The sequence below is a fragment of the Orcinus orca genome, chromosome 4 (assembly GCF_937001465.1).
Source record: "Orcinus orca chromosome 4, mOrcOrc1.1, whole genome shotgun sequence".
Taxonomy (NCBI): Eukaryota; Metazoa; Chordata; class Mammalia; order Artiodactyla; family Delphinidae; genus Orcinus; species Orcinus orca.
This window is the reverse complement of record NC_064562.1, coordinates 25,798,115-25,870,203: the sequence shown is the minus strand read 5'-3', so window position 1 is coordinate 25,870,203 and position 72,089 is coordinate 25,798,115.

Sequence of the window (72,089 nt, the reverse complement as noted above, 5' to 3'; positions counted from 1 at the left end):
CAAGAAATAAGCTTCTAATCTGCAACACTTCTTTATATGGCCTGTCAGCTCAGAGCTCCTACCAAAGAAGTATTTCACAACAGGCCTGGCCACCTTATCACATTCCAAGCAGAGTTCAGCCTTCGTGGGCTGCCGTCTTCGGAAACCCTCACAGTGACAAGTTATTTGCTCTTTGTTTTCATGCCACCAGTGCTTAGTCCGTGGCCCCTTTTTTCTCTCTGCTTCAAAGAAGTCATATTCTCTTCTGTCATATACCAGAGGTCATTTTGCTTTGGGTTGCACTACAAAATAAATTACAATAGACAGCAGCTTATAGATCTAGTGGGCACAGACAACACGGATAGCAAACTTCGTCATTTTCCGTGGCATGCCATTGGGCCAACTATGAAAACAATTTTTCATTTGCTTTCTGTCCAAAGACTGTTTTGTGAAATTTAGGTGAATTTTGCCTCTCAGCTTGAATGAAAGGCCAACGGTTTTGTTCTTCCTTCTGTCTTGTGGAGGAGCACTGTTTCTCCTATAAGCCATCCAGGGTGTGCCTGAAAAAGATTAAGATGGTCTGCAGGGGTGGGAGACATTTCATCAGAATTTATTACTGTTCAAAGCCTCTATAAAGGCTCTCATTCAACCCTGGCCTTTGTATTTCCACCCATGAAAATTGTTCATACCATGACCAATCTGATACATTGTCAGTGTTCTTCATGGAATATTGCAAATGAGACCACAGTGAACCAACTCCACCCTGGGAGGAAAAGGGGAAGATACTGGGACAGTCAAAGAAAACTAAAGTTTTCTTTAATACTTTGCAGCATTTTCCATCCAGGTCATAGCTCCCTTAGGCAAGAACTGATGGAAACTATGTTTGGACAGTTGTAAGAAGACTTTGGATAGATGCTCCCCTACCATGTGGATTTTAAATTAGACCCCAGGAAAGAGTGTCTAAAATATACAGTCTTTGTCTCCATTGAAAACCCAACACCTGCCAATTGTAAGAGCCAATCTAATTTGTTATATTTGCATTTTCTTTTATTGAGCGAGCAAAAAATCTTTTCTTAGCATTCACCAGAGCAGTGTTCTAAGGAAAGACAATTGTATACACTAGCACTCCCTTTATAATTCTTTGACTTAAACCATCTCAGTGTGCGTTAAACCTACACACATATCTCACAATTACAGCCAATAGTATTCATATCAGCTCCAAAGACAGAAGGGAAGAGGCAGGAGGAAAAAACTGTTCTTAAAAATGGATAATAAATCTAAAGAACTAGTCGTACCTTAGTCTTAAAACACAACCTCTTCAGCGTTAAGTGGACAAAAACTTAAAGGTGAGAATCTGCAGTTGAGTCCTGTGTAGACCAGCACTTGTGATATGGAGTCACTTTCTGTAAATACACTGAGGCCACAATTCTCTGGACTTAAACACTGACAAATAAAACCTGGAAAAAAGTTTCAATTTAAAAGCACGCGCTGTACACAGGGAGATCAGCTCGGTGCTTTGTGTCCACCTAATGGGATGGGATAGGGAGGGTGGGAGGGAGACGCAAGAGGGAGGGGATATGGGGATATATGTATACGTATAGCTGATTCACTTTGTTATACAGCAGAAACTAACACACCATTGTAAAGCAATTATACTCCAATAAAGATGTTAAAAAATGCAAAAAAATAAAGAAGGTAAAATAAGAGCCCGCGCTGTAAATCATGACCAGGACCGCGCATGCGGGGGCAGGGAGAAGACAGGCAGGATTTGCTTCAAGTTTTGCAAATATCCCCCTGACCCGGAGGGTCCGAAGAATGCGCCCTTCCACCTTGCGGCTTGTGCCCTGACCCCATGCTTATAAGATCCTTAGGGGATCACTTTGGATCGTGCCTCCCAGCACCCTAAGAGAAATGTGTTTCTATTATCTCAGTTGCACTGGGAGTTGGTTAGTAATTTACGTTCCTTCCGATAAAGGGCTTTGGTAGCTTTTAGTGATTAACTTTGTAAAAACCTTCCCTGCCCCTCACCACCTCCGATCGGCTTGCTAACTCTTACCCACTGAAAAAGAATACCCAAAACAGTCTGAGTTACCCTAACCGCTCCCTTTCCCGTCATAACAGCACTTGTGTTCTTGCATCCAGGGGAGTCTATGGGCTTCACTGGGCCTGGGCTGGGCCCTTTTTGACGTGTTTTACTCAGTGCCTAGTACAGTGTCTGACACAGAATAGCTTGAAAGGAATGCAAAATTCTCCAACTTTTGCTATGAGTTACCGAACTGCTTTCTGACAAGGTAATCAAGAGTGGCAACAAAACTTCATATTATCTTCAGAAGAAACCCCCAAACTTGCTCATATAAAGGGGTAGGAGAAAAATGCCATCTTATTATTTCTATATACTAGGGTTGCATTTTTTTTAACATATTTATTGGCAATCTCCTCTTCTTTTTTTGTGAATTTTCTATCCTTGCCCTTAGTTCCTTTTTCTAGTGGGTTGTCTGTCCTTTTGATTGATAAGAACTCTTCATGCACTAAGAATATTAAACATTATAGCATGAAATATTGCAAATATATCTTCCACTTTGTTTTTTGTTTGTTTTTGTTCTGTTTTGTTTTGTTTTTGCACTTGACTATCAGATAGTTGTTCACACTAAATGATTAGATGATAACTTGTAACCACGTCTCTTGCTTCTTGGAAAATGGTCCATATGGCTGCCCCTCAGCCTCAGTGAATTAGATGGATCTAATCCTACCGGTGTGGTAAGCAGCAATTATAGTATCATATAACTCAAAATTTCAAAGTGAAAGCTTGCATTCTTTCCCTATCCTTAGTATGTTTTGCAATATATCTTCCATTCATAAAAATACTTTACTTAAATGTGTCTTAATGGAGAAAACACTCAAAAAATTATGGCTTATAACTAATATAAAATTAAATATATAATATATGTAACATGTATTATATTATAATAATTATTATTTTCCTGACATTAATATCACCAGCTTACATAAAACAAATCTACCTTGATTTTAGGAAGCAAATTTCTCCATGTTCAACATTTTAAAGGCCTTTTAAATTGAGTTAACATCAGAAGCCATGCGTTATACATAATGAAAACGTATTTTGCCTGATCCCGCATCCTGACTCAGCTGCCACATCGAGTGTCTCAGGTGTCTAGAACTATCTGACAACCTCCTGAATGTTATTTGCTTTGACCAACTTAGTGGTAGAAGTCATGAATGTCAAACACTGAAAATGATTCTGTCAAAACTTCATTCATAGAATTCTAGGCAGAGAATGATGCTTTCCTCTAGGTTATTTCTCAAATGGAAAGGAAAATGTCTATATCTAATATTTATTTCCATAATCTATAATTTTTAGTATCAGTGTATAGGTTAACTCTATGGGCCCTTTCATTGTTAATACTGATAATGAATCCAGTATTATTCCTGTATAAGGAGGCTTTTTATCTTCAACTTTGATATAATAAGTTTAGACCTTCAATATTGTTGCTCATGAATCTTAACATATATTCAACTAGTACATCGGAATTATAATTACAAGAGGGTGTGATGCTGGCTTCTTTTCAATTGAGATAGTTACTCTTAGGACATACAAAATATTTGTAGTGTTCTCCTCAAGTTCTCTTTTAGATATCATTATCTTTATAACATTTGTAGAAGAAAACACATTTATTTTTATTTTTAAATTTTTTAATTGAAGTATAGTTGGTTTACAATATCATGTTAGTTTTAGGTGTATAGCAAAGTGATTCAGTTTTTTATATATATATATATATATATATATTTTTTTTTTATTCTTTTCCAGATTCTTTTCCATTATAACTTATTAAAAGATATTGAGTACAGTTCCCTGTGCTATACAGTAGGTCCTTGTTGTTTATCTATTTTATATATACTTTATATATATATTTTATATATATTATATATCTTATATGTATATTATATATATTATATATATATTATTTTATATATAGTAGTGTGTATCTACTGTTAATCCCAAACTCCTAATTTATCCCTCCCCCAATTTTCCCCTTTGGTAACCTTAAGTTCGTTTTCAGTGTCTGAGTCTATTTCTGTTTTGTAAATAAGAACACATTTCTTTATTGTTTTTAACCAAATTGAATCTGGAATGGTATCCTTCTACTAGGGTCAGAAGAAAATCAACTCTCACACATTTTAGTTAGTCCGCCTGAAGTATCTTGGTAGAGGAACTAAGATAGATGTTATACTGTCTGGATACGTGGGAAAGGCTCTTGATTTCAGTGGACTGGAACTGAAAGCCCTTTGCACATGGCTGGCTGACGTGATCCATCAAAGTCATGTGGCCTCTTGACTTGAAGTTGAGCTCAGGCCCTGAGATTCATAACCTGAACGTTTAGGGATGTGATATTCCTTCTTTAAAAGCAGCACAAGATGCAAGTGGTGAAGTTTAGGAGCCGAGGGAAGTGATTGTATATGGGGTGAGCCTTTTTGAGGAGATGCTCTTCTTATCTTGGTCATCTTTTTGCTGCCCTCAGCATGTAGCACAGTGTCTCTTACATAACAGGCACCCAATAAATGTGTGAAATGAAGGAATGGAGTAGCAGCAAGTTAATCATACTGGACAGACAGTGTTGAGCTATGCAGTACACCAGAACACATGAACGAGTTGATTTAAATTTTCTTTTCCATGAAGATGTAGGTGTCAGGCATTCAGTTATGGCCGCAGCATATTCAGGAATAAGTAAGGAGAGAGTAAGTTAGCTAGTTTTAAGTGTTGATGAGGCTTGGTTCCATCCAGTTAAAATGACTTCCATTACTTATTCATTTTCTCAATTGTTTAAAAGTTTTTAATAAAATCTTCTCTGGGGCTTCCCTGGTGGCGCAGTGGTTGAGAGTCCGCCTGCCGATGCAGGGGACATGGGTTCGTGCCCCGGTCCAGGAAGATCCCACATGCCGCGGTGCGCCTGGGCCCATGAGCCATGGCCGCTGAGCCTGCGCGTCCGGAGCCTGTGCTCCGCAACGGGAGAGGCCACAACAGTGAGAGGTCCGCATACCACATCTCTGTTTCAGCCCCCAAAGATTGTTAGAACTAAGAAATTTAATTTATTTCTGGACCTTGCAAGAGGATGCCTTTTATGATTTTGTAATGGGGAATGGCCAGAAGTTATGCTCCAATACCTTAAAAATTACAAGAGAAAACAATTAAAATGCATGAAAATATACATTTAGAATCATTTTTATCCACTCTAGTTTTTTTCTTGATTAAATAAAATTATTTAAATACTTCTTAGGGTTAGGATGACTCTAAGAAATGTGTTTCACGTAATCTCCTTACCTATTTTTTAGTAAATCACTAAGACTTGTAAATTATCTAAGTTTCTTAAAGGGCAGAGATAATTTCAGAAGTCATCTAATAATAATTCTAAACTGAAAGCAATTAACATAATTAACAGCATATCCTATAAATGAGCCAATTAAATGCAAAAATAATTTAATAAATTTGCAGACAACTGAAATTCAGTTTTGAAAACTTAGATTGATGATATGTGATGTTAATTAGAGCACTGTGACCCTCAGCATGTGCTAAGGCATAGAGATGTTAACCACGTATATTTGTACAGCCAACAGCATGTTGAGGTGTTATTACCAGAGAAAATTACCTATAGTCAGGCTGTGTTCTAAGAAGCTATACAGAGTAGCATTAATGACATTAGAAAGTTGTATCAAATTCTAGCATCTAGCTCTTAGACTGGCAGGCTTTGACAGTTGATTTTATGTACAGTTGGAGAGCTGACCCCCCTCTTTAGAGAAGATTCATTTTAAAACCAGGAGGCTATTTAATTAATTGGCAGTGACAGTGATAGTCCTAGGAATCACAGTACTCTTAGTCCATTTTCTTTCTGTGGTCACATTTTATTAGAAACCAAATTATAACCCCAAACCACTTTTACTTTGAGAAATTACTCTTACATGGATCAGAAATACTATAAATCAGACCAGAATTTCTGGTAATGTGGCAGATTGCGCTGGCATGAACACTCCCTCTCATTCCATTTATTTGATAAAATAAAACCAAGCAACAACAACAAAGGTAAAACCCAGCACAAGAGAAATCCTCAGAGGCCAGAAATAAATAAGGAATTCAATGCCAGAACAGAAAACATGGGAGTGGACACTGTGAAGATCCAAGGCGTTCTGCTGAAATATTTCTGTAAAAACTGGTCTGGGACAAATGGGGTCCAGCAGATAACAAAGACAAAACTACTCCACAAGAACACTTCCACACCCCTTGGTGCACAGGACTCCCACCTGAAAACAGGAACAACCTCTACTGAAGATAAATTCACAATAAAAGGTCACAAAGTACTTGAGGAAACAAACCTCTATGAAAAAGAGTTAATGAGAAAATATAAAGAAACCACAAAATTATTGAATTTAAAATAATTAAAGAGATAACATAAAGAATGGAAGACAGATAAGAGCTATTGCATAGATACTGATTGGCAAAAAGTAAATGGTTGGAAAATGCCAAGCATTTGTGAGGACAGCAAATACTAGGAACTTTCATACTCTGCTGTTGAGAGTTTAAAACTGTATAGCTACTTTGGAAACGATTCAGTACCACCTAATCAAGTTTACAGATACATACCTGCATCTCAGGAATCAATGTCCAGGGAGGTGTTCTACAATAACTCTTACGTTTGTTTACTAGAAGGCAAATATAAGAATGCATATAGGAGTATTGTTCATCAGAACACTCCAAATACCTATTAAGAATAGAGTGATCATGGGCTTCCCTGGTGGCGCAGTGGTTGAGAGTCCGCCTGCCGATGCAGGGGACGCGGGTTCGTGCCCCGGTCCGGGAGGATCCCACATGCCGCGGAGCGGCTGGGCCCGTGAGCCATGGCCGCTGAGCCTGCGCGTCCAGAGCCTGTGCTCCGCAACGGGAGAGGCCACAACAGTGAGAGGCCCGCGTACCGCAACAAACAAACAAACAAACAACAACAACAAAAAAAGAATAGAGTGATCAAATAAACTGTGAAAATACAATGGAAAACTCAACAGCAATAAAAATGAAGGAGCAACGTATATGAACTTTAGAAACATAACTGAGGGGGAAATAAGCAAGTCAAAGAAGAATACGTAAAGATTCTGCATGTATGTTTTAAAATGGACAAAACAACAACATATTTGCACCTCATGTGCAAATTCTTGCTAAAATGCTTGGCTGAGCTTAGCAATGGTCCCCAAGTACAGACAACAGAACACAGTAGTTATTCCAGGGCTCAAGAAGTTCAAGATCAAGGGCAACCAGAGTAGAATGACTAAAGCCACAGTTGTAGATATCACCATTTGTTCAAGATATTAGGGGAATTCTAGAACTGATGTTGGAAGTAAATGTCCACTGACCAACACACATAGCATCAGCAGATATTAGTGAAACTTTGGCTTTTCTGCTACTCATTCTTTCAAACAAAAGCAAAATCCAACCTCCAGTCTGAGCAATTTCACACTGTTTGGTTAATGTGAAATGTGCAGTTAAAACAGTAACATTAAGCTGTTGGATGAAAATTCTGATCAATGTAAAAAACAAAGTCTATTTATTGTTCTTGTTTTATAAGCTGACTTAATGATAGTATTTTCAGATTTTGCATTTTTTTTTGTCTTAACAATAAGGTAAACTTTTACTAATCATTTGGTATGTTTGTGTCTGTTTTGATTTAGAAATTTAGCTTATGGAATGAATGGAATTCCAAGAGTCTGTCAATCTATCACTAATATTGATTTCTTTCTTTTCGCCTAACATGAAGCAAGACTCACACTTTTGAAACAATAAGAGGCAATCATCACATTTCCTCATTTCTAAGACACTATTGAAGTGTAAAGTGTGACACTGACTTAATGATAGCTTTCTAAAAATAACAGCATTTTCACGTTAAAGTTTTCATCTATTTTCAGAAGTATCCCCATTTCAGAAACATTCAATGTGAAAAAAGTGTGCATTTTAATGATTTTCCAGACCCATTTTGCCCACCCCCTCACCCCCTACCTCTGGCAACCAAAAATATGCATCTTAGAATTGAGCTCTATCAGTTTTTGACCATGCATTTTGATGTTCTCTTGTTTAGTATGTACTGATTTAGGATCCTCTCTTCCTGGTGGATTGATTCTTTTATCATTATGTGATGTCTCTCTTTGTCTATAGTAATTTTCTTTGCTCTGCAGTCTATTGATTTTAATAGAGCCACTTCTATTTAAAATTTTCTAAATTACTGTTTTCATAGCACTTTTTTTCCATTTTTTTACTTCCAACCTCTCTATGTTGTTGAATTTGAAGCGAGTTTCTTGTAAGCAGTATATATTTTCATCATTTTATTTAATCCTCTTGACAATCTCTGTCCTTCGATTGATATATTTAGACTATTTACATTTAAGGTAATTATTGATATGGTAACACTTAAGTAGGGCATTTTACTATTTGTTCCTCTTTGTTTTTTATGGTTTTTATTCCTTCTCTTTCTCTTTTCTTGCTCTCCCATGAGTTATTTGAACAATTTTTAAAATCCATTTTTATTTACTTGTGTTTTTGTGTGTTATCTCTTTGTATAGTTTTCATAGTGGCTACTCTAGGTGTTAAAATATACACATGTGACTTATAGTCTACTGGTATCAACATATAACCAGTTCAAGGGAAGTGTGGAAACCTCACTTTCATTTAACCTCACATCACTTTATCTTCCTCACTTTTAAATATCATTGTCTTAAGTATGAGATGGTGCTATAATTTTTTATTGAAATATCAGCTGTGTTTTATAAAATTTATGAGGAAAAGCATAGTCTGTTGTAAACTGATTTCTGCTCTTTCCATTGTTCCTTCTTTCCTGATGTTCGAAGAGCCTTTCTTTTATCATTTCCTTTTTGTCTGAAGAAAATCCTTTAACCAATCTTTAATGGTAGGTTGGCTGGCAGTAAATTCCTTTAGTTTTCCTTGGTATGAGAATGTACTTATTTCTCTATTCTGAAGGGTAGTTTCACTGGATACAGTTTTTAGGTGGACAGTTTTTCCTTTCAGCTCTTAAAAAATATTCTGCCACTTCTTTTTGGCTTCCATAGTTTCAGATGAGAAATCTGCTGTCATTTAAGTTATTGTTCCCCTGTAGGTAATCTGTTGTTTCTCTGGATGTTTTAAAGATTTTTTATTTGTCTTCAGTTTTCAAAAGTTTAACTATGAAATGTTGGCATGGATTTCTTTAGGTTTATCCTGTTTGGGGTTTACTCAGTTTCTTGGATCTGTAAGTCTGTGTCTTTTGGTAAATTGGGGGAGTTTTCAGTATTATCTCTTTAAATACTCTTTTGCACCACTCTTTTGTTATTGTCTCACAGGTCCCTAAGTCTCTGTATATATATTTTTTCAGTCTGTTTTCTCTGTGTTGGTCAGATTTGGTGAATTCTACAGTTTTGTCTTCAAATTTACTGATCTTCTGTTATCTCCATTCTACTATTTAGTCCATCCAGTGAGATTTTTACTTCTATTATTGTATGTTTTCCGTTCTATAATTTCTACTTGGTTTTCTTAATATAACTTTCTTTGCTGAGATTTTTCTATTTTTTCCTTTGTTTCAAGAGAATTTGTAATTGATTGCTGAAGCATTTTTATGATTACTACTTTTAAATCTTTGTCAAGTAATTCCAACATGTGACTCTTCGCAATGTTGGTGTCAGTAGATTGTCATTTCCCATTGAGGTTGTGATTTTCTTGGTTCTTGGTATGACATATAATTTTCTACTTTGTCCTCAATATTTTTATCTATTATGTTAGGAGATTCTGGGGTCCATTTAAATCTTTTATTTTGGCTGGCAGTCATGCTGTTTAAAGTTAGCATGTGGGTCTTGCCCTACATTTGTGGGCTTTTATTTCACTGGAAGTTTAATTTTCAGATCCTTTACAATGTTATTTTGGTCTTATTGGTTTATCTGGGGCCACTGAGGATCCCACTATTTTCTGCTGATGCTATCTGAGGTGGAAGGGGGATTTCTCCAGGCGCTGCCTCCAGATGTCTCTCAGTGGGTGAGGGTGTGTTGGGGTCCCGCTATCACTGCCTCCAGGCTACTCTGGTGTCTCTAGGTTGGGGAGGAGGGACTTGGGCCCACAGGGACAAGAAGCTTCCTGGACCGGGCTGTTTTCTGTAGCTGGGTTCCTCTTACTGATTTTTCTCTCCTGTCTTTGTGTCTCTAGGTGGAAAAAGGGAGTCTCAGGTCTTATGTGAGAGGAGAAGGCTTTTCCTCACTGCTTATTGTTTGTGAACCTCTCAGACAATTCCCTTATGGGTTTTGTTGGGCTCAGCTGATGTTGTCAGAGGGAGTCTCATTCAGTCCAGAGGAGTAATGAGACTAACTGGGTTACCTTCTGTTGCTAGGTCAGGTATTGGGAAATGATGGTCTGAGTAGCCTTCTTTTGTTGGTTGAGGAGGCATAAGATGTCCTTTTGCTGTGTTATTTTTCCAGTCCTGTGGCTCTAACGAAGTGCTCTTTCTTCCTACCAACTTTCAGAGTCCTTCTTTGGTGTTTCTCATGCCATTGCTGGGTTTAAAGTTGTGCCTAGCCAAGGAGGAATAGGGAAAAATGGATCTCCACTATCTTGTCCAGATCAGAGGTCAACTGTACTCTTTGAAACAAGATACATTTTTTCATTATTAACATTCTCTTTCTAGAACCTGCTTACATTACAAAGACTCGAATGTACTTTTTCTTTTCTTAATTTAACGCTATTTTTCATTACATACACAGCTAATTATCTTGGTTTTTCTTATATATAATACTGAATGAGTTTAACGATTGGTCTTGTGAAAGAACAAAATAGATCTGTCCCTGTTTTCAGAAAATAAAAGCATATTCTATCAAAAATCATGGCCTTATGCTAGCCTCAAAATGTGCTTACCTTCAACCATCAAAGTTGATATCAAATCCCTTTGATATTCTGCCTGTGTTTCCTAAACATCTCTGACTCTCTTATGTAAAGTTATCCTTTAGCTCATGATTCAGTGATTCTTTAATAACCTGATACCACAGGTACTTTCAAAGCCACTCACCATAAAAGGAGGAAACAAAAACATCCCTCTTTAGAATTATTTAGTCATTTTACTCCTTTTAACAGTTCCCACATGCAATATCTTATTTAAGCTAAAAGAGAAAACATTGGAATAGAAACACATTTTAGTAAATATTTTCACTTTTTTTTAGCTCAATTTAAAAGATAAAATCACAGGTATAATTGCCATCTGTGTCAGATACTCTCACTGCCTATCAATATTCTCTCCTTTGTTAATTTTAAGAAGTCCAGTTTTCAGCTAGGCCCATTGCTGCCCAAGTACACAAATGCATAAGAAATATTTAAAGCATTTGGAGGGTTAAGTAACTGGCTTTGGAGCCTGTCTGAAACCTTCATAGAAATTTCCTTATTCTTTTACTTGCTTTCTTTGTTACCTTTTCTTATTTTTCTTTGGTATATTTAATATCAACATATTTCATTTTTATCCATCTTTCTACTGTACTGCTCGTGCCTTAAAATGTGTGCAGTCTCTTTTGATGATGTAGTTTCTGGTTAAATGCTAGTCTACACTCATCTCCCCTGTTCTTGGAGCATGAGGCTCTGTGGCCACTACAAGTGAGAGGGTCAGAGTGGGCAGTAGAGATGGGAGGAATGAAGTTCGCTTGATGAACTCTGATTTATTCCAGTAAACCCAACAATATTTTTCTCATCAGGACATCAGGGCATGTTAGTTCACTGCAAAGATAGCTCTGTATATTGCTTTATCATGAACATTAGACAATTTCACTAGAAAAATAGGAAATCATGATATAGAGAGGAAATAATTTGGGAAATCATCTAGAGAATGAGGAATATGGATAGAAAACTCAATATGGATATAAATGGATTAAGAGAATAGAGTGTGTATCCTGGCAAACTGAAAGTATGTGTGACACCCTGCTATCCTCTGCCAATATTTTACATACCATGAAATTATATTCTTAACTCTTCTGCCATTTTTGCCTTTGGTTTTCAGTTTTTTAAAATAAGCTCCTCTCACCAACCCTGGAAAGATATCACACCAATTTTTATATGTTCTACACATTTTTTTTTGTCCTGAGTAGTAAAACTGTATTTATAACTAACTGTTCTTTTGTGATCTGACCTGTTTAGTTTTGTTGCTAAACGTTGCTCTCCAGGGTAGATATTTCTATAGAAAATGCTCAAAATAAGAGACAGTGTATTAAGATTGAATTATAACCTTGCATATATTAAAAACATTGAGTGTCAACATGTATGGGTTATGGTACCAAATTGTTTTAAAATCCATTTATATCATTAAATGTTTCCTTCAAGGGAAGAATTGGTAGTTGATTTGCAGTTACATTAAATAGAGTGGAGTAAAGAGAACCTTTTGTAAGCCAAGTGCATGAATTCAATTCAACAAATGCCACCATCTTCAAATAACACTTTTGAAGTACACAAGTGTTTGAGGTCTGGACTCTGTTTATTAATAGAAAAAAAAAGACATATGTTCGAAAGAAGATGTGAGGTGTTCCTGGGCTTTTGTCATTCGAGTGATATGTGTGTGAGGTGTAAATGAAACTTTATTGATAAAACACTTCTTCATTCATTTACTTCATAGGAGATTTTAGACTCATCTGATCCTTTTCCTACACAAGTCAGAATACAGTGAGGATCCCAGGCGTGCATGAAAACTCTGTGGCTGGGCCTCCGCCGTGTTCCAGGCGCACTGAACAGCCTGTTTACAATCAGCGGCCATTTGGAAGGCAGAGCAGAGCCTCTCACTATATCTCACAGAATGGCCCCAGTTGCCCCAAGCCAGGCCTGTGTTGCTCACACAGTACCCTCTTTATGAGCCCAGGGACGGAATTTCAATGAAGAGCACTGAGGTATGTTTTTCCAAAAGTGGCATCTGGCTCAAGGATTGGTTACGTGAATGGCCCAGCAGCTGGTTATACCTGTGGTTTCTGCTAATTAGGCTGAGGTTGTGCTGGCTGCCTCCTTGGGCTTTCAGAATACATCCAACTTTTCGTCATCGTCACAACTCTAAAGATGGCCTAAATGTGTGTGTGGTAAAGTCCAGGGGCCTTTGAACTTGGTATGGATACCTGTCTTACTGTGGACACAGTGGATATTTATTCCCTGGCCTACACTTATCCACTAATGATGGGTCAAGTCATTTGGATTTCAAATACAGTAATAATTAATCCTGAGGAAGTTTAGCCTAAGTACAGGTTTCCTTTCCCTTAGAACCGACTGTTTCTCCCCAAAGCAGGCAAATGTTTTCTTAAAAAATTAAAAATACTTCTATATCCATCTGTCTCTGTCATGTTTCTTCTTTGTGTATTTATCTCTGTGAATACAGAACTGCTCTGGACATTTGAGGGATGTATATGTTTGCGTATGGGTGCGCATATATTTATAAACAGGGCTTTACTCTAAGGGGAAGGAAGGATTCCTGGTAGAACTGTGGCCGGAAGGGCCCACTTCCTGCAGTGAAGGCCTCTGGGCCACACAGAGAACAGCCCCATCCAGTCCTCCTCTCCACTTGCTCCACCGTTCGGAAGAGAACCAATGCAGAAATTGTCTCTCGAGCAACGTGCAAAATCTCACCAAAGTATAACCTTACCTCCTTTCCCTGTTTCTAGTGGCCTCGGTGCACCCAAGAGCTTGCTGCAGAGCCAGATAAATATTGTCTGGAAGAAAGAGCACAGATCCAGAAGTCCGAAGGCAGGCTTCTATTTCCAGGTCTATCCTCTGACAAAGGCGATGCTTGAGGACAAATCCCTTCAATTTCTCTGCCCCTCATTTTTCCGGTTTATGTAAAACGGCGATAAGTTAGTCAGATGTGTGGATACCTTGTCTCACAGAGTCTCTCTGACTTTACTATGAAACTGTCTCAGGTAAAAATCTGGGAAAAGAATGGAGGAACTGTACGTAATTTATAAAGTTCTACCCAGAAGAGATTCTTAAATACTTAACATGAAGGGGCCAGTTGTGGTTAGAAGGCTATATCAGATTGGATCAAAATTGGATCAACTTTTGCAAACTTATGGTTACCAAAGGGGAAGGGGGGTTGGGGGAGGGATAAATGAGGAGTATGGGATTAACAGATACACACTACTATATATAAAATACATAACCAACAAGGATCTACTGTATAGCACTGCATATATAGCATATATGTATATATATATGTATGTATAACTGAATCACTTTGCTGTAGACCTGAAACTAAATTGTAATTGTAAATCAACTATACTTCAATTTTTAAAAATCAAATATACTTCAATTTAAAAAAAATTATTTAAAAATTGGATCAATTTTTGCATCACAGGAACATAGAAAATTTGGCTAATGATGTCATAACACTGTTGGTTTAGCCATATAGTCCCCAAAGCCAATGAAAACTCCTGCATTTTTTTTTTTTTTTTTGCGGTACGTGGGCCTCTCACTGTTGTGGCCTCTCCCGCTGCGGAGCGCAGGCTCCGGATGCGCAGGCTCAGCTCAGCGGCCGTGGCTCACGGGCCCAGCCGCTCCGCAGCATGTGGGATCTTCCTGGACCGGGGCACGAACCCGTGTCCCCTGCATCGGCAGGCAGACGCTCAACCTCTGCGCCACCAGGGAAGCCCAAAACTCCTGCATTTTACACTATCCTTTCCTCTGCCATTTCTCAATCATCCTGTATGGCCAGCCATGTAAAATGAAACTCCCTAGCAGGAGAGAAACAACCAAACAAAAAAAACCCTTTTTACTTCTTCTTTCTTGGAAACCTTCCACCTAATCTCTCTTCTACTTTTTGTCCTCTTCAATTACTGTTAACATGCACGTTGGCTACTGAGGCACAGTCAGCCTCAGTTTTAGTCCTGCACCAATCTTGAAGCAGGACTCTGCACATTATTTCAATTCATACACTCCCCCAACCAAAATTCATCCCAAAGCATTAGTGAGCAATGCAGCGTTTACAAAGACTTCATAGATGAAAAGGATGAGGGTGTTTACATATACACACTAAATAACCTAAAAAAACACAGTTAGACAATTTTTTCCCAATAAAATCTGTTGAAGCTCTGACTCAGACAGTTATCCCTTCCCACCCAAATTTCTGTCCTTGCTCCCCTACCTTAATTCATCTCCTTCAGTAAGTCTGGATACCAGCCTGAGGCTTCCTTCAACTGTGCAGTAGCTTATCATGTCTCTTTTCCAGGAATTCAGTTCAGGTGGGTTCTGGAATCTACTAGGAGAGCCTGTGCGCATCTCTTCCCAACTCTGTGTTCAGGGATGTTGTTAGCTTAAAATTGGCTGTGATGGGAAATCAGGGAAATTGGAGATGCTACACATCAAGGCTTCCCCTCCCTGTCCCCATTTCCCCCCAGAAGGCCAGTTGTTAAACATCCACCAACGCACAGCTGGGTGACTTACAAAGTGTGTAATGCCAGGTGCACATGGTGCTCAACAATCAAAATGGACACAATCATTTTTGCCTCGTAAGTGCATCAGCTGAATAGCAGCCCAGTTATTTTCAACAAAGCAGGTGTCTCCTTGCAAAAGAATGTTCCTCCCAACTTCTAAGTAGTTCATTGTTTCTCCAGGTCTTCCAGAATCTCTTTTATAAGAATGCCAGGGAAAAAAATTTGTAATATACGTTCTTCAAAATTTAGAGGGATTATTTAAAGTCTAAATAATGAAAGAAATTTAACAACATCTTACTAAGTTTTTTTTAAAGTGTTTTAAAATTTTTTCAGTGAGGGACAGATTCACCCTTGGAGAAAATAGTTTTGTATTAAGTGTGCTTTATATTTTACAAGTTTTATATTGAATATAAGCTGCTGTCTTTATTAAAAAGGACTGCTGCATTGCAATTAAGATAATGAATAAAAGGTAACAAGGAAACTTTGGCAAATTCGATTAAAACTCCAATTTTAAAAATATTAAAAAGTGAAAAGTAATGTGTTTCTTAGAATTCAGGAAATACAGCATAACTGAGTAGAAGCAGGGAAATAGAGAGAGGCAGAAAAATTGAGACAGACCTCGAGATGTGAAAAAGCAGCTAAATTCATATTGCTGACATGGAGACAGTCCAGCTAATCTCCTTGTAGATTTCTTCGTTACTTTCAGGAAAGAGCGGGGGAAAAAAATAATCTTTTACCTAATTAGTAGAGAAAGCATATATAGGAAACGTTTGATAAGAGTTAGCATTTATAATTAGAGTGGAAGAAAAGAGGATTTGATATAAAGAAAAAGCTCAGATGTTCCTGAATCAGGCAACTCAGGAAGCCAATTTAACTCAAAATTAGGAGAATAGGGGGACACAAAGTAGCACTTTCAAATAAGATCAACAAAGGAATTGAAAGTTGTACCAAACAGGGGCGGGTGGGACAGAATGGTTTCAAATTGAATTGAACTGCTTTTTAAATCTTTACTAGCCACATCTCATCTTTAAAATATAGACGTTTTAATGTTATTACATTCAGTTATTTTCAGTAAAATCTTTTTTTTTTGAATTGAAGCATGATAAAAATACAGTGTTTCTCTGAGTGTGCAAATATGGTTGTGTGTCTGTCAGTCTATTCAGGCTGCAATAACAAAATATCACAGACAAGGTAGCTTGTAAGCAACAGAAATTTATTTCTCACAGTTCTAGAGACTGGTAGTTCAAGATCAAGGCACTAGCATGGTCGTGCTGTCTAGTGAGCACCCTCTTCCTGGTTCACAGGCAAGGCCCTCTCGCTGGGTCCCATTCCTGAGGGCTCTACCCTCATGACCTAAGCACCTGCCCAAGGCCCCACCTCCTCAGAGCATCATTTTTGGAGGGTTAGGATATCAACATATGAATTTTGGGGCGATACAAACATTCAGACCATAGCAGTGTCAGATCAGATCACATCTTTTGGGTTTATCAAGTCAGTGTCTGCGTCATAGTCAGAACATACATGTTTGTTGCAAAAATTATTTCTGTTTGCTCTCCATTTGTTTAATTATTAGTACCAACTTTTAGGTTGATATTTGCTTAGATTAAGCAAATCTATTTTCTTATGTTTTCTCCTGTTTTCTCTGTTTAATTTAGAAGCTTTGACAAACTGATATTTAAAAATTTCATGGTTTTGAATCTGTCCACACCTTCTTAATTTCTTCTGTTGATTTTTATCCCATGAAAGACGTTCCCCATTCAGATTAGGAATGTATCAGATCAAAACTTTTATTTTAGAAGAATTTCTATCTTCACAACATTATCTAGAGACATGGTACACTTTCCATTTTCATATGATGGGGCATTTATCTTGTTGACTGCCACATGCCCAGGGCCGGGTAGATTGCCAACAAATACTTATGGAAGAAAGTAATCTTAACCAGAAAACACAGCTTAACGATATTTGCGAGAAGTTTCTAATCTTCACCATAAAGTAACAGAAACTTGAGGAAACGGAGGGGAGCAATGGACTTCTAATCATCAGTTGCACCAGCATTGTTTTTCCTCTGTTAGTTCTTGCGGACTATTTTCTTTCTGAACCAGGTCTAAGTTTCTCTGCCTAGATTTGAAGATTCTGAAAAACCAGTTTGGTTCCTTCTTTGCATTCTCCCTCAATTTCTACTTTAACTAGATACCTACCTCAACCCCACCCAAGCTTCCCCACTGCCCCCAGTCTTTGCCTTTACTCCTTTTCCTTCTTCACTGGGGCGGGTGAAGGGGGATGGGGGAGTCCCTGTCTGCCTCTCTAACTAACGATCACCAGCCAGCAATGCCTACTTCCACTCCCATGCTGCTAATTCTCTAAATAATCCCTTCAGCAATTTAATAATTTTAAAAATCATTGACTTTGTATTTTTTTTGACTGTTCACTCTCCTTTGCTCTAATGCTTTTATTACTTTTAATTGCTTGCCAATTGCTTACATTGGCTTTTTAAAGACAGACAATCATATGAGAAACTAAGATAGTTTGTGCCTCCCCTTTAAGGAGTGAATGGTCATGTTTATGCTTAACATCTGAATCTACGGGCTAAAACTTCCAAGTAATCCTTAACAATGGTGGCAGAATTGCCATCCTTACTTTGTTTCTGATATCAATGGAAATAGAAATGTGTCAGGTGCCTTGAAGTAAGTATTGTTATAGAAACAAAGGATTTCTCTTTCTAGTCTGTAGCTGAAATTTGAATGAATAATTGTAATATTGGTTGCTGGCCCCTAGTGTTTAGAAATTAATAATAGTGTCTTTTGCTGTACTTCGCCCCTGGAGCTCTGTCTGAGGGGGACTGAGCACAATCTCACTGAGGGGCATGCCTGTCCTCAGCGGCCCTGAGAGGCGACACAAACAGACCTGGTTCACCATATTCTGGCATTTTTACCGGATAGGCTGCAACCTTCAGTTGTTATAGGTAAAGAAAATGAGAAATTATAAACTGACACCCTCAGGATCACACCGCCAGATGCTGCAGGTCTGGGATGAGAACTTGGGCTGCTTTCCTTCTTATTCATCTACCACTTTAGCATCTTTGGGGAGAGCAGGCTGTCCCCGGGACAGCTCCAGGTCTTTACGTATCCTCACAAGCTTCCACATTCTGATTTATTCTGTCAACAAGGAGCTGTCACAGCAGTGATCTAGTCACTCTGGAGTTGGCTGGAGTGAAAGTGACCCGCAGCCTCTCTGGATCCACTGAATTTATTCCAGTGGTGCGTGTTTAGCCCAAACGTATACCTTATGGAGGAGATAATGAGTCTCTAGTCAGCTTCAAACAGCAACAAAGCTGAGCCTGATTGAGGGGACGTTTGAACAGAAAACACGAGAGACCGCATAACAGAATCTCTTTTCTTTTCTTTTCTCTTTTGTCCTTTTCCTTTCTTCCTTTCCTTTCTCCTTTCCTTCTTTCCTTCCTCCCTCCCTCCCTCCCTTCTCTCTCTCTCTGTCTCTGTCTCTCTCTCCTTCTTTCCAGATACTCTTACCCGAGTCCCTCCATGGAAAATACAGAGTTTCTCCTCGCACACTGACAATGTATGGAGGTAGATTTCAGTACACGTTGAAGAGGTTTGAATGGAACTGTATGATCAGTACAAGGTGGACATTGACACTCCATCAATACAGCCTGGTGACCAGTGAGTCCAAGACGCCATATTTTCCACAGCTTTGAAGTTCACAAAATAGCGAAATAATTTAAAAAATGAACAAACGAATGTGAGAGACAAAGAAAGGAGGAGGAGGAGAGGAGAAAGGGAGGAAGGAAGGAAGGAAGAGAGGGAATAACGTGAATTTCATCTTTATATTTAGCAAAGCCCGGCCATTAAGGAAAACTTGCTATCAACCGATGCCCATCATTTTTCAGAAGAAAGAACACCAAAAAGTAGAAAGGCAGGAAGTACCTAAAGTTAAGCTATTGATAGCTTTTACAGAGTATACATTTAAATTTAGGAAAAAATACAAATCACTCTCTTGCCCTTTGTTTCCCTCCTAATTTTTGCTGCAGACTGGCAAACATTCTGTACAGACTGCTGCTAGTCACTGAACAGGCTTTTAAAATCTCAGGCAGGGCTTCCCTGGTGGCGCAGTGGTTAAGAATCTGCCTGCCAGTGCAGGGGACATGGGTTTGAGCCCTGGTCCGGGAAGATCCCACGTACCACGGAGCAACTAAGCCCGTGCGCCACAACTACTGAGCCTGCGCTCTAGAACCCGTGAACCACAACTACTGAGCCCGCGCGCTCAGCAACAAAGAGAAGCCACCGTAATGAGAAGCCCGCGCACTACAACAAAGAGTAGCCCCCGCTCACCCCAACTAGAGAAAGCCCCGTGTGCAGCAACAAAGAGCCAACGCAGCCAAAACTAACTAACTAAATAAATAACTCTATTTTTTTTAAAAAAAGTGTTTAAAAAAAAAATCTCAGGCAACCAGGAATGTTAGGAACAAGGTCCTTGACTCTGAAGGATGGTGACCCTTAGGGACAAGAAGAACTAAAGGAATGTTCTTATGGCACTGAGTCCAAAAGGTCTTTATTTTATTTTAGTCTTTGGCTATACACCATGTGGGATCTGAGTTTTCCCAAACAAGGATAGAACCCGTGCCCCCTGCAGTGGCAGGGAGGTGTCTTAACCACTGGACCACTGGGGAATTTCCCAAAGGCTCTTTCAATGCAAGGAGGGAACATGACGGGAAGTTGACCCTGATGTAATGTCAGGCAACGGGCATCTGCCCATGGGGCAGAGTCCTTAAATGGTGAAGCCATTGGCAAGATCATTACACTGGTAGCAAATGTGTGGGCAGACACATGGCCTTGTAGCTGGTAACTGGCTGAGCCAGTGCGGAGACCAGAATGAATGTAAGTAATGTGACGGGGGCTTCATGGGGAATCAGGATTGCCCCAGGTCTTTCTAGGGAGAAGCATATGAGCAGTATCCCTGTAACACATGTGTAGTATCAGTGTCAGTATAATTTAACATGCATTTCCTCATATAATTCTCTTCATTGAATACACCAATTTGTCCTAAGCTCCTCTTTGCTAGCACTCCTGGGAATGTCTGAAATACAGACAGTAACGATTTCTACAGAGTTACCGTAATACACTTACTAGCACTAAACAACATCCTGGGAATTTGTTATATGAATCTAGCTAATTCATTTAACTCACACCTTATGAGTGTCCATTAACTTGACATGCTTGATTATGAACATCTTTCTCTTTGGATAGTGGATGATTTCACCCTAATACCTGGGTAGGTCATTCTGCCTACTCATCAGACTCTTTTGTCACAGTGCTAGAGGCTGAATGTGCCATTTGCATAAGGATTGTCTTCCTAGAGCCCAACTCCAGCTTTGCCGTCAGCAATCATAACTGATTTGTCTGAGTGGAACAGAAATTATCTCGATGACGCATGCCTGACAACTATTTTAGTAAACCTTCATATAGTGTACGCACAGTGTTATTTTAGTTATCCTCAATGTTTTAAAATTGTCTTCTAATGCCCAGCTTTAAATAAACTTTGACTAGTTCAGAACCAAAAATAGTAGAACCTAGATAACCACTGAGTACATCAAAGACTTTCATGTAATCGGTGCACTGATTTCTGTTTCTGATTTCAAAGCAAGTGTTTTATAAAAGCAACCTTTTGGGAGTGAAGCATTTAAGGACAATGACATTTTGCCTTGCTTTTTTTTTTTTTTTTTTGTAAAATCATATCTCCATAGTCAACAAACCTGGGATGCTAGCTGATAATCTTGGATTTCATTGAAGACCAGAGGAAGCAGAATCAAGTTGTATGTATTCTCTGGTGAAAATTGCTATTTCATACTCATTTTCTTCAAAATCTTAATTAGTTGTTGTGATGGTATAGGACCTGGATAGGAAGGCCATCTTGCTGTAGAATCTGTAGCTGGTACACATATGCATTCCATGACATCCTTTCAGAGAGAATCATACTTTCTTTACTGCCAACTTCTTGCCTAGTTCATGTGCATAGCTGAGGGAACTCACCAACACTTTCTTTAACATCTATCCATTCTCAAGAGTGTTTTCTACCTCTTACCTCTATTCAGCCCATCTCCTTGCCAAGAAGCGGTGAACTTCCATGGAGATTCAGAAATGGCAAAATATCAACGAGCCTGATATACTTCTTGAAAAACTCGGTAACTCAGCTGATGAAAGGGCTTGGGACCACCAGCCTGACCCAGGTGGGCCCTGGGGATTCAGAGACACTCCAGTCACGTCAGCCTATGACCGTTAGCAGCTAGACAACTGGTGCATTCTGTACCAACAGCTGGAGCTTCTGGGAGGTCTTTAACCATAGACCTGAGCAAAGAGCATTGAGGTAATCCAGGATGGAGGTCACCAACGGATGGAAAACTGTGGTGGGATTGTCACTGGTGAGGAGAGAGAAGAGGTTACAGCCTTTTTGCCAAATCCTCTGTGGCTGGATTCAGTGCCCAAGCGCTGATTTCCATTGCGAATGCAGTCTAACATTGGTGGTATCTGTCTTGGGGAGAAAAACAAGTCCTGATACTGAGCCCCACTCTTTGGTCAAGAGACACTGCCAAAATGTGTTCTTTGGGTGCGATTTCACACAGTTGTGATGAGAGATTTTCTTATCTGGAGTAAATATTTCAGGAATAAAAATGCCTTTATGAAATTAAATGAGTGGTGAAACTTAATGTGTGGAAATCATCCTGGAAGTAGAAGGTCCTATATTCTTCTTCTTTTTAAAAATTTCTAGGTTGAAAGAGAAGATGAGGAGATTCTTAGTCTAATTAACAAATATCATATAAAATAGAAGCAATTATTGCCTTCTTCCGCTCCTCCAACTTGCACATTTTTCTTTGAGATTTTAGCAATAGATGATTAGTTGATAACTCACACAAAGCCTGGTTCAGAATGCACTTCAGAGCTTCACTCTAAACAAAAATCTGCAGCAAAAAACCATGACCATATACTTTTGACACTGAGCTGACACTAACCGAGATGGATAGGGTCATACTCTTCAAGGTCTACTTCCCCAAACAAGGGAGGACAGATGTATGAAAGAACAAACATACCCAGCTATGCCTAACATTGTACAAATGCACACAACTGAAGTATTTATAGCTTATATAGGCGAGTTTTGTTTTGTGGTTTGGAAACGTTTGTGGCTCTGCTTGTGGTGAAGGGAGGATTTTTGCCATAATAGGCAACAATCTTGTCCTCTCACCTCTGATGTGCGTGCCACATGGCCTTTGCAATTGACAGGCAAGAAAGCTGAATAGGACATTCGTATTTGAGCAATAGGCTAATGCATACAAGACCTGGCCGTACGACTAGAGCTGTCCTGGGTCAGCCTCCGTGGCAGTCTGCTTTGTAAGCACCAGAAAACACGAATTCGTTTTGTGAAGGCTCACCTCCCACGTGGACGCAGATAACTTAGAAAATGTACCGAGAACAAAAGTTTCAGCCATGTCCTCCTGGTACTTCTCCCTGTTAAGATGATGCCAAAACAACAAAGTCCTACTGTATGGTGCAGGGAACTATATTTAATATTCTGTGATAAACCATAATGGAAAAAAAATATGAAAACGTATGTATATATATGTATAACTTGATCACTTTGCTGTATGGCAGAAATTAACACAACATTGTAAATCAACTATCCTTGAAAAAAAAATTTAAAAAAAAGATGATGCCTGTGCAATGGGTATCTTTTTTCCTGTTCAGACTTTGCTCTTCAAGCCTATGCTGATACTTGTTGGTTTTCCTGGATTCTATATATCAGTCAGGATTCTCACAGTGTCAAGTACACGTGTGCTTGCACATACATATTTTTATTGTACTAGAATTAATAGTTCAAAGTGTAGCAAATAATGAAACATTTTACATGCCTTTTTATTATAAAAATTATAATAAAGTGTTTATTATTGAAACTTTTTATTATAAAAATTATAATAAAGTGTTTATTATTAAAACTTTTTATTATAAAAAAACGTATATTTCTACCTGCTGTTGAATGCCCAACCAGATTTTGAGAATAAATGAACTGTGTTTGCTGAGCCCCAAATATGCTCTTTTTTCCCATCCATCACACTGAGTCTACCATCAATTCCTAACAGTCGATCCAAAGTGATATTAGAAATAGGCTTGTCGTTGGCCTGCCTCATTCAAGGCTCATCGCTCGTCAATTATTCTCACCAGCAACTGTGGTCCTCAGGACTTACTTTGATTGTCACTTACCTTCTTAGAGCATAAACGTGGTTCTATTGTCCCTTTCTGGTCAAATTTAATCTGTGGATTTTTATAAATAAAAACTTTTCTAATTGCCTTCTCCTCATCTTGTTCCAAAGGCTCATTTCACCACCTATGCCATTGTTTCTGTCGGTTATCGTTTATACAGGAATCCTCATTTCCTGTATAACTCTGCAGAGATCTCCTGTCTAGCCCTCTGACAGCTTCTGGATCTAATTAAATCCAATAAACATATTTTCCAGGCTCTGTGCCAGGCTCTATCCCCTCATTTAGAACCGAATTACATACTGTTTCTATTATTTATTTATTTGTTTATTTTGAATGTTTCTCTAGGTATGCCATCTAGCCAACCAGAAATCCTGCTTCCTGAGGGTGCGGACCTGGTCCTACACCTCTAGCAGCGAGCCTCAGGAGTGCTTCACAAAGGCATGCGCACACACACTTTTCATTCGATCTGTTTACCCTGCCTTTTCAGGTCAGTCTCCTTTGTGCTACATTATTCTCCATCTCTCTGATCCTTCCCACTTCCCTAACTGCTCAGAACTTAGAGCTGCATCCCAATAGAGCCCCCAAATGTATGCATCCTGTTACCTACATTCCTCCCGCTCTAAGCATTTGATTATCAGCTCCTTCAAGGTGGAAGCTATATCCCCTGCCGTCTTCGTTAATCCCTACAGCTCTTTCTCTGCTATACCAGAGTTTCCATATGGTACATTTCCTGTGTAGTACACTTCTCTGCTATAGCAAACTTTCCACAGTTTCTGGTTTCTTTTGTGGGGAGTGGAGGGTCATGCAGCTTTTCTACCTCTCATCTTCCATCTGGTCCTCCCTGGGTTGAGAGTGCTTCTTGTTCCACAATCCTTGGCCCACCTACCAAAGGGAGGGAGAAACCCAGGACTTATGTTCACGCAAGGAGGAAAGTGACATTTAGGTAAAATTGAATAGTATTTTGTCAGGTGCCTAAAGTTGATGTTTGGGGTGAAAAGCATGGGAATACTTCATCTTTACATTTGGCCTTGTTACATACTAATTATGCAGGCCATTCAAAGCTCAGTTCAATGGATATTTTTCAGGTGCACCAATTAGGAGTAGAAATAGGAGCCTGGGGCACTTCCCATGACATTCAATATTCAGCATTCAACACCCAGCATAGCAAGTCGGGGCCGTCACTCACTGAAGGTGTTTGCCTCCTGTTATAGCCCTAAAAGTGAGTGGAATGCTTGGAAACTTTAGAAAATGGGTCCATACTCTAGATAACTTTCTCCCATGCCAAATAAAACAATATTCAGTGTTTAAAAAATGTTATTGATAATATACTTTTTCTAACAAAAATATGTGTTCTAGAAAAATGGAAAAAACAAATATGTAATTATCTTACAAAAATAGGATCATGGTGGGTACATTGTTTTGCGACTTTTGTTTTGGTTTTTTGACTTTTGTTTGTACTTTTTAATTTATGTCATTAAATATTTTTCTATGCTAGGATATTCCAAAGTGAGTCTGTTATAGAAGTTATTAATAAATATTACATATTAAGAAGAGAGTTTCATGATGAGATAAATGTTGGCAATGCTGGATTCAATAGGATTTTGTTCCTACAGGACTTTTTAGAGCTTTTAATGAACTAATGTATGTTGTGATTCTTCAAAATAAGGATATATTATGGAAATTCTCTCAATTGTTTTACCAAGTACATTATTTATGTATTATGTATTTATGTAATTTCTGTAGAATAAGTGTTCTTGACCACACTTTGAGAATAGAAGCAGAAGTAGGTCATAGACCTGCTATGACTAATCTTAGGATGTAACCTGGAAAATTTATTAAAACATGTTATTAAAAAGTCCTGCTTTGAAAATCAAAACCACAATGAGGTATCACCTTACACTGATCAGAATGGCCATATCAAAATGTCTACAAATAACAAATGCTGGAGAAGGTGTGGAGAAAAGGGAACCCTCATACACTGTTGCTGAGAATGTAAACTGCGGAAAACAGTATGAAGTTTCCTTACAAAACTCAAAATAGAACTACCGTGTGATCCAGCAATTCCATTCCTGGGTATTTATCCAGAAAAAATGAAAACACTAACTCAAAAAGATACATGCAACCCAGTGTTTATAGCAGCACTATTTATAATAACCAAGACGATTGGATTATTAAGAAGATGTGGTGTATATATAGAATGGAATATTACTCAGCCATAAAAAAGAATGAGATACTGCCTTTACACCAATGTGGATGGAGCTAGAGAATATTATGCTTAGTGAAATAAGTCAGACAAAGACAGACAAACACTGTACGATGTCACTTATATGTGGAATATAAAAAATAATACAAATGAATATATATGCAAAACAGAAACAGACTCACAGATGTAGAAGACAAATTTGTGGTTACCAAAACAGAGAGGAAAGGGGGAAGAGACAAATTAAGGGTATGTGATTAAGGGATACAAACTACTATGTATAAAATAGATAAGCAACAAGGAGAGATTGGATAGCATAGGGAATTATGCTTATTATCTTGCAATAACCTGCAACGGAGTATTATCTGCAAAAATACTGGATCATTATGCTGTACACCTGAAACTAACACAATATTGTAAATCAACTATACTTCAATTAAAAATAAAGTCCACTTTAAAAAAATGACTGCTTTGAGCTTGTTTCTTATGTGTCTGTATATATGACCTTCTTTATTAGCAAGGGAGTGAGAGATTCGACTGTAGAACATTAATTTGACATAACACCTGCTAACACCAACTGAACTAATATTCTGTGCAACATAATTTGAAAAATACAGCTGTGCAGGTTTCCCTGATATTATTGTACAAATGGTGATTTGGGGTTCCGTGTTCCTTATTCCTTCCAGGTCTTGATGCTTCTATACTTAACTGTGTATTCAGAATCTGGCCTCACTGTTTGCTTTATTAAAGATACAGTATGATCCGCATCAGTTAGCTTATTTTTCCAGTTCTATTTTCAGTCATCATAAAAATACATTGGCCAGAAAGGAAGCTAATAAATCAGTGCTCTGTAAAATTGCAGGTTAGAATTTCTTAGGAAATTTAAGCAGAGATGCTCCTTTGTTGGAGAAAAGTAGCAACAGTCTGGATTCCTAGGAGAGATTCACCTCCACTCACAGCGGCCACATTTTCTTTAATTTTGTGCCCTGCCTAGAATTTTGTCCCCTGCAGCCAGCCAGCCAGCATCTTTGTTTGCCTTCTCACGAGCATATTTGTCCTGTTTCCATAGTTGTATATGTGTTATGGTTTCTCATTTGCTCTGTTTAAATGAATAATGTACATAGTTTCTCTCTCAAGTTAAGTTGCGCTTATCAGCGTTTTGCAAAAAAACTGTTCAAAGACAAATCTGCCGCAAATGAGTTGTTTGGTGCTGCTGATATGGTTTCTTTAAAAAGCAGAGGTTTCAGAAACAGCTTATCCGTCAATAGCTCCGATGGCATTTTGTGGTTGCTTTGCACAAACATCTCCCCTTTCTCTCCCAACCCTATCACCGCAGAAGATAATTTACTTGCCATGTTGGCTGTTCTCCTTTTGATTTTAAGAATCTTCCCTTTTCTATTTAGTTTATCCTAGGTGGTCCTGGGAAACTTCTATACATCTACAATTCAAGGATGGGTGATACACTTCGTGTTAAGACCATAAGAGGAAAACTAATGGAACTATGGTTTGGATTTTGTCCTCAGGCAGAATGGAAGGGTGGCTGATTCTTTAGAATTAAACTTTGGTCTCCTGATGAAAATACATTGTTCCAGTGAATTTTTGGTACACAAGTTATAAATGTTTGAAAAATGTGAAATAAATGCTGAGAGGGTTGGTTACATCCTCCATATGTGATATTTAAAAAAAAATACTTCCTCTTGATCTTACCTGCCTAATTTATCCATTTATTGGTGTATAACTTTCTCATAGCCACCCAATTTTTTAACTATTTGTTCAACCCTCTCTCATGAAGCACTTATATGTTGGATGCTGTGCTGTAGAGAGGGGATAGTCCATTATATGAATTTACCTAGAAGATGTTCATTATACTCTATGTAGAAATACACCTTGACAAATATCATTATCAGTGATCCACAGTTGCTATTAGTAAACATTGCAAAGGACTGTCCTGGGCATTGAAGGAAGATATAATATTGGAGCCTTGCTTTCCAGCAGCTGGGATGAAGTTGGAGAAATAGGACCAATGTGTACAGAGGGAGCTATGCAAGTATCAGCTGAGTGGTCCAGTCAGGTATTCAGCAAGGGGTTAGCTGACCTGAGTTTTGGAGGAAAGAGGATATTTAATTAAGTGAGGGAAAGCAATGGAGTACATTTTAGTCAAGGATAACAATTTGGTAATTGTTGTCTTTGTGACTCTGGAAAGACCAGTTTGTTTGGAACAGCTGTCTTTATTTCAGCGATACTCAATGTTTTCACATTGCTTTCCGTGATTTCAGGACTTTTAATAATTTGAAGAACTCATAATGAAAGTTATAGACCCTTTTTCCCAGAAAGTTGTTTCTCAGGGCACTGAACTTCCAAGCTTTTAGCAACCCCTCAAAGGCCATTGTTGTCACCATAATTCTTAACTTTTCCTGGGCATAAGTCTATGTCAGATGTATTTTCTATCTATATACACGCTATCTCATTGAATCATCCTGACATTCTTGTGAAGCTAACACTATTGCCATCCCTGCTTCATAGGAAACTAAAGACAAGATAAAGTAGATTGCTGGAAGTCACTCAACTAGTAAGAGTCAGAACTGGGATTCAGACACCTTGGTAAATTGCCTTCCATGCGTCTCCTTTCCTTCCTTCTGTGACTTACCACATTTCTTCCACAGCCAAGCTGATATAGTCTCTTTATCTGGTGTCTGGCTACTGGGGGCTTTCAGTAACGGCAAACAAACCCTTGACTTCCTTGGAGGGACTTAGCGACCAGGCAGCTCCATCACCCTGCTTGTTTACAGAAATCAGATATGGGCTTGTGTTGGCACCTGAGTGACAGCATGTGAGAATTCAAGGGCCTCTTCCAGGGGTGGCAGTAAATAGACCAAGATTGCTCTTGTAACGTCAGTGATAGAGAATACGAGATAGGATACTAAAAGGAAGCTTTAGCCTTTTCGTACCGGAGCTAAGGATTAAGATGCAAAATTAGGATCCAGGCTTGGATCCAATTATCCAAAGCATGGTGGGGAGCCGTTGTTAGGATAGGTAGCAGCTAGTACCATGCAGGGACATGAACTTGCTGGAGAAGCTGCTGTAGGGAAAAAGGAAGTTGGAGAGAAAAAGAATATTTTCCAAGCTCCCTCACATGTCACCCTAGGGCACCAGTTAGAAGCCTGTGAGAGGAGATTTTATTGCCCCTGTCAGCACCTCCATGGGGCCTCTTCTTCACCCCGTTCTTCCATTTCTCCTTGGGGCAGCTGATTCTAGGCTGAGAATTACCATCATGGGAGTTCAGCCAAGTCGAAGTTGCATCCAAGTCATGCCAGCCCCACCCTGGAAGGCCTGTGGGTGAGTCAGGCTTTCCCTGGTACTCAGGGAACCTTCTGTGAATCCAGGGAAAATCCCTCAGGAAGTCACGCCTAACCATAGAGGCTGCCAGGCCAGAGTGAATCTATCGCAGGGGAGGAAAAACACTATCTCCCCCATGATGAATAAGGGCCTGTTCCCTCACCGCAGTGTCTCTGAAGTACCACCCAGTGCCATTCCTCCGTGGTGAAGTGACCCACTTTCAGCTGGGCTGCAGGCTCGCTGGCGACTCTGCCTCTCTTCAGAAGACTTAGGCAACGTGGTCCAACTCCTCTGTTCCTTGACTGAAGTCATTCCCATGAGCTCCCACAGCATGAAAGAGTGCAGACCTCTTTGATGGGTCTGACATAATGCACATTCAGCACCTCTGCCATCCCTAGCTCTTTCTGTCTTCTGCCAGCTAGAGGCACTCCTACGTACAAACATGCTCCTCATCTAGGGAATTGGTCAGCATTTCAGGCAAAAGGGATTAAAAACAAGGACTGGGAGTAGCCAAAAGGAAATACCGTTCTTAGAACATATAGAACAGAGAAGCCATTTTGATAGTTTGCTAGTAATCGTGAAGCAAAATATAAAATAGACTGAATATTTGGAAAACACTAGATTAAACATAGGTTTCTTTACCGAGCAATTTCTTTATTTCTCTCTCTTTTATATGCTCATTTTGTTGTGAATCTCCAAGAGGAGGGTAAAGTAGACACTCTTTCCCAAATGTTCTTGGTCATGGAATTCTTTTTAGGAGAAACGTACCATAATATTTAAGTGCCAATGTCCAGAGGGTACCATGGTATCAAAATGTAACAAAACATTTGATGTGCACAGTAAGAACTGTGAGTATGTTGAAAAGATTCTATTTTTACATGAATTTGGCTTAATGATGGTGAACTAAACCATTAAAAATAACTCAGAATTTTTTGCAGGGAGGATAATAAGGCAGGGCATTTGGGTGTATGGTTGGCGAATATGCCTATTGGATATGTAAAGATACTGTAAAGCTCTGATAATTAAATCTGTGTTGAACTGGCTCAAGAAGGTTTAAAATAAATAACAGGGAAACTAGATATACCCTATAATATATAAGTAGTTAATAGTTATTTTTTAAAAGAGTCATTTCAAATCCATTGAGAATAAATGGATTATGCAAGACTATTAATGCTGCAGAAGATAAGTTACCTATTTAGAAAAAAAATCAATTTAGATTATTACTGCATCTAAATGTTAAAATAAAGTCCAGATCAATGAGAGTGTCAGTGTCAACAAAGAGAACCATGAAAACTAAAAGTAGAAACAAATATCTATTCAATCTCTAAATAGTGGGGAGAGAAGTTAAAAGCATTCAAAATATCATAAAAATTGAAACAGATAGGTTTGAATATCTAAAAATTAGAAGACTTTGTGAGTCCAAAAGCCCCCAAATTAAAAGTTAATCAATTAACTGGGAAGTATTGGAAGCAATAGTTAAATATTACTACATAAAACATGTAGAGGGAAATAAACTCAGACTCAGATAATTATATGGAGAATGAATAGACACAATTATTTCACAATAGAAGAAATACCAATGCTATTGAGTTTTAAAAGATGTTTGACCTCACTAAATATTCTAATTTTAGAGATGAAAAATTATATTTGCTAATCATATTAGCAAAAAAAGCACATTCAGTATCTATGAGAGTGAGATAAAATATTCAAATTTCTAGAAAAGTAGTTAAATAATATGGATTAATTGGGGGAAATGCTCATATCTCACATGGTTTATTATTCATTGCTCTACTATTTACACTAGGAAAAATAAATTAAAATTGAGGAGTTTGATATTATTCTTAAGCTGATATATACACTTTTTTGTTCTTGATGCTACTGGACAGTAGCTGTCCTTTATAAATCTGTTTTTAACCATGAATTTAGCCAAGCAGAGGAATCTTCTAGGAAAAAAGAGAATGAGATCCTGATGCATCCCTATTTTGGTCCAAAGATATAAAACTGTTTATAGAACCAAAGTGGTTCCATTGAGGCTGCCTTATTTTAAAAATGTCCAAAAAGCCATGAGTGTTGGGAACCTCAGGGGTTACAAAGGAGAGTCTGGATTGGTGACTACACCTTGTAAAAACTATAATAGTATAAAAAGAAGGAAACAACATTTCTACTAAAATTATTAAAATTCTGTATGTGAAAGGTTAATCTGGTAGTTTGCATAATTTATTTAGGTGGACAGATAATTCCCTAGCATGAAGAAGAAATGTAAATTTATTATATTTTTACTTCCTTTCAAATCCAGTTTGCAAAAGCAAATTAACTTACATTTTTACCATGATAAATTTTCTGCCTGATTTTAAATACAAAAATGACATTTGGTTGACAAAATATAAATACATTTATACAATCACTAACAATTTATAAAATGTATGAATATTTTGTTAAACTAAAAGTTTTTAAAACATAGAAAAGACATGCATATATCGAGACTTTCTCTCATATGTGGAAACTATATGGTATGATGATTAAAAACATCTCCAGTGATTCAGATAACTTTGGGTTTCCATGCTAGTCTGTCACTTTAAGGCAGTTTCCCAAGTCCTCAAATTCTGTTTTCTTACCTGTTAAATGGGCATAGTAATAGTACTATTGAGATAACACACACACGGTGGCATAGTTCCTATCATATTCTGAGGGCTCAGTAAATGGAGACTATTATTGTAACTAGTTGAAGTACCTTTGCGTATGTTGAGGAGAAAATTCATACACTGAAAGATAGTTGTAAGGAAACTCCTAAGAATGCAGTACAGAGAGATAAACAAATGAAAAATAAGAAAGAGAGATTATGGACTTGGGAAACTGAATTTCAATATATATCCAGTAGAAGTACCATAAAGACAGAATAGAAAAAAATTGCAGAATGGGAAAAAATATTCAAAGAGATAGATAAGAGCTTTTCATTTAAAAAATAGATTTCAATGGTGAATGTCATAAAATATAAATACATGTCTGAATCTATTCTTTAATCTGGAGCTCCCTATGTGGTCTAATTCAGGTTTCTTTGTCTGGTTTACTTAGACTGGGTAGCAAGCTGTGAACTAGATTTAGTGTCAGGAGACTTAGACAGGTGTTAGGCTCTTTACTCTTCCCCTTGAATTAGTCTGGTCAAGTTTTTAGTCTTTATGAGCCTGGATTCCCTTATCTGAAACATGGGGATTAGGTAATGAACTTTAGGCTAGATATTGCTGAGAAGGTGTTCTGCAGCTGTGGTTAGCATATACAAGTTAGCATATTACTTTCTGTAACAAAGATTATCCTTGATCACGTGGCTGGGTCTCATCCTATCAGTTGAAGGCCTTAAGAGCAACAATTGAGGTTTCCTGGAAAAGAAGAATTTCTGCCTCAAAACTGCAAGATCAATTCCTGCCTGAGTTTCCAGCTTGCCTGACAGATTTTAGACGTTGTAGGTGCCACAACTGCATAATTGCATTAGCTTATTCCTTTAGCAAGTCCCTTTATAGGTACCTACATATTTACGCACACACGTATATTATTGGTTCTGTTTCTCTGGGAAATCCCTGACTGATTCAATGAGATAAAGAATATAAAAATTTTAAATCATGATGCACATGTGTCTTAAATAGACCGGGATATTCATGCACCTCGTTCGCAGATACCTAAGTCATGTTTTTACCTCTTTCAGGTCTTTGGTCCAAAGTCACCTTCTCAGTGAGACTTTCTCTAAACACTTTATTTACAATTGAACTCCCCAAGAGCCCCTTCTATTCTCCTCCCTTCCTTTGTTTTTGTCTCTACCACTTGTCACTCTCTGACATTCTATGTATTTTACTTACTATTTGTTGCTTTTTGTCTGTCTCACCGCTAGAATGGAAGCTCCACGGAACATTAAATATTCTCTCTAAAGGACCTCCTGTCTCCATCTTATCTTTTCAAATGTGTCCTCCACAGCCCCCCGTGTGAATCTAAGACCTAAATCTAACTTCTTTATATAAAACACTTCAAAGGTTCAGGACTGTCTATACAAGCACTGCCCAACAGAACTTTCTGCGCTGATGGAAATGTTCTATAATCTGCACTCTCCGTGGTAGCCACTAACTGCTCGTGGCTGTTGAGCCCGTGAAATATGACTAGTGCATCTTAAAGAACTAACTTTTTCTTTTTTCAGATATTACTTAATTTAAATGTAAACAGCCATATGTGCCTTCGTGGTAGTGTTGGAAGCAACTAAATGTCAAGCCCTCCGTGTTGATCACTGCCTGGTTTCTTCAGCACATTTCTCTTTACCCACACCTCACAGTTTATAAAACAGAAATACTGCAGCACATGAAGTTCTCCAAACACATTGCGTGTGTTGTCAACTTGGTGCGTTTGCTTATGGGGTCCTCGTAGCCTTCTGCGTTCCACGCGCACCTTGCTAACTATTATTAACAATTCAATTTAGGAATCGTTCCCCCGCTGTCATTCCAGCTGGATTAGGTGCCCTTCCTTCACACTCTCATAATTGCTAGTGCATGGATCTATGATTTTATTTTTAATACTGGACTCTATTTATCTGTTATGACTCTGTCTCCCCCCTAGATATTTACCTCCTTGAGGTCAGAGCCTATTTCTGTCTTTATGTTTTTAGTTCCTAAATCCATGCTTGGCTCATGGTTAGGCCCCAACAAACCTTTGTGGAATAAATAAAGGAAGGAATGCATTGGACCTAGTGCTATATCAAGAATGCCTTGGCCTTATGTCTATGCCAATTCCTACAACCCTTCTCCTTACCTGAACCTAGAAAAACACAATGTGGAACAGAGGTCAGGTAGCTCCACTGTAAGACAAATGCTGTTTAATACCATGGCCTACCTTCTTCTCTTTGCTTCCTCTATCAGGAAGAAGATGGTTTCCAACAGAATTGAAGCCAACTCAATACCAGGAGAGTTTGACACTTGTCTGGCCCTCATTATCATTGGCCGCCAAAAAGGTAGCCTTTGAGGAATTTTTTACAACCACTTATAATTATTTCTTAGAATGTTTTTTAAAATGTCTTCACTCTCTGTTCCTTTCCATGCTTTCAGCTCTTGTTTGGCAAAGAAGAAATCTTAGTAGTGGCCACAGCAGAGTCGCTCTGCTGGATTTAGCTTTTCAGAGGGTTTACAGATCACCCATGATCCATCTGTGAACTTAGGAGAGTTCTGAGAATGGCATGACTCTGGGTGAAGAAAACAAATATCTTTGCTCTAAACAAGCTCTCTCTGATTCTTCAAATAACACAGCATAGTGCAAATTTCTAATATAAGAATTTCTGTGGCTAATTCTTGTTTTGTACTAGGTCACACATTTACCATGAATAGTCATGATGTACCTAAAAATGCACCCGTAGTATATTCAGTCAAAGAGTTAAAAAAAAAAAAAGAGGTGGGGGAAGGGTCTATGGAGAGGTGGGTAAGAGGAAAAGGCAATAAATCTCAGGCCCATGGGATCTGGGCAGCAAACTGCACTGGCAAATCTAACAACTGCCAACTCTGGAATGTGTCAGCTTAATATCATACTAACTGTTACCTGGTAGGTTGTCAGAATTCTAAGAAATGAGAAGATCAAAAATGTTGCAACTGGGAAGTATTCCAAATGCCTTTCAATGTATATCTGCTGAAACAGGGAGGCTATTAAAATGCCCTTTAAAAAGTCCCATTAAAGTAATAATCCAATAAAAGGAGTGTATAGTCTGAGAACTTTGCAGCCAATAGCAAATGAGCGCCAGCAAATCTTGCTGACTTTATGGGAGGTTTCTCCTCTTCTGCTTTCCTCATTGTGTGCTGAGCAGTGACTTAGTTTTACTCCTTGACTTAGTTTTACTCCATGATGCACAACCACATCTACGGTGACAGAACTATAACTTACTTGTGTATCTGCGTACATAAATACGAAGTTATGACAATTACAAGCTTTGTAGAAAATGCACATTATTTGGAACCATAGCAGGTTACAAAGAAAAGGGAGAACTTGATTCATTGTTCCACTGGATATTTGATATTGTGCCCTAGAAAACAATCTAATCAATTTCAAATTTCAGCAGAAACGCTATGGGCACACTGAACAAAAATAATATAAACTTTCAACTTTAAACCTATTTAAGAATTGAATGGCATGTGACGTGAGTAGTTGAGAGAAAAATTGCAACCACTTGATTTTTAGAACATTAAAAAAGTCGTATCCAAGTTTTGCTTAATCTCATTAATCAGCTAGACTCTCTGTCGAATTCATTGTTTGAGTAGAAATCTCCTGTGATATTTTAAAACTTTAGTACCTTTGGAGAGATTGAACTTGTATTTTCCATCTACCTTTGTCATCTTACCATGCTCGGCAATATAATAAGGCAGCTTTATTTCCTTCTTTTCACCACTATATTATACAAAGGCTTTATCTCCTTCTCTGAAAAACCTAAATGTTTGTAATAGGGAGCCTTTCATTGCTTTTTTTTTTCACTCGTTCTCTCATTGTGCAAACACACTTAGCTTTATAATCATTCATTCATTGTCCATTCATTCATTTAATAAATTGACCACTTTCTACATACCAGACTCTGTGGTAAAAACTGGAGATAAAACAGAGAGCAAGTCAGAACAGAAATTGAAATTTATCCCAGCTCCTACATGTTTTTTAGAGGAAGAATTCAAACTCTTTTTTTGGAGGTCCCGATACACTAGCCCTACTTCACAAATCTAATTTTACGTCTTACTTTTCCTCAACATCGATTCCCCATTCTTTCACTTCCAACCACATTTCATGTTCATTCTCACTTTTACATCTTTTTCTAATTTTCTTTCCTCTGCAAGAAATGCAGAAAATTCCTCCAATATCCATTTGAATCCAACTCACTTTCAAAGGCAAGTCTTCTTTCTTCTGCAAGTTCTTTTCTGGACTATGCCAGCCCAGATTGAATCTTGCTCTCCTATATCCACTTGGCTGACGAAAAGGCACCTCAAACTGAACAAGTTCCGTAGTAAAGCTTTTGGTTATCTGATTCTCCTTCTCAGTAAGTGGTAGTCTCATCATCCAGATGCTTAGGTCAAAACTTAAGGAAGTACCCTTGATTCCCATCTGGCCACTAGCAAGTCCTATCAACTTTGCCTCCAAAAGTCCATCTCAAACCTGACCTCTATCTCCATCTTCATTCCAAGTTGAGACAAACCACCATTGCCTGCTTAGGGTCATTGTCTCTCCATCACTGCTTCTGTTTCTACTCTTCCTTGGTTACTGTGTACAGAAAAGTGCATCTTCACAGCAGCTGGGATGATTTCTTTTCCGATATATTTCACACCCTGTCACTCTCTTGCTTAAAGCCTTCCGTTGTCTCTTAGAAGAAACGTAGAATAGGTGGACCAAAATCCTGGCCTAAATGGCCCTGCCTTCATCTCCTCTTTGCTGACTCAGGCACTGGATCCTTCTCTCTGTTGCTCAGTCACAGCAAACTTGTTCCTGCCTTGGCCACTTCTACTTTCAGGTCTTTGCACTCACTCATTCTACTCCCCGCTGGACTGCTGCTTCTCTTCAATCTTCTGTAGGCTGTTCCCTTCTTGTTGCATAGCTGAAATGTCACCTCCTTAGAGACAACCTTGCTTGCCCCAAACCTAAGTTCACTCCTGACTTCCTTTTTCAATAGTCCTCATAGAAATTATTACCACTCGACATTTCTTTATGAATTCATTTGTTTATTATCTATCTACGCTCAACTGGAATGGAACTCTATCAAAGAAAGGACTTTTTCTGATTCATTCACAGTTTTTTCACCAGTGCTGGAACAGGACCTGACCATGGATCTCTCTGATACATGAAGAAATGAATGAGCCTGTAGAGCACACACTTGAACTTGAATGCCAAGTAAGTTGCAGGTCTTCATCCTTTTCCAATTGTGCTTCATGTATCGTCACAATTTCCTTAAACCAAATTTAAGCTCCTCAACCCAGCAGACTATACTTTGGTCTCTTATTTACATGGCATGTATCAATGTTAGGTTATAGTAAGTACTTTATAAATGCAACCTCCATGTTCACTTAAAAATGATTTGTTGAAATGTGACTAAAAGTTAGGTATTTGTGACACCTATCATACATCTCTGTTCTATTTTAGCTGCAATTGTTGGGATATTTATTCCTGGAACTTTACCTTTGGTCCAGGACAGTGTACACAGACCAATGGAAAAAATCGTTCAGGAAATGACAATCTTCTCTGCTGTTCTTTTCTTTCCAGGTAACATGAAAGCTAATAATTTAAAGAGTAAAATGTTCAGTCTGGGAAGTTCAGAGTGATTCCACCCTAATGTCTTCTGTAGGGTTGTCATATTTAGCAAATAAAAATTCAGGATGCTCTTTTAAAACTGAATTTCAGATAAACAGTGAATAATTTCTAGTATAAGTGTGTCTATGAAATGTTTGGGGTATACTTATAGTAAAAAAATTATTTGTTATTTATCTGAGATTTAAATTTGCCTGGGCATCCTGTATTTTATCTGGCAACCCTACTTTGAAGTTTTTGATAGACTTGCAAGGTCCTTGCCATGTGTTAGTTATGTGATAGTGATAATTTAAACATCTTTGGAACCAGTATTTACTCTTTTAGACCATTAATATGCTCTTTTTCTAATTCAAATATAATTAGCATATGATCTTGTGTAAACTTAAGGTGTACAATATGTTAATCTGATGCATTTATGTACTGTAATGTGATTACCACCGTAGCATTAGCTAATACCTCCATCACTCTCAACAAATGATTGAGTATGATCCATACTCTTTCTGGATAAAGAGTATTCATGTGATATCAGAGAATAATTGTCATTTCCAGGAGTTATAGACGGAAAACCAGGACCAACAAAGCTAACAGGGGACACGTGTCTTCTTTGATGTGTAAGCCATTTTTGAGCACTCTTTTCCTGGATTGCTACCCTTACAGTTACCTTAGACCTGGGGACCAGGGTAATCTATTCCAGTTTGAGACTTCAGCGGTAGGCTCACTTACACTGAAGTCCAAGACTGGAGTAAATTACATTTCAGGAGAATTTCTTTTGGATGACATTTAGTCCTTTCTTTATTTTCTCCCTTTAATTACTATACTCACACTTTGATGATGCTCTTGTTGGTCATGTTTCTCTGAAATTAAGAATAAGTCAAATGCAAAGGTCAGCATGTTTCCCTCACATGAAAATTTTTGTGGACATAAAAGGAAAAAATGTGCTCCAAGAAGTGTACATTTTAAATATCTCTTATTCAATAGAAATCAGACTTAATTCATAAACCCTCCAAAATTCCCACTGAGAAAGAGTGACTCCTTGAATTTGTACAATTCATGCAGCCAGTTTCCACTAGCTGTTCTTTCTATCTTTGCTATTTCTGCCCCCACATGCCTGATTCTCACACGAGCTGTTACAGCTGAACTCACTCAGTTCTGACAACTGGAGAAACATCAGGAGCAAAACACATAATTTACCCTCATCTCATAGAGAAACATTGTGCTAGAATCAGAGAGTACAGAGCTGGAAGAGTAGGCGTTCCCTCAAGGAGCCTCCAGCTTCCTGATTACTGTCACAACTAAGCAACAAGAGGCTTCAGAGAGTTCAGGCAATGCTCATCCCTTGTTAAAGCAAGAGCTGAGTATTTCAGAGGTTAGTCTAGGGTTCTAGTTCTTTCCAATGTGGAGTATTCTTGAAGTTCCCTTGGAAGAGATGTCAGGGTGACCTGAGATTGGTGGACATTTTTTCACATTGATCTACTTTTTAAGGTTGCAGTCTTTACAGCGAGAGTGATATATGTGCGGCGAAAAGAGAGAGATGATTACATTGTCAATGTTTTAGATGAAATCATAGCCCTGTAATTCTATTTCATTAATGTTGTTTTCTATTTTATGAATGATGACTTTATTGGGAGATTTGGTTTGAGTATGTCACAGTCTCAAAGTATTTCATCAATATATGTTGCAAGTATTTCCTTAGAAATTTAATTTTTTCCTTAGACACTTTTTTTTAACATCTTTATCGGAGTATAATTGCTTTACAATGGTGTGTTAGTTTCTGCTTTTATAACAAAGTGAATCAGTTGTACATATACATATATCCCCATATCTCTTCCCTCTTGCATATCCCTCCCTCCCACCCTCCCTATCCCACCCCTCTAGCTGGTCACAAAGCACCGAGCTGATTTCCCTGTGTTATGCGATTGCTTCCCACTAGCTAGCTATTTTACATTTGGTAGTGTATGTATGTCCATGCCACTCTCTCACTTTGTCCCAGTGTACCCTTCCCCCTCCCCATGTCCTCAAGTCCATTCTCTAGTAGGTCTGTGTCTTTATTCCCATCTTGCCCCTAGGTTCTTCATGACCCTTTTTTGTTTGTTTTTTAGATTCCATATATATGTGTTAGCATACAATACTTGTGTTTCTCTTTCTGCCTTACTTCACTCTGTATGACAGATTCTAGGTCCATCCACCTCACTACAGATAACTCAATTTCGTTTCTTTTTATGGCTGAGTAATATTCCATTGTATATATGTGCCACATCTTCTTTATCCATTCATCTGTCGATGGACACTTAGGCTGCTTCCATGTCCTGGCTATTGTAAACAGAGCTGCAATGAACATTGTGGTACATGACTCTTTTTGAATTATGCTTTTCTCAGGGTATATGCCCAGTAATGGGATTGCGGGGTCATATGGTAGTTCTATTTTTAGTTTTTTAAGGAACCTCCATACTGTTCTCCACAGTGGCTGTATCAATTTACATTCCCACCAACAGTGCAAGAGGGTTCCCTTTTCTCTACACCCTCTCCAGCATTTATTGTTTGTAGATTTTTTGATGATGGCCATTCTGACTGGTGTGAGATGATATCTCATTGTAGTTTGATTTGCATTTCTCTAATGACTAATGATAGGCATCTGGTTTTAAAGCTTTTCTACTTTCCTAATTACCTGCCCCCACTCCTCCACCCCATTATAATTTACAGATGTCTTAATAATTCTAACTGTCTCTCTCATCTACCCAGCCAATTCATCCTCATTAAAGTCATTCATTAATACACAAAATATCAATTAAATACTTATCAGTTACAGCATGCTCTGCTGATATAACCCTATAGGAAACAAAAGTTCTAGTACAGTTAAAATGCATTGTATTGGGTGTTATAGGCAATAGACTGACAACAAATAGCAGTGCTAACACAAATCAGGAGTGGGAGGGATTGATTCCATTGTAATTAAACCAAAAGCTTGTGGGATCTTAGTTTCCCGATCAGGGATCGAACCCCTCACCCTGCAGTGGAAGCGTGGAATCTTAACCACTGGACAGTCAGGGAAGTCCCCCCAAAGTAAATCTTAATCCAGTTTTTCTACTTTTGTGGAAAGAACTCTGGAATAGATCTCAAATTCTTTCTACTTATTAACAGTATAAACTCAAACTAGTCAATTATTCTGAACCTGTTTCCTCATGTATGAAATAGGAGCGGGGTACATCTAGATTTCAGCTTGAATGATCCAAAGATAAAATGAGTTTGTCTTCGCAGTTATGAATCGTGAGTGTTACTAAATAGTGACTGTTCAGGGGAATGAATGTAAGGCTGAGGATTGGCAAGAAAGTAATCATCACACATTTTACAATGCCCTGGACGGATTCACGTGCTGTGTGTATTAGTTTTCTATTGCTCTATGATGGATTACCACACATTTAGTGACTTAACACAAATTTATTATATCACAGTTTCCATAGGTCAGGAGTCCAGGCACATGTTAGCTGGGTCCTCTGATCAGAGTCTCTCAACGTTGAAATCAAGGTGTTGGCCTGGGCTATGATTTCATCTGAGACTCAGCATCCTCTTCCAAGTTCATTCCTTGAAGCTCTGGGACTCAGGTCTCTATTTTCTTGCAGACTGTCAGACCACGGTCACTCTCAGCTCCTAGCCATCCACCATTTCCTGCACGTGGCCCTCCTCATGACACAGCACTTTGCTCCTTCAAGGCCAGCAGGAGAAACCCTTGCCCTTTTGAATCTTTCCTATCAGAAAGGGCCCTGTCCCTTTCCAAGGCTCACCTGATAAGGCCAGGGTCGCCCAGGCTCTCCCTTTTGTTTATTGAAAGTCATCTGATTTGGGACCTTCATTACATCTGCAAAATCTTTTCCCCTTTGCAATATAAGGTAGCTTAATGGTGGACCTATGAAATCCATCATATCCCCAGTCTTGTTCACATTCGAGGGAAGGGGAGTATACAGTGTGTGTACACCAGGGGGTGGGAATCTCAGCACTCTGCCTACCATGCTCTGCATGAGAATTGATGCTGGGAAATAAAACTCCCATAGAAAAAGGAGAATGCTAATATGAAATGGATCACGCTGCTTTTCAGCACTTGTGAATGAGGAATCAACTTCCTGTCCTAAATTAGCTCAAGGAAGTAAGGAGGACAAGTTTTCACTTGAGCAGTTAAAGTGGAATAGATGGAAAGGGGAAAGTCAGAGAAGGAAATGAGTTCAGGAAGAGATCCTTAATCCCATACATTAATGAACTTTACAATCAACTACCCTATTAAATCAAAATCACTCAATCCATTAGACACAAAATAAAAATGAATTAGGGGAGACTCAGACTCCTTCAATGCAATCTCTTAAGTGTCTCAGTTTCTAACAATGTGTATTTCATTTCTCATAACATTTAAAATATTTTTCATAAGCAAGAAATTAAATCCAGTGCTTCAGAGAATAGTGTTGTCTAAATAAATTTAAAGAATGTAAACCAATTAGGAGTTTTCTGAGGAAAGAGTTTAGTTTCAGGGGAGGAATATACGAAGACACAGTTGGTCAATAATTGAATTGGCCAATAAACATTCTGATGTTAGCAAAACTGATTTGTAATTTACTGAGGAATCCTGATTGGTGATGAAAATGGTGAACACATATTTTTCTTTCAGATGAATCCAAATCTCACCTCTTTCTCCTTTACCTACACCTCCCTGGGGCTTCTCTACCTTTTTCATTTTTCTTTAGAGGTCAAGGTCAGGAAGGGAGAAAAAGGATAGGGTAGCAGTCTGAGGGTTTACAACAAACACAAAGATAAATGAGGCTACTCTTCCCACAGAGCACTGCACTAAAAACTAGTAGCTTCACAGGAAAACAGTAGCTGCCTTGCATCTTGGGTGGCTTTGCCTTGGTGATACATCACATTTATGATGGGATGTGTCGTAGTTCATTAACTTGCCTATCCTATTATATTTGGTTACAATGGGACGCTACTCAAAAACAACATGCCTGAAATTGAAGACAGATGGCCAAGTAAAGGGCTAGAGTTTAATATAATCATTTACTATTTCCTTTTTTATTGTGCTTTTCTCTCCATTTATTTTGAATGCCATGTAAGGACATTTACACTTTTTAAAGTAGTGAGATTTCTTTAGAAAGTAAGCAACAGGAATCACAAGGCATGGCAAGGACAAGTTGATATTCTGCTAATACCATACACTGAAAGGGATATTTGCCTTTGGCAATTCTTGTTTATCTCTATATTTGCACAGGTTTATGATTGTAGAAAAATAAAATGAAAGAAATTTACTTTAGTCCTATCTCTGCCAGGGGTTTGTGTGGCTAAAACATCTGACTCTGAAAGGAAGTTTCCTGGAATGGCTCTTTATTCATAATAAGTATAGTCAGGGTTGTAGGAAATCAGTCCAAAAACAACATCCATTCAAAGCAGAAGTATATGAGACTGCAGTGTTCTGACTCTTAACAAACAGTACCCTCACCGACTTTTATCTATCAGTTTGCGGTTTATAGAGGGCATCAAGGTTTGTACCCATCTTAATTCTTTAGAGCCCAGTGCAAAGTCATAAACTGATACTTTGTGAAATCCCTTCTTCTAAACACATACACATATACCTCCACACCTTTTAAAGTTTATTTCTAGAACTTTTAATCTGTACTCGAACTTCTAACATTAAACAGCTCTTGGAACATAATTCTGAAGACTGGTGTGCAGATGACTATACCCGAGTTTTGAAAAGCTATTCGTATGATGATATTTGAGAGGCAAACTGATTTGGAAACGTGAATGTAAGGAGCATAAATAACATTACAGAGGCGTTTTGGATGCCTAGTTGTAGGAACAAAGTCTGCTGTTTTCTATATAGTTTTATACTGGGTTTTGTTTAGGAAAAAGCAATTTATTGGGGTACATAGATATATAATTATAACCATTTTGCTTTCTAAATGAGAAAGTGAAATCTTTTAAAATTGTACCAGGAACTTTTTAACTTTGATAGGATGTATTCAGATGTGTTATTGCCAGAGAGGAATAGCCACATAGGGTAAGGGCAAGCAGCAAATTTTCTTTCTGTTTACATTTCAATTCCCAAAGATAATTGTTTAGCTAAGATGTTTAGCCTTGATTGTGGGTCATTAGGGGTCACTAATAAAAGTCTCTGTTTGGATTTTTCAAGTTTGTTTGAATCTGTGCACATTTTTCCCCAAGAATTCAAGCTACAACAATACTAGTACAGTGACTCTAGTGATGATGCCATGAAGTGGCATTTAAGCTACTGGTCACATTTAGAATTTGTGTAAACAGAAAGACAGTTGATGAATTGATTAATGTCAATAGAAGATGTTTGCTATGTACATTTCAAAGTAGGAACTGCTGTATTTTTCACGATAGCCTGTCAACTGTCGGTGAGGAATGTGCACGTGGTGTGTTGGCTCACCAGGGTATCTGATGTGGTACAATGAATATATGGTTTGCTTGTTTTTGTCCAGTTTAATTACTTTTTATTAAGCAAGTAATATATATTTATTTTTTGGGAAAGTACATAAAGTAGGTTACATTTTTAAAAATTAACCATAATCTCATTACACTGAGATACTGATTGTTAGTTAACATTTTAATGTCTAATCTCCATAACGTGTTAAAGCTTTTCTTTAGGAAATCAAGTCTGTGTTCTTTTGCTTGTTTATAACAGGAAAAAAATTTTTTTAACATTCTTAATGTCCAGCTATGAGGAATCCAGTAATGATACAGGTTTGTACTTATAAAACATGTACATAAGTGTATAAGTACATGTGTGTTTCTGTGCATGAGACTTCTTTAAATGGTATCAGACTATATGTACTGTCTTGTCATTTTCAATTAATAATATATTATAAACTGCTCTTCATATTAACAAATTCAAATACACATTAACATTATTTAGGATGGATAGTATCATATTAAATGGATGTATCATAATGTATTTAACCAGTTCCTTTTAGTTGGGCATTGAGGCTGTCTCCTTTTATTTATATTTTCCTATTACAAACAAGTAAAAGAGGAGAAATGTGATTTCCTAAAGAGAAACTTTAAAGTCTGTTTATGGGTTTTAATACTACAGATTGGAGGAAGATGGTTTTCATGAGTTGTAACCCGAGAATCTCACAAAGAGGCTAGAGGAGGGGAAACAGAGGCAAATAGCACCATTACATGCCAAGCATTGCATTAGACACTCGTTAAACATTATTTTTAATCCTAGGCATTATCACCATTTTGTAGATGTATCAGCTATAGTTCAGTAGCGGTTAAGGAGCTTTCCCAAGGTTGCCAAGGTAGTCAGTGGCAGAACTGTCTGGTAGTATTGTAATGAGATTCACAAACTCCTCATGGTGTCTTCGTGTCAGTGCACCCATCCATAGCTGAGCACACAGCGCCCACTTACAGGGGTGTCACTATACACACTGCACAGTTCATATGGTGGCTTTCAAAGTTTTTATGTAAATTAAACTTTGAAGATTAAATGTTATTTTAAACCACAGACATTTACGCTATATATATATATATATATAACTATATAAATTATATAATTTATATAAGCTATTTTAAGTAACAGGATACTGCACACTTTAGAGGTACTTTCAGTGGTTCCCCCTTTGTAAAATGAGTATCCTCTCGCAATGTAAAGAATTCATTTTTTTCTTTTCTATTTTTCAAAGACATTCTGTCTTGGCACCGATAAGTTTGTTTTAAATTGGGACACATTTGTCAGTCTTTCTCTATGGTTAATAATCTCTGTGTTTCAGATGATTATTAAATCTGGAAGTCTCTTTGGAGTTTGGAGTTTGGGGAAATGAAATTTCACGGTGTAAAATGTGGTTTCGAAGTAGAGAAGTGAAAGGGACGAATACTGTGCCTGTGTCTGGAGATGGGAGACCTGGTACCTGCTTCGGATGTAGTCACTGATCCACCGTGAATGTTAGGAAAGCTGAATCCATCTCTCAGTCCTCAGCTTCTGCCTGTGAAATGAAAGACCTCGTGGTGGTATCATGGGCAGAGAAAGGGTAAATGTATAGAACTGATATATAAAGAACTGTTATTTGCCAGGCATTGCACTAGGTGCCCCAATACCTTTTATATCAAATTGAATATTTCCCAACACTTATGGTACTGCTTATGAATGTTGTTTGGACATAATGGAACCAGAAAGATGGTGTTGAATCAATGACCAATTAGAGACAGGAAGCGAACAAACACAGTGTGGAAAAAGGGGTCAGGGCCAGCTGTCTGAAGCTGAGGAGAGAAGAGTGGGCAGGACCAATCATCAGGATCGAGAAAGAATTAGTTGACCTTGGGTTTGACTCGAAAACTGACTTGTTACATTTCTTGGGACTACTTCAAACAAGTCTCAGATTGGAAGGAATTAGAGAACTGCCCCATGGGTTTTGATCTGATGAACAGTAGGAGAATCTGGAGTGGCAGTTAGATAAGTGTGTGGAATCCAGTGATAACTTTGTGAAGATAAAGGAGACCTATGTGTCTAAAAGTGGCCTGAAAAGAGCCCGCAGAGGAAGACAGGGATAGGAGGTTAATAACAGAAGAGCTTGTGTGGGGTGGTGGATGAAAGGGCAGATGGAATTCGGTGAAGACTGTGAAAAGCAAAAGCCAACATGCTTGAACAAAGCTGAGAATGATCCTGGGGGAGGGGGCGGGGGTGGAGATAGATTAATGACGAGCGTAAGAGGAGGAGTGAGTTTGAGGCCAAGGTTATCAGTAACTGAGAAGAGATGGGGTCGAGGCAGGTGGAAGGTTGTGCTCTTGGAGGGTTAGAGGGAGGAAAAGAGAATCAGAATTGTCATCAGGTTTGGAAGTGATGGAGAAAGAAAGTTGGGGCTTTTAGGGAATTGAAAGTGATGACAAATCTATATGGTTTGTAGGTGAGTGAGAATCTCTGGCAGCAGTTGTCAAAAGGGGGAGGATGGTATTTAGTTTCAGAAACATTCCGTTGAATGTTCAAAATTTGGTAAGTAAGAGTAGATAGGGGATAGACAGTTCTTGTGAGATCTAAGACTCTAAGAGAATCAAGATTATGAAAGAAAGCATGGGAAGGAGAACTCATTCCTGGAGGCTTGGTTGATAATGCAGGAAAAGTTTCAGAGTAGAATAATTAATCCTACATATCGTACTATTCTAATCATCACTCCTATTCATTCCTTTATTCATTCATTCACCCATCTATTCAGAAAGTTTTTATTAGATTCCCATTTATGTTCTAGGCATTGTGTTGTGTGCTTGAGATACAAGATCAATAAGAAATAGTTTCTGTCCTTAAGGAACTTATGTTTAGCAGAAAGATACAGACATGTATCAGTGAAGGCCAAAAAAAAAGGTATTCTCTGTATAATTACAGAAGTTTATAGAGAGTATAGTGGGGACAAAGGGAAGTGTGGTCCACACTATTACAGGAGCAGTGTATCAGCAGGACTGCATAGAGATCACACAGGAGCTGAGCTGTGAGAAGAGCGGTGCTCTGCAGGTGGTAAGGGAGGGATGGTTGTTCACAGCAAAGGGATCTACTTAAAACCATCTCGATATGGAGGCACAAATAGCCCTGCCTTCTCAGGGACCTGCAGCCGGCTCAGCATGGGAGAGACAAGACAGAGCGAAACCTAAGTGAAGTCCCACTCGCCTGAAATCATACACTGCCATGGCCACCACGCTCCCAGCTAAGACAATTTGGCACGATACTGCCTTATCTTTGTAATCTGTCATAAGGGCCAATTAACCCACATAGAGAAAACACACACACGTGTACATACATCATCTCAAAAAGGAAGCGGCTTACAAGTCCAGATGGTGAGCTGCCGCAAGGAACACAAAACAACTCTTCCTTGTATTTAGTTATATATCAAAGCATAGGCAATAGAAATTCAGTTACATCACTTCTGAATAAAGACTGTCCCCAAAGAGGCAAAAAGTCTAGTTTCCCCACCCTGACATGAGCTCTTTTTTTTTCTTAACATTTTTATTGGAGTATAATTGCTTTACAATGGTGTGTTAGTTTCTGCTTTATAACAAAGTGAATCAGTTATATATATACCTATATCCCCATATCTCTTCCCTCTTGCATCTCCCTCCCTCCCACCATCCCTATCCCACCCTTCTAGCTGGTCACAAAGCACCGAGCTGATCTCCCTCTGCTATGCGATTGCTTCCCACTAGCTATCTATTTTACATTTGGTAGTGTATATATGTCCATGCCACTCTCTCACTTTGTCCCAGTGTACCCTTCCCCCTCCCCATGTCCTCAAGTCCATTCTCTAGTAGGTCTGTGTCTTTATTCCCATCTTGCCCCTAGGTTCTTCATGAACTTTTTGTTTGTCTGTTTTTTAGATTCCATATATATGTGTTAGCATACGGTATTTGTTTTTCTCTTTCTGACTTACTTCACTCTGTATGACAGACTCTAGGTCCATCTACCTCACTACAAATAACTCAATTTCATTTCTTTTTATAGCTGAGTAATATTCCATTGTATATATGTGCCATATCTTCTTTATCCATTCATCTGTCAACGGACACTTAGGTTGCTTCCATGTCCTGGCTATTGTAAACAGAGCTGCAATGAACATTGTGGTACATGACTCTTTTGGAATTATGGTTTTCTCAGGGTATATGCCCAGTAATGGAATTGCTGGGTCGTATGATAGTTCTATTTTTAGTTTTTTAAGGAACCTCCATACTGTTCTCCATAGTGGCTGTATCAATTTACATTCCCACCAACAGTGCAAGAGGGTCCCCTTTTCTCCACACCCTCTCCAGCATTTATTGTTTGTAGATTTTTTGATGATGGCCATTCTGACTGGTGTGAGATGATATCTCATTGTAGTTTTGATTTGCATTTCTCTAATGATTAATGATGTTGACCATTCTTTCATGTGTTTGTTAGCAATCTGTGTATCTTCTTTGGCGAAATGTCTATTTAGGTCTTCTGCCCATTTTTGGATTGGGTTGTTTGTTTTTTTGATATTGAGCTGCATGAGCTGCATGAGCTTCTTGTAAATTTTGGAGATTAATCCTTTGTCAGTTGCTTCAATTGCAAACATTTTCTTCCATTCTGAGGGTTGTCTTTTCATCGTTCATGGTTTCCTTTGCTGTGCAAAAGGTTTTAAGTTTCATTAGCTCCCTTTTGTTTATTTTTGTTTGTATTTCCATTCCTCTAGGAGGTGGGTCAAAAACAACCTTTCAAAAACAATCTTGCTGTGATTTACATAATAGAATGTTCTCCCTATGTTTTCCTCTAAGAGTTTTATAGTGTCTGGCCTTACATTTAGGTCTTTAATCCATTTTGAGTTTATTTTTTGTGTATTGTGTTAGGGAGTGTTCTAATTTTATTGTTTTATATGTAGCTGTCCAGTTTTCCCAGCACCACTTATTGAAGAGGCTGTCTTTTCTCCATTGTACATTCCTGCCTCCTTTATCAAAGATAAGGTGACCATATGTGTGTGGGTTTACCTCTGGGCTTTCTATCCTGTTCCATTGATCTATATTTCTGTTTTTGTGCCAGTACCATACTGTCTTGATTACTGTAGCTTTGTAGTATAGTCTGAAGTCCAGGAGCCTGATTCCACCAGCTCTGTTTTTCTTTCTCAAGATTGCTTTGGCTAATTGGGGTCTTTTGTGTTTCCATCCAAATTGTGAAATTTTTTGTTCTAGTTCTGTGAAAAATGCCAGTGGTATTTTGAGAGGGATTGCATTAAATCTGTAGATTGCTTTAGGTAGTATAGTCATTTTCACAATGTTGATTCTTCCAATCCAATAACATGGTATATCTCTCCATCTATTTGTATCATCTTTAATTTCTTTCAATAGTATCTTATAATTTTCTGCATACAGGTCTTTTGTCTCCTTAGGTAGGTTTATTCCTAGGTATTTTATCCTTTTTGTTGCAATGGTAAATGGGAGTATTTTCTTAATTTCACTTTCAGATTTTTCATCATTAGTGTATAGGAATGCAAGAGATTTCTGTGCATTAATTTTGTATTCTGCTACTTTACCAAATTCATTGATTAGCTCTAGTAGTTTTCTGGTAGCATCTTTAAGATTATCTATATAGTATCACAGACATGAGCTCTTGCCATGTGTCTTACTCACATTTCCATCCCAATCATCTCAGACCCCTGCAGATGGTAGGAATTTAATAAAAATTAGTTGAGTCAATGAAGGAAGCCATAAATGTAGTACTGAATTTCTAACCGGAAGAGGGGAAAACCAGAATGCCACCTCGTCACATTAATAATAGTAATAATCAAGTTAATAACAGTAATAATGTTAATAATACATCCTAATAGCTGCAATTTACTGTGTGCTCACTCAGTATTATCAGACAGTAAGCATCAGTCATACATTATTTTATTTAATCCTTCCTCAAGTATAATGAAGTAAGAAATAGCTCCACTTTACAAATGAAGATGCGGGCTTAGACATGTTCAGGAAATTACTCAGGATCACCTAGGCTATAAGATGAGGGGCCACGCTTGGGTTCAAAGTCTGTCTGGCTTCACATACTCCACTCTTAACTCTCACACTGTAGTAGCTATGGCAGCATTGCAGAGTTGGAAGAGGTCTCTGCAGGTCAGGGATCTTCATCCAGCAGTGCGCATGTTACTGGTGAGATGCAGAGTTAGTTTGGTCTGCAGTTTTCCTAACAACTACCAAGAAAGTCTCTCCTTCACTCCATGGAGCCTGTGGGATACTAACTAAAGCTGGTGGCGCCTGTCCACAGAGTACCCATCCCTGCTGATTTGGCCACAGTGACCTGGACCACGAGTGCCTCTCCCATTCTGCCTTTCTCCCTACCCACCGGTATATGTCTTGACTATGTTCTAGAGGTTATTGTGCTTGGGTCCCTGCCCATTTCCTGGCATAAGGGTCATTACATAAAAACAGACAAGCTGTAAAGGAGCTCACTCATGAAAACTAGGTCTGATTCAAGAAGACGGAAATGCTTCGGCATGATGGGCAACAGGAAGTGGCCATCTTGGTGTTTAGATCCTCTCGTCCTTCCTCTTCACCTTCTCACTCTCTCCCTCTCTTTTCCTTCCTTCCTTCTCTCTCTTCCTTCTTTCCTTCCATTTTCTTACTTGATGAGTAAAAATTTTTGAAAGATAATTTTGGTTTTCTCACCTGCACAAATATCCTCAAAAATGAAACTATTGTACAGGCAGGATATGGAAGATTGAAATCCAGTGATCTAGACCAGCTTCTCTCCTGATTCAGAGGTGTCGTCCCTCATCCAGATCATTGTATCCTGTTCCTTACAATTTCTTGGGACAAGGTGCCCACTGCTTTCTGTTTCAGCCTAATCCCACTCTCATTAACCACTAAAAATAGGATGACCACACGATTCTTCAGCAAAACTGTGACACATTTGAGAGTATAAGGAGAGAGGCACTAAAACTAACTAAATTATATAATTTTTGAAATGTTTATTGATTGACAAATTGGTCTTAGTAAATTGGGGAACCCTAAAAATAGTCGTATTCAAAAACTATTTGGAAAAAATATTTTGCTTAAAAACAAAAACCAAGACATCGAAGTAAATTAAAGCACTATTTAAAATGTGCCATTATATTATTATTTTTAAAAATCACATAGTCTGGGCTTCCCTGGTGGTGCAGTGGTTAAGAATCTGCCTGCCAATGCAGGGTTCATGAGTTTGAGCCCTGGTCCGGGAAGATCCCACATGCCACGGAGCAACTAAGCCCGTGAGCCACAACTACTGAGCCTGCGAGCCACAATTACTAAGCCCGTGTGCCACAACTTCTGAAGCCTGCACGCCTAGAGCCCATGCTCCGCAATGAGAGAGGCCACCGCAATGAGAACCCCATGCACCACAGCGAAGAGTAGCCTCCACTTGCCACAACTAGAGAAAGCCCATGCACAGCTAACAAGACCCAACACAGCCAAAAATAAATAAATAAAATAAATTAATTTTTAAAAAGTCACATAGTCCAAATAATTCTGTTTTGTATGCATTCCTGCATTAGTTTCCTAGCTGTATCTATCTCTAAAAATGTGTCGCTGGACACTTTCTGAGGAGCATTATTTTCCAAATATTATTTTCATTTTATTTTCAACATTGGTCTTAATATTTAAAACTTTAAAAACAAAATTGTCTTCAGTCTCCCTCAAAGTTACATTTTAGTGTGAATGCATTTGAAATTATTGACGTTATCTATTGACTCTTCTCTGTATACCATGATTTTTATAATTGGGAAATAAATACACGTACATGCTGAATTGCCTGGTAAGCTCAGAGCAAATTCTACCAAAGGAAATTCTCAATTCCAATTTTTTTCTGTACTGAAATGTGTAAATATTTTCACAGGTGCTATGTTTTTGCCTCCATTCACGGTATTTTTCTTTCATATATCTAAGTTCTACTTATGATTCTTTTAAATGTTTCACCAAATTTAGATGCTGCAAAATCGTAAGCTTTCTCAATTTTATTCTCTTCTCATTTAGAATAGAAATTTTTCCAATGCAAGGAGGGGCTTGGTCAAATGATTCTTCTCACAATATGAGATATTTCAAAATGAAATCTTGGCTAACTTGTTCTGTCGCTCCTTTGCTTCTATAGGGATGAATTTCAACGTCTTCTGGTTTGCAAGCTTTGTTCAATTATTGCAATTTCCTTAAAGCTTCACAAGCTTTTCTAAAACTTTCATTTGTTGAATACTTCGATTAATGATCTTAATTGACTGAAAAGGCTGTAACGAAAATTGAGAGGCATTCCTTATAATAAGTCCCCTGCTTTTAAGGATATTTAGGTAATTTACAAAGTACTTCTTTAGAGGCTTGATATTTCTAATACTGGGTTGTTGATGGCAGCAAAGAGAAAAGTTTCATGTACCATGTCAAATGAATTTCTTTTATTCAACAGGCTTTTACCACAACTTTTTTTTTTTTTTTTTTTTTTTTTGCGGTACACGGGCCTCTCACTGTTGTGTCCTCTCCCGTTACGGAGCACAGGCTCCGGATGTGCAGGCTCAGCGGCCGTGGCTCACAGACCCAGCTGCTCTGCGACATGTGGTATCTTCCCGGACCGGGGCACGAACCCGCGTCCCCTGCATCAGCAGGCGGACTCTCAACCACTGAGCCACCAGGGAAGCCCAGAATGGCTCGACTTTTGTTTCCTGCACATACCTATGCACACCTAGCTTATAATTTTCCACACTGTCCTCTGGCCTTGCTAACTGGTGGCCTGGCAGCTTTGTGTCCCTTGCCAGCCAAGCATGGGTAAAGGCATAGCCGGTTGGTACACCAAGCAGCCTGCAAGGAGAGCGGCATCCACTGCTTACCTCTTTAACATCTAAGGCTGGATCACATTAGCTGCCCTCAGCTGTTTGTGTCCCAAGGTACTCATTTTATCAATGAGCTTTCTGCCCACTGTTCTATAAAGGGAAGTGTTAATTATGTTACAGCTGGAAAAGACAGGGAAAAGAGAGGGCGTCACTGTTGGTCACCTTTCAGATTTCACCAAATGTGAAAAGGGACGGCTCTGTTCTCTTACATTCACCCCACAAGCAGTGGTGGAGACCATGGCAGAAGCTGGAAGTACAAAGTGGACACAAGCTAAACCTATCCTGTCTTATTTCAATGCCACTAGTAATAATAATAATATTTTGCTTAAAAATGAGAAATTCAGGACAAATGCTAAACTGGAAAGGACAGTGGCCTACCAGGTGTAAACCAAGAACAGCCCTATGGAACCCGAATATACTGTCACCCTAATCAAAGAGTTACCCCATCCATCCATTCCACAATATTTAATTAGCATCCATGAAGTTAATTCACTTTGTTAAGAAATGAGGGTATACAGAAGAAAGTAAAACCGTTCCTGATGAAAAAGTGTTCATGATTTCAAGGGGTTAATTGTACTGAAATCTGTCTCCGTGTGGCTTTAGCTCCATACTTGGACCTAAGCACATGCCTTACCCACTGGGTCTACAGTATGATAGCCCATCAGTCCCTGGAAGATTGCTCTCAGCTTCTCTATTCCAATAGCTTGCAAATGCTTGTGTGCAAAAACATTATCTGGAAACTTCTTTAAGAAGTATATCTGCCCACCCCCAACTGGCCCACAATATTCACAGGTAGAGCCTAGAAATCCAAGTTTTAAAAGAGCACCTGAAGTGATTCTGACTCAGGTATCAATCAAAAACACTTTCAGAAATGCCATCGAATCCTTCTTGGGTCTGAGATAAATATGTTGACTTTCTCTCACCCTTTCTCAAAAATCATGCCTTCCGTGCTAGGGCTACCCGGTGGCCATTTTCAGATATGTTCTAATTTGTCGTGATCCTCTTTCGATTGTGGTAGCTGGATTCAATGCAGTCCCTCAAAGCAGTGTGAAAGCAGTCGCATCCAGATGGACCACTGCACTCTGTGATTCAGGCACTGTGTTTCCATCAGTGCAGCCTAATATAGCCTTCGTTTTATGCAGCAGATCACATTGTGAGCTAATAATTGCACTTGTAGCCATCTATGAATAATATTAAGCTATATCTTTCTCATCTTGTACCAAAACACTTGAGTATGATTATCTAGGCAATGGAATATTTATTTAAGTGAATTCCACAGTAGGTCCTGCTTTCTTTTCCAAAATTTGAAATACAAAAGCAGTCTGATAGGCTCTGTTTCCCCCCTTCTCCCTCTTTCCCTGCCTCCCTTCTCCTTTCCTTCCAACAGAGGTTATTCCTGGCAAAGTCTCTGCAAGGGAGTATGATACCACCTGAGAAGCGAAACAGACCCAGATACAAATCATTCTACTCAAGCCTTGGAGTAACCTTCAAAGAAAAACAAATTCCATACCAGCCAGAATCTGAGTGGAGGCCAAGAACTGCCAACATATTTGGAAAGCCAAAACCCTACAGAAATATTGTCCCTAACCACCTTGCAGATAGACCATCAGTGGAGAATGAAAGTGAGTTGGAATTTTGTTACTTACAGACCCACCGCTAAATTCAGCGTTCAGGAGTTTATACCAATAGCAGACCTAACTTATCCGCGTGAAAATAACACCAAGTAAGACTCAGAACATCAAAAAAGGCTAATTCAGAGTTATACAGAATTCCCATATGTTTAATGTTGCCACAAATTCTTCAATTCCCATTCACAAACATGCATATTAAGAATTTAAAACATGCAATGGATTTGAATAAAGTAGAGCTATCAACTGAAACTGAATAGTTTGTGGGCTGTCAGAATCAGTTCAACATTTTTCTTATAGATCTGCAAATATGTGACTTTATAGTTAAGCCAAAGTCAGCCCATTGTACTTACGCCTTAGATTTAAATTGAGAACACTGGCAAGTCCCAAGGGGAGAAGAAGCAAAACCATAAATGAAGCCCTGGTTTTCTTGTATATACAACTGTATGAACAGGAGAAGGGAAATGATATCTTGATGGTCCTAGAGGCAGCAATGCCAAAGTCATTCCCTTGAGTCTTAACATTAAAAAAAAAAAAAAATCACACACTATTTTCCCTTAACCCACATTGCTTCTGTGAAGATAACCTTAAAAAAGTCCAGAACAACATTGCCAAATGTTCAAACTCTCTTCAGGGTTTTGCCTGGTCCTTTTCATAAGAAAGGGTAGATTGATTCTGAGCTTTTGGGCAAGCCCCAAATTAGATTTAGGAAAGGAAAAGATGTTTTATTTTTATTTTATGGAACGAATGAGTAGTAAATAGGTACCCTTGACTCTTTGATTTCTGCTTTTGGACTATCTTATCGGTAACTTTGATGTTTGGCACTCTGGAGGTAACAGTTCCCAAAAGTAAAAACTATCCTTGGGTTAAAATGCTGGATGGTGCAGCAACATGGATGCAAGCTAGAGAGTATCACACTAAGTGAAGTAAGTCAGACAGAGAAAGACAAATATCATATGATATGGCTTGTATGTGGAATCTAAAAAAACTATACAAATGAACTTGTTTACAAAACAGAAATAGACTCACAGACATAGAGACAAACTTATGGTTACCAAAGGGGAAAGAGGGATGAGGAGAGATAAATTAGGAGCTTGGGATTAAAGATACACACCACTGGGCTTCCCTGGTGGCGCAGTGGTTGAGAGTCCGCCTGCCGATGCAGGGGACGCGGGTTCGTGCCCCGGTCCGGGAAGATCCCACATGCCGCAGAGCGGCTGCGCCCGTGAGCCATGGCCGCTGAGCCTGCGCGTCCGGAGCCTGTGCTCCGCAACGGGAGAGGCCACAGCAGTGAGAAGCCCGTGTACTGCAAAAAAAAAAAAAAAGATACACACCACTATATATAAAATAAACAACAAGGACCTACTGTAGAGCACAGGGAACTATATTCAATATCTTGTAATAACTATAATGGAAAAGAAACTGAAAAAGAATATATATATATATATATATATACACACACACACATATATTATATATATTATATATATATATATATCACTTTGCTGTACACCAGAAACTAACACAACAATGTAAATAAGCTATTCTTCAATAAAAAATAAAATTTAAAAAAATTGCTGGGAGAATGGATGTGATAGCCATAAAAAGGCAGCCTTCAACTGACAAAACCCCCTATCACATTTTGGAAGAAATGGAGTACCCACTTTATTCACATAGGCACACCCACTCACTCTTCTAGCACTTATTCAATAATGAGGTCTCTTTTTGTTGCCCAACACAGTACAAATTTTTTTAAAAGAGCCAGACAGGGAATGCAGGAACCATCTAGTTCAGCATTCTCACGGAAAAGTGAGGTTCAGAGACTTGCTTAAGAACACGTGGTAGGTAGTCCCAGAATAATAAGAACTTAAAATAACTTTTTGAGTACCTTGGGTAGACTATCCACTGAATTCTGGTTCACAGTATCAATATTTTTTCAGCCACAGGAGAAAGAAGATTGTTAGCCCAGGATCTGAGCTGGTCCCTCAACATTAATGTATGTGTCTATGAGACACTTGCTCAGCCAGTAGCTAGAACCAAGGATGCAAGATACCTGTGAAACACTCTTCTTGGATATCCCAGAGAACTACCTCTTCCGTGTTCTACTTCAATGATAAGCAAGTATCACTGTCTGCTAGCCTCACTGGTTTCTGAAATCACTAGAAACGTGTTGGCCTATTGCATATTGTGCTTAACGAGACCACTCTTCACCCAATTAAATGCCCCAGGTCCAAAAGCTGAGTCACCCCGGCCAGCTGCTCTTCTGTCACCAGTCACATTCCAACAGGACCAAGTCTGTTTTTTCCTTTTTTTAATTGAAGTATAGTTGATTTACAGTGTGGTGTTAATTTCTGCTGTACAGAAAAGTGACTCAGTTATACATATATATATATACATTTTTTTAATATTATTTTCCATTATGGTTTATCCCAGGACATTGGATATAGTTCCCTGTCCTATACAGTAGGACCTTGTCCATCCATTCTAAATGTAATAGTTTGCATCTACTAACTCCAGACTCCCACTTCACCCTCACCCACCCCTCTACCCCTTGGCAATCACAAGTCTGTTCTATGTCTTAATGATCAACAGATAGTCAGTCCCCTCCTTCTCTACCACTGAGATGGCCTTAGGTCCTTGCTGTCTCTTAACAGTTTTATTACAGTACTGTTGTTTTTTTTTTTAAGCTGGGCCTTACTTGTCTCCATGCCTTCATTCACTGTGCAAAACACCTCCAGAGAAACCTTTGCAAAATGTAATTCTCTCTAATTCTCACCAGTATTTGCCTGCTCAGAATGGTTCGGTAATTTTCCTATCATTTACAAAAATAAGTCCAAATCCAGTATGGCATGGCATGGGAATGCTCTGATCCAGCCTCAGTCAGTCTCTCTGATCATGCTGCCACTGTGTCTCCTTCCCCTGCTCCATTACCCCGTCCCATATTCACATCTGTGCCAAACACCCTCTTCTTCATTGATGTCTTGTCCAGAGAGCAAACACCCATTTGCCTCCTACATCAAGAATGATCTTCTGTACAAAGCCTTTGCTATGGCTTTCTCACCTGGATGCTACTGTACTCTGTTATTCTGTCCATAACAGTTTATTCACATATGCATCTTCTTCTCCCACACGAGCTTTTCGTTTTATTTCTGGGGCTAAATACATGACAGACACATTCATATGTGTGACATTTTATGGGCACATCTAGAATTATGTCCAAGGGCTGTTACTTCACCTTATTCTGTCCTACCTAAAACGGTATATGTTTCTAACAGGGAGCTCCTTAAAATAATATAATTTATATGCTTCAGTGCTTTACTAACAAAAGTGCGATTCACCCCACTGATAATCTCTCAAAACCAGTGTTTAGAAATGCTGCAGTGGGGTCTTTGTCTTCTCCATCCTTGTAACCTCACCTAGCACATGGTAGGTAATGAATACATGTTTGCTGAATGAATAAATGAATGAGCTAAGCGTTGGAGGTTGCAATGTGAACATCTGGAATTTTCAGCTTCTGAAAGGAGTCATTCCAAATAAGGCTCATATAAATTAATCCACAATGTCACAAACTGTTCTAAAGAAAATTACTTTTCTAATTTTACTTTCCTTGGATATGTGCATTAATTATTAATTATTTAACTATTTTTATGTCCCTTCTTTATAAGTTGCCAGCCATAAGACACTGCATCAAAAATAAGTCTAATATAAAATTAATAGTAAAGGTAAAAGGAACTGTTTCTACTTCCAGTTAGATAATAATTCTTTAGGCTTATGCCAGTCTTCTCTTTTTAGTTCAATCCCATTAAATACACATACACACACACACACACACACACACACACTGGCAAGCAGTTTAGTTACTTGCAGATCATCTCGATCTTTTCAAGGCCAGTTATTAAGCTTAATGAGGGCTACTCTAGTGCTAGTTTAGGCTTTCTACTTAGTCATGACATTTCTGAAATCTCTACTGAATTTCTCAAGCGTTAAAGAAATCTCTCCACCGTGGATATTTGTACGTGACTGTCTCCCAGTCTGGGAATTATTCAGCTTACAAATCCCTTGCACTTTCTTTGCTCAGACCCACTGAGTTTCACACTATGTATGTATGGCTTCATATTCAGCCAAAGGCTTAAGCAGACGCCTAAGGAGTGTTCTTAAGCTCTTCCACGGGTTTCTCCCTCCCTTCCAATTCTCTGCTTCTCGAATTCCAGTTGCCTCAGGCTCTCTGAACTTCTCTGTCTCCTCAAGTCAGTAATACACCTGTGCTCTGTTTGCGATCTCTCTCTTCACACCATGATAAGAACATCCCTCTAGGCAGGGGGGCAGGGCTAGCATAGGGCTTACCTTTTAGTTTCCTGTCTCTCCAGGATTACAGTTCTACATATCCCGTCATCTCAATGTCTGTGAACAATTGTTCCATACATTCTTTCCAGTTTTCTACCTGTTAATGGCAGAGGAATAGCTCTAGGCCTAATTACACTGTTATGATCAGAACTTTATTTGAATTAGATTTTCTATGAAACTTTTTAGTAGTTTTGGTACACTTTCTTCTTTACAGGCAATTCGAGTTTAACTATACAGAAAAAACTACCTATTAAGCTATATTTCTAGCACATCAATGTTCACAGTGAAATGGTACATATAGAGTTGAAATATCATTTTCGAAAAGCTGGCAATTCCAGAAATTATGTATAGAATTCTTCTATGTTTGGATTTCCTTTGAATCTGTTCCTTTGGTTGTGACACGATCCTATCAGTCTTGAGAGAACTATTTACTAGTCTTTCACTCTACTAGATATGGTGATCTCTCTTTATGGGTTTCTTTTCCCACCTCCGATTATCTCCTTCCGCCAAATTGTAGTGTTGTCTTACCAGTTCTCAGGAACTGGTAACACTTTAACACTCTTGCCTCCTCCATTTTTTTTTTTTTAAGATTTATTATTATTTATCTCTTTTATTTATTTTTGGCTGTTTCGGGTCTTAGTTGAGGCTCGCGGGCTTCTCTCTGGTTGTGGCACGCATGTGGGATCTTCCCTGACCAGAGATCGAACCCGCGTCCCCTGCATTGTAAGGCGGATTCCTTATCACTGGACCGCCAGGGAAGGCCCTTACCTCCTCTATTCTTTTTTTTTTTTTTTGCGGTACGCGGGCCTCTCACTGTTGTGGCCTCTCCCGTTGCAGAGCACAGGCTCTGGACGCGCAGGCTCAGCGGCCATGGCTCACGGGCCCAGCCGCTCCGCGGCATGTGGGATCTTCCCAGACCGGGGCACGAACCCGTGTCCCCTGCATCGGCAGGCGGACTCTCAACCACTGCGCCACCAGGGAAAGCCCTTACCTCCTCTGTTCTTTACAACATCTTTTCTTCATTTGACTGTGACACCACACTCTCCTGGTGTTGCTTACTGACCCCTTCTCAGTATTGTTTGTGGGTTCACTCTCTTCCCAAATTTTAAATTTGGGCTCAGTGCTCTAGGCTCTTTTCTCTGAGTCGGCTTATTCCCTAGGTGATCTCAACCACTGCCATGCCTTTAATGCCACGTATAAGTCTATGTGTCCTAAAGACAGATCTCCAATCAAGACCTCTTTCCTGACCTTCAGATCTCTATATGCAATTCTTTTGGAAATCACCATTTGGATGATTACATTTAGAAAATAGGAAGTTCCCTGGTGGACTAGTGGTTAGAATTCCAGGCTTTCACTGCCATGGCCCGGGTTCAATCCCTGGTTGGGGAACTGAGATTCCACAAGCTGCACGGCACAGCCAAAAAAAAAGAATGCCCCAAATTCATTATTGTTATTCCTCCACAAATCTGCTCTTCGTCCAATTGTTTCAACCCACCTGCTCAGCAATCAACATGAACGTTATCTTTCACACGGCCTCCTTCTCCCTCGTCTTCCTCAACCATAAGCTAGTTTTGGTGACTTTACCTCCAAAACCTGTCTACACTTTATTTACTCCATCTCTGCTGCTACCCCCTTCCTGTCTTATCTCACTTGCACTTTTACTCTGTTCTCCAATCACTCGTTCCAGTGAGCTGATTTTAAAAATAGAAAATGTTTTAAGGGTAATATATATTTTAAAATATAAGCACATGTCATGGCCCTGCTCAAAAACCTTTCATAATTACACTTACAAAAACAAAATTCATAACATAGAGTTTTTCACTAAATTTCAGCCACTTAGGGCTATTTTCAATTCAAGAATTTTACAAATGCTTTGCACTTTCTTCACTTTGTTCATTTCTATTCAGCTTCCGCATCTCAGATCAAGTGAGACTTCCTAAGAGATATCATCTATATTACTCAAGGTTCTGCAGAGAAGCAGAACCAACAGGTTGTGTGTATTTATATATATAATGTATATATTACAAACATATATACTATATAGATGGAGGGAGGTAGGGAGAGAGAGAGATAGAGAGAGAGAGAGATTCATTATAAAGAATTGGCTCACGTGATTATGGAGACTGACCAATCCCAGGATCTGCAGTCGGCAAGCTAGAGAAGTAAGAGAGCCAATAATGTAGTTCTGGTGCAACTGCTGGCAGACTTGAGACCCAGGAAGAGCTGATATTTCAGTTCAAGTCAGAAGGCAGAAAAAACTGGTGTCCCAGCTAGAAGGCAGTAAGGCAGGAGGAGTTTTCTCTTTCTTGAACTTTTTGTTCTATTCAGGCCTTCAACTGATTGGATGAGACCCACCCACATAAGGGAGAGCAATCTGCTTTATTCCCTTAGCCAACCAATTCAGATGTTAATCTCATCCAGAAGCACCCTCACAGACACACCCAGAATAATTTTTTAACCAAATATCTAGAGACCCCATGGCCCAGTCAAACTGACACATCAAATTAACCATCACATCATCTGTGACCTACAAAATTTAAAAAGTGCTTCTGTGGCCTGTTTATTTTCTTCATTGTACATATTGCCATTTATTTATTTACTTGTTTATTTTTGTGTTTATTACTTTTGTGCTTGTTTAATGGCTGTAAGCCCTATGAAGACAGAGCTCCTGATTGGTTTACCGTTGCATACTTAATGTCTAATACAGCACTTATCTATCTCTAAGGTTAAAATTCTAAATAGTGTTTAGATCACATTTAATATAGATGCTCACATTTAATATACATGTAGCACTAAATTATACTACCTGCTCTCCTATGTTATACCAGAATATTAGCACCTAGTTGGTATTTTTGATAATTTCTATGCCAGTAAGTGAATCCATGTATTTTCTAAATTTGATTACTTGTCTCTTTGAAATTCTATAGCTGAAGTAAATTTTAAAAGCCTTAAATCAAGTGTCCAAATGCCCTTTAAAAAACTATGAAATTTTGTCCAAGATACCATTGCCATTAGTCTTACGCTCTAAGAGGAAAGGAAAGACTTTTATGTAGAATATTCAAATATAGCTGGAGGAAATTGTATATGGTTAGACTTTCGGATGCCTGAGGGAAGGACATCAAAGCAGCTCAAGGACTTCAATATTCTTTTGAAGATATTACCATTCAACATGATCCCATCTCTACCAACGCATTGGTACTAGCTGTGGCGCTCTAACTCGTGGTTTGCCCCATCCACTCAGGACTGTGGGAGTGGCAACACCAGTGGTCTTGATTGTTGACTGCACAAACCATCATATGGACACACTGTGGCCAACAGAGCCAACCAGAGTTTGAAGGGCTGATTCGTTCAGTGTCAGCAGTTTTCAGAGGAACCAAATCAGGAAGTTTGGCTTCTCTCCTGACCTAATGTTTAGCAGACCTTAACTAAAATATGTGTGTGCAAATGTGTGTGTGTGCGTGCATGCTGCACATGTATGTGAAATTTCTTGAACAACTAATTTTTTGACTCAAAAAAATTAAAGAGAAAAACGTGGTTTGATGACCTTGATTTTTTTTTTTTGTTTCAAAGGTATTTATGGACCTTGGCTCATGTCAACCCTGGTGAATATGGCCTGATCACAGGCATAGTCCATTTTTACAAAAATGTTTTGGATCTTTCAAACTTGATATTGATAACTGAAACTGAGCAGAGAGACATTAGCATCTGGTTTTGATGAATGTGGTCTGCTTGTACTTTAAAGGAAAAGCTTTCAGGAAAAGACTGGAAATTCTTGCTCAGAAAATCAAAGTCTAATACAGTTTTTCAATACCCGATATTTGTATGTTACAAGTGACCTTGGAGACTTTATTCCACCAGCTCCACATGCTTTTTACATTACAGCATTATGGCATTATGCTTTATTTTAGGATATATTTAGGTTTCTGATCTAGGGTTTGTTTCCTTTTTTTTTTTTTTTGTATACTTGTTTTCTTTTCTGTCCTATATACAAAGATAACGTCTTGTTTAGAGAAAACTCTGATACTCTCATTTTTAAATAAGATGAATTGGTTCTCTGTGTCACAGGACAATACCTGCTACCAAAATCTAAATGATTTCTACCATTTCTTATTAAACTGACAGAAAGATATCATGCCCCAGTACAACATAGCAAAGGATTAACCAGGTAGGAATATCCTCCAGTAAACTATAATTTTCTAAGGGTTGTAATGATGTATTTTCTATTATTATATATTCAAAGTATATCTAGCCCAGGGCCTTGCAGATTGCAGATCCTCAAATCAAATCAGAAAAATAAATGAATGAATGCTTCTTGAAACACCTAATTTTAGAAATTTAATTACAAATATATTGAATAATCAAATAATTATTTTAATTTCTGAGGGCTTGATTCTGAAGTCATCAGAGTCCTCGATTTTCCTTTCCTCTGTGTTATGCTGCCTACAAATCCACACTCTCAAAGAAGAAAAGGAGGACAGAGAATAAAAGCTGATGTTTCATCTTATATGTATGTCTTCTTCTGAAATCCTCTGGTGAAGGGTTATTGTGAGAAAGTAATTAAAGCCAGTGTCTAAAATGAGGCTTGGGGATTATCAATAGACATCATTTATCAGGGTTGTCCCTGTTCTACATCAAAAGGGATAATCAAAAAACAAAAAGAGAGAGATAATCAAGAGAGCGTTTCCCAGAGATCGTTGTGCATCGGCCGTGCTAAAAAATTACTGTATCCAAATGAGGAAGAGTAACACCATTTGTGCATGCAGAATATCACCTACTTTATGATTGAAGTGTTTTCTTTCTATTTTTCTAATGAAAGCCATGGGATAATGTGAATCTATGTAAAATATTATGGTTCCAATGTTGAGTGCTATAATAAAATGACCTTTCCTCTGTATTTCCACTAATTGGCTTTTAAGATGCTTTTGATGTGGCTGAAAAGGTCAAAGATCAATGAGTGCCTTGTTAGTCTAAATCGTTTATTTTATCAGAAAAAAACCCCACAAGCTATTGAAAAAAATAGAATTTTGAAAGAAATACACAGTCTATTTGCCTTTGTCAGGCTCCACAAATTTTCTTTGGCTTCTCCAAGCATGGGATGGTCTAATCAGGAGATTATCAAGTAGACTCAAGAAGTATAACAAAGTTTTGTGCTGCAGTAAATATTTATAAAACAAAACTCTGGAAAAATCCATGATACATTTTCTGTTACTAATTTAGGAACCCAAGGTATTTCTGAAATCATATGGTATCAAATTGCCTGAAGAAACATGGGTCACATTGTCATTAGATAATTGCTACTATGTATTTCAAGAACTAATCAAATTTGTGCTTCGAGAGAAAACAAAATAGAGAGTAACATGGCAGAACGTTAAAATAAAATGTTATCCAATTTGTAACTTTAAAAATATTTAATCTTAAATATAATGATGTTGATTCATGGAGGAAATAGCCAATATGATCTGACCTCTTAGGACACTATGCTTACATTTTTATAAAAGTGAAGGACACAATTTCCGTTATTGCCAAGAACTAACTTGTATGTAAACAACTGATTAAATTCGCTGAAATCTGTGCTCATTATGTTTAAAGGACAGAGATAGGCAATGTTCTGCCTGCATAGTAGTTTGTGCTTAAATTAAGCAATAATCAGAGTTTCAGGACAAGTAAGGGGAGGCTAATGACTGATTAGAAATAGTTTTTGGCCTAAAGCAAGGCATTGGGTCATTAACTCTTAATGATGGTTTATCCAAAAGAAAGCCTCTAGGCTGAGGTCCTTAGTTCTCTTAAACAACACACAGAGACTGAAAGGTATGTTTGACTGCAGGTGATGTTTTAATGGTTACAGCTAACGGAGTGGAATTCACCTGGTCATGTCGAGTTTAACATGCTAGGTTATTGCCCAAAAAGAATTGACCAAAGTGCCGTGCCATCACTATAACGGCAACATCTCAGTTATACAAAATTTTATTCCTTTTTCTATTCATTTATTCCATTTATTTATTTATTTATCATTTGTTTATTCATTTATTTAATAATTATTTTTGAGCACCTACTCAATGACTAGGACTCCACTGCATGCTGGGAAAAAATGATGTTCTCAAGATATTTGTAATGTAGGTGGGGAAAGACATGTAAAAAGGCAATTTTTGTACACTTATGATAAAGGATTTACAGGCTGCTTTCTGAGTAAATGGGAAGCGTTAAGAGATGTTAGGGAGGCTATAAAGTCTAAAACTTAATATGATAATTAAAAGGTAACCTTGCTGGGAATTCCCTGGTGGTCCAGTCATTAGCACTCCGTGCGTTCACTGCTGAGGGTGAGGGTTCGATCCCTGGTCAGGGAACTAAGATCCCACAAGCCACGCAGTGTGGCCAAAAATTAAAAAAAAAAAAAAAAAGAGGTAACCATGCTGACGTAGTTTCCACAGCAAATGGAGGGTAATCTAGTTAGGGAAAAAGCTGAAAAGAGAGAGAGAGAGAGAGAGAATGAGTACAAAGAAGCTAGAGAAGGGATATTTTAACCTAGTAGATTATGATTACCACTAGGCAAACTTTTAATTCCTTGAATTCTCTCTGTAGGGTGATGGACAGATTGTTTCTTATCCCAACGTGTTTAATACTTGTAGTAGCTGTGAACTTTAAATAGATCTAATGATTCTTTGGCACTTAATCTAAAATATATTTGGGGAAAATCCTAGAGGACCTTCACACTTAAGCAATTGTGTGACTCTACCCATCCCCCAAACCCATTTCCTCTGGCCTCTGGTTGGGAAATCTTGCCTTTTTTTAGCTCACAGACAGACTAGATAATCTTTTGCTTAATTTGTGCAATATTCATTCATTTATCACAAGCTGTGGGCATTTTATTTTAGTTTATATCAGGAAGTCTAATTTAGGCTTAGCAGTTCATTAAGACAATTCTTTTCTAACTGATTATTTGGCTTTTCTCCTCACAGTGGAAATTGCCTTTTATTTATTTTATAACTATTTTCTTTATAAGATAATGGAAAAAGAAATTAGGAAAGCAAAGGGTAGACAAATGGGGACAATATCCCTAAGATAGACTAGATTAAATTTCCAGAGACCTAGGACCACTAAGGCTCCCATCTCCAAGAAAATATTAGCTTCAAGGCAAATACTGCTTGCTACCTGCGGCTGTTCAAATAGAAAAGCGAAGGAACTTGTAACGAGCTAAAGTCCCTGTTTCACGCTTCTAAAATTTTGGACCAATGAAAACTTGCTTCGATTCTGTCCTTTCTATTTCCTCCTTCAGTAAAGATTTTTTTTAAGCCTGAGAAACTACGCAAGACAATGTTAAATCAAAAACACAGGCCACAAAAGTGTATTCGTTACAGTATTGACTATGTTCCTACATCCATGCATTCACAGAAAAACTAACAATGGGCCTATAGATGATTTGATGTTGCCTTAAAAATATTTCTCTGTGTATGAAAATTTTTCCACAATGAAAATATATTACATTTATAACCCAAAGAACAATTATTTTTACATTAACACACTTCTCTCTTTTGTCGTTTTGTTATAAAATCCTCACTATAGTACTGATTTCTTATTTTCTTCTGTGGGGTAATCACTGATTCACATTTCCATAATGAATACTAAAAGTTTGTTCAAATTTCAAGAAAATTCTGATAGTCTTCATAGGTTTTTATTTGGAAAAAAAATGAACCCTCTTGCTAAAAATAGTTATTCTGGATTTCTGTAATTCCTCTGGTAACACATTAATATAGAATGCGTATTTTGTAGCACTTCCTTCTTTCTTTGAGAATCCTTTGTCAAACGAAGTCTTATGGTGACCTTCGATGTATACATACGATAGCCAAAGGTACAGTCATGTGGTCCAAGGGGCAGAATTTTCTCTCCTGGCCCCTCTTCCATCTCCACTCCAGCCTCACCGCTTCCTGAGGCTCTCAGGAACACTGTCTGAAAGCCCCCCATATTGAATAAGCCATAACTTGCTCCATGAGTTTTCTGAAGTTCGAACCTTTAACCTGTATCACGTAATCCAAAGAGTTTTCGAAATTTCCAAAATTTAAATATTCTCAGGAATCTCGTTTTAGTTTGACTTTTCTGGTTCCTTGTGAACAATTCTGGGAAACAGATCTTCTGCAATCAGAAAGGTTAGCAATAGACTAGTATAGATTTTATTTACCACTATCTGAGGTTGAAAGTATATCTTTTCAAATAACCTCAGGAAGTATTACGTGTCTGCAGGTCTTGTGTGTGCCTTGGGATGTAAATCCTTAAAATGTGTGAGCTTCAGGATGAGATCTAGGATTATGAAGGCTTTAGTTCAGACAAGTTTCCCTCCTGACAACATTTGCTTTTGCTGCTCTCCCCTCTGCCCTGCAGAATCAGATGTGAGATGGTACTAGTGAGTCACTTCTGAATGAGCATAGGCAATCCTACACTTGAAGGATATACTGTGACCTTACTTCTTGGTATCAAACAGAAGAGAATTTTACTTAACTGTACCCATGAGCACGCTGGGTGAAGACAGAACCTGTAAGTGTTTGACCACATTTTCAGCAAGGTGCCTACCAGAACTCCAGACCTTCTTGGGGGCGAGAGGTGATCCTTAAGAGCCTCTGTAACTCTACTGCAAGACAACTAAGAACACTCTTTGAATCGATGAATGGATTAATGTGCACAAAGAGTACCATGTACTGATCGTTGATTTGTTGATATGAATAAAATAGCACCAGCTTTTTTTGGACCAAGGTCAAGGAAGCCATACAGCTGACCTTGGTTTGGAATTGCCAATCTCCTAAATCTGACGCGGCAGGTTATATTCACCTATCCTTAAAATAAATACCTGCTTATTGTAATACATACCTAGATATTATAAATTGTCACCAAATCTAAGGCTCCCTGGGACTCTGTTAAAATAGCTCAGACTTAATGAATTGCAATGACCGTAGAACTCAAAGCATAAGGAGACTTTTGCACAATACTATCTTTCCTAGAATAGTAATATTGTTAGACTGCAGAATTATATTGCATACTTCAGTAATCCAGCAAGGAATAAAACCAAAGGCATTCCATTCCATTAAAAACAAATTGAGCTGGTATCCTAAAATAAAATATTTAGAAACCCGTACCCCAAGTAGATTATGACTTGTAGGTAAACATACGGTGTGATGTTGGTTATATATCCCTGCTGATAGAAAATAATGCTGCATAAGTTGCCTGGCATCTTTTGCCATAAAGAGTTGTTTGATAGAAAAGTAAGTACTGTGAATATTTTTTAGAAGAATATTCTTAGCATTTCAGAAACAGCTCACTGAACAACCTTCAATCTGTAAGTAAGTAGGAATGAGCGCTCTTTCAGACACATGTGGTATCATCGGTTTTGTTTACTGATTCACTATGCTAGAGCAAGTAAAACCACGAAAGAGTTAACGCTTTAGCAAAACTGCCTTTATTCCCAGGGAGGAAATAACCAATGGGGGGGGAAATCTAGCTGCCTGAGTAATGGGAAAAATACACAGGGCCACAAAATCTTTAAGATCAGACATTGTAGCATCTGTTAACTAATGCAGAATGACAGGGAACTTCTGTGAAAGTGTATGCTGAGAATATAAATAGTGGAATACTGTAATTCATTACAATTACATTGCATAGAATAAAAATGAAAGGAATTCTTCTTGACTGAAAGCTTGGAACGTTCCTATATCAATTTCAATAAGAAATTCTGACTGTTTCAAGACCCACCCATAAATCAAAAAAAGGAACTTATACCAGACTGGTTGTATACGGTCAAAAATATAATACACAGAGCTCCCTTCTATGTTAGCCCATGAGCACAGAGCAAGCCATCAGCACCCAGATACCAAAGCAATACAGTTTGCTGGTGTGCAAAAGACGGAAAAACTTTGTTTTACACTGAATCCTAGCCCACACCCACCCACCCAGCAGACTGTCACTCAAAGCAATACAAGTGTCTTTCCGATATCTTTCTGTCAGAGATTAGAATGTGGAGAACCTTAGTGTTTTAGTGTAGTTGCAGGCCAGATCTGAAAGAAAGGTACTCATTATAACAAATTAAAGAAAGAAAATCCTTTCAGTAGGCTGTAATGACTTCGTGCTCTAATTCTGCAGGCACTGGGAGGTCAAAGGCATACCTTCCCCTGTAGCCATATATGGCCTGAGGGCCATTGGACCTTTTTTTTTTTTAAAGATGAATGTTCTGCTATGAGCATGCTCCTAGAATCCAGTGACGTTCTTACTCAGGGTGGTCTGTAAATATTCTAAATCTTTGCTTACTATATAAAATTACAAGAAAGTGTTATCTTGCATCACTCACAAGCACCAGATTCCTCAAGCTGTGCAAACCTTACTAAGAAATTCTCTTTTTGAAAAAATAAGATGGCTTTATTTTTTTCCCCCGCTTTTAGGTAAGAATTGCCTTTTGGTTTTCTAAAAAAAGGTGTAAAATGTTACGCTTATAAGTCAAGTATATCACTCAGCTTTTGCTTTAAAATACATGGAAAGATCAGTTTTCTACAGGCAGTTTTGTCTGTCTCTCCCTGTCTGTTTCTTTGCCTTACTCTCTGGCTTCACGCTGTGTTTGCTTCACTTTAAAAGGGAGATTTCTCTCACTTTCCCTACTTTCTGATCTTTCATCTAAACCACCCTGAGTGCACGAGCAGAATCCCAGATGAAGATGGAAAAGATGAAAAGGCACTTAAAATATATCTCAGTTATCCAGGAAAAGAGGACAGCGGGGCTGGGGGAGAAATAGATCCATTTTTAAGTAAATGTACGAATGAGCAGAAACAAATTTTTTCAGAGTTTTACTCTTGCTACGTTGGTGTTTTGATTTTGTTTTTTCACGCTCGTGGTATAATGAATTGTATTACTTTTAACTTGATGATGAGATACAAACCACAATGTTGAATTAATACTGGCACACATCCCAGCTGGATGATACTGTTAATGTCATCTTGCCATCTATATGAATTCCCTCTCAAATTAATATGGTCTGGTGACCAAATGTTGAGAACTGGACCAATAGCTGTGCACTCTTTCAGCTTCTAAGGAATTAAAGTGATTTGCCTGCTTATGGCTCTGATGTAGGGGAAGGCAAAGTTGTGCGTTTTGCTTTAACAGATGCAATGTTTTGCCAAATCAGACGTCTTTCCTCATGGGATGAGATTATAATGGCATTACAAAGTAGTTCTCTTGAAACCTTCTAAAACAGATTATGTTCTTAAAAAACTTGATTCTTGACTTTGCATGTTTTAGCACTGCATTCCATTAAACCTGTGTTTGAAGTTGCTAGGATTTGCTAAAATATTTGATAATGCCTAAGCAGATAAGAGATTATATGCTTTACATATATCGTGGAAGGATTTGTTCCAGCTTGGATACAGGGTATTAATTGGCCACCTACAGTGAGCAGTGTTTAATATTTTGCTCCTACCCCCCGGCCTCACTCCTTTCTTGCTGCTTTTCAGGCAGAAGAGTATGTAAGTATTCTCTGAACTAAATTTGCTAACTTTCTGGAACACATTTAAACAATGTGTGCTACTTGTGTCATATTACATTAACTTCACTTCTAATGACAAGTTGTATATATCTGTAATAAATAGCCCCTCAGGGATCAGATCAAGATTAAGGGGAAGAAAGTACATTGCTGTAGTTAAGTAATTTACAATATCTCAGTAAATGCTTGCAAAGAAACGTTTGTATTGGGAGAGCTGGTTAACAGCACTTGTGGAGGCTGATGACTGTAGGATGTTAAACTCTCCAGCGGAAAGTTACAATCATTCGGGTTCAATTTTTTAAAAGGCACCTTTAAACTCTTCGCTGTCTGATACTCTATGGCCCACCATATCATAGAATGTTTACAACAGAGAATCACCAGTTTTAAACAGACCAACCTGGGCCCAGGACAATGGTGGTGGTCAGGGCAGGGGTGAAATGCCAGGAGGGAGACTCATCAGTGGTCATGAGGTTGAGAAGAAAACCTTATTTAAATCGAAAAATTATCCCTGAAATGCTCATTTCAAGTCAAAGTATTTTTAATTAATTAGAATGACCCACAGAAGAAAAAATACAAATATTTATGGGAAGAGCACAGTCAAGTTAAGCCATTTGGGTCTGATGAACCAGGGCATGTGCAGGGTTATAGTAACAGACCACGCAGCAAAGCCTGCAAGACTGGCCCCTCCACTAATGTGAGATTAAAATAGTCCACGCTGAGTGGACGAGTCCTCAGTTTAGGGCCTGCTCAGATTTACCTGCTGACAAGGAGAGTCGGTATCCCAGGATTTAAAATTCGGTCCTTTCCCCCTTCCAAGGAGTTCACTCCTGTTCCAGATTTGAACTTAAACGTCGAATCTCTTCTGGATGATTAGTATTTGAACGGCACTCAGCAAATCTTGTTCTGGGGTTTGGACTGTTTTCATCCATTTCTGTGTTAAGCAGTTGGCAGAGAGATCCTGTGAAACCAGAGGGCTTAACTCATCTTGTCTTTCAGGAAAGTTCTGAGGGAAGTGATTTTCATCCATCTATTGGGTTGGCCAAAAAGTTCGTTTGGGTTTTCCGTAACATCTTAGGGAAAAACCTAAACGAACTCCTTGGCCACCCCCAATACTTTGGAATTCAGTCGATTTCTGGAAGGAGTTGAACCGAGGAAGCAAGTCAAATCTAAGCAGTCCCTGCCCTTGCTGGGATTTCTCTTTGTTGCGGATTCATGCCTGCTGTTTAGTTGGAAGTGAATTGAACATCAAATGCATTGTTATACAACTCAAACATGAAATGAAATACCTTTCAGATCCTCCCCAGAATGATGGTGCCTGAGGTGTCTCAGTCATCATGGAAGCTATCTCAGTCTTTTATTATTTAGCCCCATTGCACATAGAGATGGGGCTTCCCCGGTCTATTACAATACTGCAAGGCACTCAGGGATACCTGGGACCTTTGGGCAGGTTTTTGAGTATCTTGAAGATGTCCACTAGGGAAAGTCAAATAGCCCAAGGAAAGTCTTGAGGCATCCCAGGGGGGCAAGCCCTAGTCGAGCCGCTGCTTGCTGAGGCAGGGAAGTTCTCACCTGTTGCTGACAGGGTGATGTTGGTTCTTGCTCCCACGAAGGAGATAGGAGATGACTCAGCACAGCAAAGGGGCCCCATGGCAGTCCTCTGCCAAGAGGTCCCACATGTCTATCTACCTCAGCCTCTCCATCTTGCTCGCACTGACCACGTGATGGGCT